Source organism: Falco peregrinus, chromosome 6, assembly GCF_023634155.1.
Source record: "Falco peregrinus isolate bFalPer1 chromosome 6, bFalPer1.pri, whole genome shotgun sequence".
Classification (NCBI taxonomy): Eukaryota; Metazoa; Chordata; class Aves; order Falconiformes; family Falconidae; genus Falco; species Falco peregrinus.
In genome coordinates this window covers 7,089,432-7,161,520 of record NC_073726.1, presented here as the reverse complement: position 1 = coordinate 7,161,520, position 72,089 = coordinate 7,089,432, and positions in this window count along the sequence as shown.

Sequence of the window (72,089 nt, the reverse complement as noted above, 5' to 3'; positions counted from 1 at the left end):
GAAAAGTTTTCTCAACATTACATGAAAGAGATGAGATTAGACCTCAGGCACTTGGTTCCCTGTCCTCTCTACAGACATCACTTGACTTTAAGAAGTAATAGAAGAAAATCTTTAATTTAAAGTAGTATTGGCTGGACTTCAAATGATCCAGTGAGCCTTGATACTTATCTGTTCCTCTTTGATGAGATGTCTGGAGGAATTTCCTGCTTCTGCTGTAATCTAAAATATTGAGACACTCTCCAGAGTAGTTTCATAACTTTTCACTTCTGATGCTGTTTACAAGGAAGAACAGTCTTTGAAAATCAGGGGAACTCCCTCATAAAAAGTTCCAGGAATTTTCTGAGCTTCCTGGAAGTTCAAAATTTTGGCTCAGTCAGCATTAGCAAGGTCTTGAGTCATATCTTCCTTTTTTTCTGATGTGTCAGATCTTGCTTGTGTTTTCTTCACAAATTATGAAAGAGCAGAGGAAGAACTTAAGAGACTAGAAAAAACCCAGATGTACTATCTTGGGCTTAGAAGTTCAACTTTAGTCTTCTTTCAACAGCCACACCTGACAAGATAGAACAAGCGTGTGCTATACAGCGAGTAGGGAATAGGGGATGGAAGCATAAGGGTGAGAGATTATTTACATATCAGTTTAACAATATGCCTCTGTTGTTTGGGGGAATTCTTTTCCTTTGAAGACATCCTTTCTGATTAATAAAAATACAGTACTTCTACAGAACGTGCCAGGGTGGAATCTCAATGGCCATGGAACTTTTGTTGTCCATAGAACACTTGATTTCATTTTAAACTCTACACACTACGTACTGTTGTGACCATAGATCATTCTTCTGGTTTCAAAAAAACTGCTTTTAAATTAGTGTTATTTCTATTATCATTTACTGACATATCCTAATCTGGGGTTAACGGACTCTACCTGATGTATCCATTAGGGGTAGGACAAGATCTAGAATTATATAGACAATATTTGTTTCTCTTCTTGCATCCTTTGCAGGAAGGTTGTAAACTGGAGCAGATAAAAGCTGCTATTGAATGCTTCAACACATACAAGCAGTTAATAAGACAAGAAAAATGCAATCAGAATTGGAATCTTATTTCTCATCCAGGCAATGTAAATACTATCTATACAACAGCAACAGGATGAAGGGAGGAACATTAACTATAGATAAAACAAAATGTAGGGAATGTACAAAGTTTTAAAGACTCCTTTTGCAAGCAAGGTGAATAAAAATACCACCACATATGACTGTGACTACATGATACAAGGGAAAACAGAGAACAAAAAATGATGATTTTCTGAATTAACATGCTAGCAGCCTGATTACAATTTTAGAATGCCTAGTATTTTTCCTCATTGAGGAGTTCACACTCAGTAAGTTTATGTGGCTGGAAAGGATAGCAAGACTGAAGAAAGAAAGGAAAACTGGATTACAAAACAGAATAGTCTGGATGGAACAGGACAGAGGGCTCAAACTCAAAATGTCTGGGTTGAGGAATGTAAGCCAAGAGGACAGCTCCTTCTGAACTTTGTTTCCAGCAAACATTCTTGCAGGGAGTACTACTTAGTATTACCATCAGAGATTAGTTCATATGCTGACAGTCAGATTCACAAATTTAATTATTTCAGCTATACAAAGGATGGAAGTGACCATCAATATTTTGTCACCAAGTGGATTTTTTGTTGGATAGAAACTGCTTTGAGGATTGGCATTTGTGTTTTTTTCTAACCTGCAATATTAAACAGCTATTTCAAAACAAAGACAAGTATAATTACACTATTTCAAAATATTGTAATCTAAGATTAAGCAACACCAAAATTATGTTTTCCTGAGCAATCTGAATTAATCTCTTTTGTGTGTATGCACACATTGACAGTCTTTAATTATATCACAGTCATTATTTTTTTTGGCCTCGTTCAGTAGTCAGGGTGGCTATGGAGATGAATCAGAGTTGAAGAGTGAGCAGTGAAAGGACCTGCAACTTTTTTCACTGATGAAACTGCTTTGTTCATTGTTTGCTAAATAAAACACGGTATGAGTGGGAGATCTGGTACTGTCTTCAATTAAATTAGGAGAGTACTGGGGACTGCAAGCCTCTGACAAATCTGATGTTGTACAAGCCTCTAACAGTCACTGCTTCATTTGATACTTTCCGTTTTTCAGGTACCCACCATAATATCCTCATCCAGCTTTATAGAAATACTGAGCATTAACACCTCCCTCCTGAGTTACATCAAGCTGTCTGTTGAAGTTTTAAGTATTTAACAATGCTAATTTATGTTAACAAAACAAGCCTTAATGTGTTTAATAAGGCACCCTAAATTAGTGAAATTTTGACCCTTATTTAACATTGTGATATGCAGTGAATTTATGTAATAGAAATAATACCAACCCTTCCCTTTGCTGAAATATTTCCAAGACTAATTCCTCAATTTGTGAAATATTCATATATGATAGTGACAAATATGAATGAAAACTCATGAGAAAATTAAAATTCTGCCTTTGAAACAATGTTTGAATAATGTGCATGAAGTAGGATACTGGGCCACCCACTGAACAATAACACAAAATATAAAATAGTTTCTCATTTAGAAACAACAATCTACCATTTGCACTTACTGAGGCAGAGTCCCCATGAGGGGAAAAAGTTATATGATCATGTAATTGAAAACAGTTATAAGCAGTTCTTTAACATAGCAGGAAATGCATTAAGATTTCAGTCTTAATCCTTGACTTTTTTTGACACTTCTCTTAATAGTGTTTTTCCTTTTCGATCTTTTTATGTATTATTTTGCACGTTGGTCAAGGAACTTTTCCCAGAACTGCTTTTAGATATGAATTCTGCCTTTGTTGAACACTTGTTTTCTGTTCCCAGAATCACAACTTGTATTGACATAAACAGCTATGTCAAGATGACTTGTCAATATGCTTTCCTGCTTGTTCACTCTCAGATTATTGTAATCTTCTGTTTGTGACATTCAAATCACTCACATTGCATAAGACTGCAAAGTCTTTAAAGGATTATGGCTTTTTAGTTTACACAAGCTGGGTGTAGTAAAGGAGAACGAGTAAGATGAACTACAGGAGTATTAACTGATTTGCCACTGAAGCTGCAAATCACAGAGGAAAAGTCTGGGTGCACAGCTGCTGCCTCAATGTAATAAGGACATGACAGGAGCTTATGGAAGAGTTCCTTCAAGCTGCTTGCTCAGGGTCTGTAGGGGTGTATTCTCTTCAGTGTTTCCTTGCCACCTGAAAGAAACTCAGCTCTTGGAAGCACAGGGAATCAGTATATTCAAAAGTTAATACAGTTCAAAACTGTCTGATATTTTGCAGGGCCTTCCTAGTAAAGTGCTTGGTTATCCTGTCTGGAAAATTCCTCTTGAATAGGCATAAGTAACAAAGCCACGGACAGCCATTGTGTGAGCCCTCTTTGAACCAGCGACACACCATGGATTTCATGTGTGGAAGCATAAAAGGTAAGGGAAAAATAAGAGTCACCACTTTGACACAACTAGTAAGCTGAAACAGCTGGAATGTGAAGGGCATTTCAACCTTCCCACAAAAGGTCAGGGCCAGACTGAGAACTGGGTCATGAAATATGTAGCTAAGCCAGCTACATATCCCTTAGCCAGATCATTCATTCTTTCTAAGCCCTTTAAGAGATATTTACAAGCTTAGTATGAGGCAATATCAACTGATAGGATTCCTAGTGGTGAGGTAAATTCAACAAGCAAATTGCTTCATTTATTTTTTAACAGTAATGAATTTCCATGGAAGGACAGCTGTTTGTGAACCGCAGGCCTGACAATTTAAGGCTCCCCTCCTATATGTCAGCCAGGTTTCATACAGGTGTAGGATATCGGCAAACAGAACAGCAAGCAGCTGTTTCTCAGACATGACAGTAGAGTTGGGAGCCAACATTGTGTTTGTAATTTGTAATTCTCATGACCACTAAAGATCAGAGTGCTATGCACATTGCATTGAATTTACCTTTGCAATTTACAGCAAGCTAATCAGATAACACTTTTAAAGTTCAAACAGAGAAGGGAATGTTTCCAGCAGATAACAATTTTATAGCTATTCTCATAGCAAAACAATGCAAACTCTGGAATACTTCCAGCTCAGAGGAATGTGAATGACTCCTCCTAAAGATACCTCCAGCAATTATGATGGCTATCATAAAAACATTAGGAATATTGTGATAAGTTACATATTGAGAAAAGTGACTCTATCAGCAATTAAAATCCACTCATGACAAAACAAACCAAAGATTGAACTGTGTCATCCTTTGGAAATGGAGAAAGAATTGACAAGGAGGTCCCTATTGAAGTCTGAACTTCTCTGCTTCTGTATAGTGGTGGTTGCATGATATAAGACAGACCAGGACACAGTAGCTAGCAGTTTACACTCAACAGACACTTTTTGGAAAACCCACCCTAATTTCAGCCTGAGGATTGCACCAGGTATTCCTTCTTAATGTTATCCATTTATTCCTCTGACAATAAAGCTATGTACCAAATTGGACTGTAAGTACTATCAGAACAGAAAAGTATACAGCAATATGTTTGTGGTGTGCTCTGTATTCACATTTTAAGTACACTACAGTATCGAAAGTAATCAAAGCATTATTTTCCCCAGTTGTTGCCAATGCCTGTTGATTTTCAGTTCAAAACTTCATGTTCAGAGGAAATAAAAAAATCTGTAAATTCAAGAAGCCAGGTTTGGCTTCTCCTTTGGTTTGCATCAGTAAAAAGGCTGATGCAATGTACGTCTGTGAAAAGTTGTGAATAGTAACAATAGTTTGTTACATAAGTTAGACAGGAAGACTATACTGTTTTGGTTGTTTTAATAGCTTTCAAAACAATTCCATGTAATTCAACATTATCTCAATGCTATTTGAAAGATATTGATGTCAGTCAGAGCTACTCAACACCATTAAATTACCCTCTGATAGCAAGGAGGTTGCCGGAGGGCACCTGAGGCCATTAAAGAAAGCAAGTTTTACTTTCACATTCCAGAGAATTCTGCAGAACTGTTAAAAACCTGCTGAGGCTACTTTGACAATACAACTCAAACACTTCATAGCTCTCAGCATTCAGACTGTACACTAGCTTGGGATTTTTCAGTATATTGCAAAAGAGCAACCACACACAGAAATATTGTGGTTATTAGTCATCATCAGTTGCATCGTGCATGTACCTATGAGTGTGTTCAAAAGCAAAAGTAATATTATAATTCCTCACACTGGGAATACTCCAGAAGGGAAAATTTGAATGGGGTTTGTCCCCCAAGGATTCTTATTACCAAACACTCTGTAAACCAGCTGTATATATGTAGACCTTTTTTCCTATTGTTTCCAAAATATCTCAGATCATATTCTGCACTCTTATCTTGCTCACAACGCTTCTGGAGCACACAGGAAACAATTTAAAACTGCTAAGGGACCTACTCCTAGAAGGAATTCCTGCATATGGGGGGGTGTTTTCAGACTGCTTCCACTGAAATCATGCAGCTGCACAGATCTGAGGCAGAGGCAGATGCCTTTGCAGGAAAGCAGTTGTTTTTCATTTATTTGCTAAGAGCAGATGAACAAATGTTTCCCGCAAAGGACTAATACAAATATGTTTGCCAAGAGACATTTCGTCACTCCCTGTTTATGGTTCTGAGGAAGTGTTTTGTTTAAATAAGGTAACAAATGATCACATTATCATGTTATAAGAAAGGTTACCAAATGCTTGAAGTAAAAATGATGCTTGTGGAAGGTCTTGCTTAAAATATTTCCTACATGTCTCTCAGGCATAAAGGTGCGAGGGAACATGAAGGTAAATTCTTCAATGTTAAATCACTGTTGTACAGAAAGTGGGACATCCCTTCCTCAGACCTCTTCCAGAAATCAGAAGAAACAACACAAATTTTTCAAATTATTTCTGCAAGTTTCTGATCAGGCCTTTAGTCTTTGCAAATTTTAGCCCATGCTCTACAGATTTTATCTTGAAAACAGACTATCCCCACTTTTTCATTCTGCATATTTCTCCCATCCCTCACCGGTCATCTTGATCTATTTGTGGCACTTTAGAAGTGCAACCTTTTAGCACATTTTTCCTCGGTCCAGGGTGTATTGCAATACCTCCACCTCCGTCTTTCTGCAGGAGCCAAGCTGACAAAGCCCAGGGAGTGACAAGCTTGGATACACAAGCAGTAACAAGTAACTACCAACAGAAGGTGGGGAATCACAGGGAGGAAAATTCTTCAGGAGTGCCTTAAGAAGATATTGTTGCCCAATAACGAGCCTCACCCCAATTATCTTTGTAATTATAAGCTTGAGGTCCGCTCAGGTTAGTTGAGTTAGTCAATAAAACTTCAGTCCCTTTTTTAAAAATAATATCTGCATCTATGACTGGAGAAACTGTGGGATACAAAAAGGAGTTGAATTGGTAGTAATTTACATTTGAAAGTTAAGTTTGATTTAGCTTTTCACAAAATTTAGCCTGAGTTCAGACCTGACTCGTGGAGACAGAGCATCAGTGTTTACATTCTAATGCTTGGGCATTCAAGGCAGCAAATGGGGCACCCTGTACTTTCTTGTAAACACTTAAATTTGGAAGTTCTTGTTGCACTGTTTAGTCAGGTAAATTATGCACTTGGGTAAGCCAAATGACATAAGATGACTTAAGTAAATAATCGGTAGACTTTATGGAGTAAGTTTTAAAGATCATGTAGCACCTCTTCACTGATCATTAACAGCCCAGTTATTTTCTGAAACACTTAAAAATAATGCCATATAACTACATTGAGAGTTTCATAATCTTTTCATAGAGCACTGGTAGATACATTTTTTTTCAGTGCTGAATAAAGTTCTGAAATATGTTCTTATTAACCAGACAGACATATTCCAATTAAGGCTGCATGATTAGCTTATTTCAAAATACAGACTAGAATTTCCATATATTACATACTATGCATACTAGGTGTTATGTCAAAACCAGAGAAGTACACTATATTCATGGCTAAGCCACTTCTTAGTTAATTTTATATAATGTTCCTAGCAGATACTTTGAATTTTAAGTTATATCAGTAGCACGATATCAAATTACATTACTAGACAATCATATTTACATAATAAACAAACTATTAAGCTACATTGGACAGTGACCATAATCTGTTCCTATCCTTGTCCAGTTAGTCTTGGCTAATGAGCCCTAAATTAATGAGCAAATACAGAGCTCTCAAGCATAGTTCTGAGTAATCCCACTGAGAACAAAATTTGCATGCTGACAGGCACTGAAGTGAAACACGGTAGAATATAAGGCTGAACATTCATTCAGCAGAAATCATTTGCATACATCTGCACTGGGAAAACATGGGGATTTTTTATTTATTTTTGGGGGGTTGAAACAGATTACTTTTAAGAATAAATATGAAATATTAGCAAAAGAAAATACAAACACATTTTCTATAAAACTTATAATATATCAATCAAAAAATAATCAATAAATTAATGGTACAAACAGTAGACTGCGTGCTGTGAAATTGTAGCTCCAGTGCTTAACTAGTGCATTTTATTTTGCTGAATTAATTTAAATTTTTGCTGACGTCGGGTCAACACAATGATCTGCACTTTTGCTAAATAACCAAATAGGATTCTTCATCAAGAATTTTCTGAGTACGTCTATACTACTTTAGTTTCTCTAGTTGTTGATCAGCCAAATGGAAAGCAAGCATTTCTCCTACCTATCAAGAAGTTCTATCTGTCTCATTTATTTGAAAAAAAACTTATCCAGGATAAACCCACCACACTGTGATTATACATAAGGGAAGTGGGAGATTCAGAGGGGTTCTGTACTTTTGTGTGCAGCTCATTGCTGTGGAAAGGATTAGATGAGAGTGAGGAAAAGTGGCATTAGGTGGAATTCAGAGGTTTTGTGTCTACTGTCCCCAAAGCATCACTACGTCTTCATACAGTGACTTAAATTCTCCTTATGATTTACAATTATCCTGTGCACCACAGTAAAGCTAAACCAGTTTGCCTTTAGAAAATCTTGGACTCCTTTCTACTATGCTCCAATGAGAGAAATAGAGCAGTGCAATATTATTATTACTCGACACTAACATTGCAATAATTATATTTTGTCTTTTTTAACAGATATTAAAAAATTATACAGACAATATTTCTACTGGAACCACATGTCTACGTATTGTAGCAACCATGATGTCTTATGTTTATTATCCAGTAAATGCCTAACTGCTGACTTTTCTCCCTGAGGGCAGAAGTTTATATGTTTGTGTGTGTGTATAGATAGTTTCAAAATTACTATTAATTTTGACTGTCCATTCCTTGCTAAGCACCTCTCTTTCCTCACCTCAGGCACAGAGGAATTCTAGAAAACTTCAGGAAAGAATGTTCAGACACCCACTATTGTGTGTCTGCAGTGTTAGAGAGTGCAGGCAAGACAGAATTTGCTTCTGTTGCCTAAATGTAGTCTCTGAAGTGTATGATGAGATGCCCAAGGGTTTGTGAGACATTCATATGTTGTTAATAATTATGACAAAGGACCTACAGGTGACTCATTGTCTTCTGTAGTGGCAGTCATAGGCCAGACCAGGTACCCTAGAGTATCTCAGGAGAACTAGACAACCCTGTCTTGGTAATGGTATATAAACTCATACATAGTCAATGGAATTTTGTTGACACAGTGGCATCCATAGAGGTATTCAAAGTACTCTATAATAAACATACATTTGGTCAACTGAAGTTTAAATTAGCTGAATATTTCTCTGGTTTTCAATAACTGTATCAATTTCATACATTTTGATTGGCTATAAAGTCAATCTAGAGTATAATGACACTATAATATCTATAAAATAGACATATACATTTAAGTACCTTAATCTGTGAGCCGAATCCCATACTGTAGTCTCCAGAACGATTTGAGTGCCCTGTGTGCCCCATGTCTTGTCAGGAAGCCTCAAGCGAACTTGCTGGAGCTCCTGGGACATCTGAGGGCCACTGCTGTCTCTGCAGTTAAATGAATCAAGCCCTGGATATCTAAAGTCAGGTGCAGTAGATCCCTTCCTCACCCTCTAAAATAATACATCAGAAATGTTTACTTGGGACTTGTCCTCATACTTTGGTGCTAGTGAGGAGTCAGAAACAATTTAACAAACAGATTTTACACAATCAAATCAAGTCATATGTAATCATTAGGGAAAAAGCAAACTAAAACTTCCAGGATGCCAAACAAAACTTAAATTCTGATTCTAGTTTTGGATACATCTTTTAGTGGCTGTTTTGCCTGACAGAATTTATATAATGGAGATTTGAATAACTACCTGATTGTTTAAATCATTATGGCTTTAACGGAACTTGACAAATGTCAATTTAACGGACATTCAGGTGTCTTGTAAAGAAGTTATAACTGTCCTAAATTGCTATTTATTCTACCTTAGAGCGCGAGTAATATTATGCAGCTTAGAAATAAACACCTTTTTGACACAAGAATGCCTCTTTGGAGGCTTGTTCAGTCATTCAAGTGAGCTTTCATAAGAGAAATATTCTGTTAAGAAGTTCTGAACTTCAAGGAACAGTTACTTGAAAAATGGCATCAGTGTTTGGATGGATTATCTGACTTAGATGACTTGAAAGCAAACATAAACCAACACCTCTCCTCATTATCTGCAGAGGGTAAAAAAAACTATTAAAGAAGTTTTATTAAAAATACGTGTACAGGGTAACCTATAAAGTATTGTCTGTTGGAAAGTGTGCACGTCAAGAACAATAATTAAAATTAGTCTACAGAACTGTATCCAAATAATTAAAGTTGTAGTTTATTTACATACCACTATCATAGATCTCATGCTTTGCAAAGTTTTGATATGAATTCCCTCTCTGTCAGATAGGTGCACTAAAGTATGAAGTAGAAAAATTACTTGTTCAAGGTTTTTTGTGGCTTCTGGTAGACCTAATTCTCCCAAAACCAAACCTAAGCCCTATCCACTACTTAACACAGTAGCATTTTATTGAAAGAAACTGTTATATTCCAGTTAAAATGACAGACATGGTAGTTGTTACATATTAGTCCAATGATATTAAAGATATTGAACAAGCTAAAAGAAAAAAAAAAAAAAAAAACAAACACACGCACACACACGAAAAAAACCAATACCAAACAAACCATTATCTGATTGATACAGTGGTGGTTTTATACACAAGGTCCCTCTGAAAGTTACATCAAGGAAACTTTAAAATTTGAAAGCAAATTTTAGAAATACATGCCAAAACAAAGTTGATGGAAACTTTTGGGCATTTGATTCCTTGCTTGTGGGTAGCTCTACTGAAATTGGTGAAACTGCTAAATGGTCTTATAAAAATCCTGTTCAAACAACTGGAAATATTTCCATAGACTTAAATGGGTCTTATCAGGTCCCATCCATCTGTGTGTTTTCAGGGTCAGAGCCTATGCTCTCATGATCATGTTTTGGAGCTGTACCAACCTGCCCCTCTGTGTAGATGTGATTACAAACCATTTTCTAATCAAAATTCCCTGTGCTCACTATGACAGAATTCATTACTCATTACTTAAAATGTCCCTATATAGGCCTGACATTATTCTATGTTCATTGTAGTTATTTAATCCATTTTCACACACCACTATGTGGTTGAACATATTGAAAGTTATTTTAGATCTAAAACATATCCTAGATTATATACCCTATTGGCACTGGACAATTTATATTTAATACCATGGATTAGAATAAGAGTGTTGTCTTACCAGCTATAAGGGTAAATGGCTGGCTGAAGATTCCCTTTAGGCAGGGGACTATTGGGTTTTAGCTACCTGAATTACATTTGAAATGAAAAAAGCTTGGAATGGGCTCATACCCTAAGATCATAAAGGAAAACAGAATTGTATTTGTGTTTACATTGTGCCACACAGCCACATTGTGTGATTCCTTCTGCCCCTTAACACTTTTACTGAGGCTGTAATTTCCATGGGGCAGAGGTTTTCTTTGCATTCTTTGTTTCAGCATTACCTGACAAGTGGACTTCTAAGCAGAAATAAAAACTGAAAATCCATACACACTAAGAAAGGGCCCAATATATTGGTTGACCTTCATTTCTTTTCCCTTAGATGCCACTGAAAAAGATAGCAATAACTGTATTATTACTATTGCTTTAATTGTAAGTTCAGATAGCTCATTATTTAGTAAGCCCAAAGTAAACTGTCCATTTTTTTCTTGCACAAGCAGCTTCTCATAAAACAAATCTTTTTCTCCTCACTTTGACCAGTCTTTCTCAACTCCTTATTTCATTTGCCAAAAAGATTTCTCTTTTACAAAACCATATCACAAATCAGAAGAGCTTTATGTTCTAAACAAAGGGATTATAAAGAGGCTGGTTTACCTTGTCAAGCCCCTCAAGGTAGCTATTTTGATGTAAAATACAGAAGGACAAAAAGAATGCAGTTACCACCTCAGTGCAAAACCTCATGACCCCAGAACATGCTATGGTTGTATTTGATTTTTCTCAGTTTCAGAAATCATATTTATATTGATTGTGAATATCCAAACTATTCTGAAACTACTGTGCCACTCAGCTGGTTGTCTCTGCAAAGTGGCAGTTCTTATTAGTTGTAACATAGCATTGCACAAGCAGGACTTCGTTCCAGTTCCCTGCCAGCCCTCAGTTATGACAAGAGCTGTGATGAACTACCAGCCTGCAACAGTAAAATCAAAGTTAGCATACAGGTCTCTGCGCCAAGCTCCAAACAATGTGACATGCAAGCTCAATTCTTTCTTTAGTGAGAGAGAAGCCTAAATTTAGGCACTTAGTTGCTTAAATCTCCTCAACTGGTCAGCAGAAAAGGAGACATACCTCCAGGGAGATCGTCAGTAGGGTGTCCACTGAGTGTGTGAAGAAGCCTAAACATGCTAACCTCCTAATGTAGGTACCTGAAATAAGATGCCAGCTTTACTTCCCATAATCCACATAAAATGAAATATATAACCCTTTATATATTACTCCTTACTACAAATTTAGCCCCAATGATTATTGCGAAGAGATGACGTGTTGCCCTCCTCTGTGCCCCTTGCAAGCTTAGATGTAAAAAGTCTGAGAGTTATCGTCCCTATAGTTAAAGGCAAAAAGACGTGAGAAAAATTTCTTGGATAACTTCACTCCACTAAGCAGGCAGATGAAGCTTGTAAAAATCTTGCTATGAACAAAGGCAATCAAGGACATCATGATCCAGACTGAAACATGCAATACAGTGGTACTAGAAAAGATGCAGAGATTTTAAAACAGCCTTCTAATGAAAGCTCATGTAACATATGAATGTTTAGAGACTTATATTTCCGATGACATCTGTTCTGTTTAGCACTCATCTCTCCATGTGTAGACCACAGATGGACTGGCAGGCAACTAAACCTCATCTGCACATAGAGAATTTATTTTTTTATTACAGTGATATATAGGGATGATATATTTCTGGAAAACATCAATCACCAATAAAAATGGTGCTCCCACATACCTCAGCTAACTCCCTCACTGTCAATCTGAAACGAGGAGGAAGACGAGCATGCTTTTGGTAGATGAGCTGAAAAGAAGGACAGCCAAACCGCTGGGCTACAACTTAAAAGAACAGGACACCTGGCTCTGCCACAGGCTTCCCGCATTAATTTGACCATGATGCCCATTAAGCCTCAGGAATGAATCAGCAAAAAATGGTAACATGTCTTGCACAGCAAAATTGCAAGGAACAACAGCATGAGTTTATAAAGTCTGAAGAGACTTGTATGGAAAACAGCCTTGTCCCCATCTCCCTGCTATAGACATTAACAAGCTGGGAATTATACAGTGTGTATGCAGCAGCCAGCCCTCATCCTACCCAACATGAGGCTTGAATCATTAATATTTTTTAAGTGTTCAGATGTTTTCCTGATGACTGATGAAGGAAATACTTGTATAAAGAACATACATTACCCTTTAATAGTAATGAGACTTAACACTATTTCTGGACTAGTAAATACTATGAATCAAAATCTGCTCTCTCCACCTGCAGCCAGCTGCAAAAGCACAGTTCATAGCGATAATGTCTAATCTCACTTACCTTCCAAACTTTTGTGAATGGTCCCTGGCCCATGCAAAATCTGCCACTATGCCTAGGAATTGCTGTGATTTAGCTTGAACCATTAACGGGTCCTATCAATTTAGTGCCCTGGCCCTTAAGCTGCCTTCAAACTTGGTAGGACTGTGAAAATACCCGATTAAGGATAAAAGGTACTACTTGTATCACAAGAAAAGAAAATATGTAATAATTATATTTTCAGAAATCCCTCTAAAAGCATTTTAACAGAAATTCCTTTCCCCTATAATGTCAAAACTCACTGTTTCCAGTGGCTGGCTTGGGCCTTGCCCAATAGAAAGAAGAGTCAACTCGAAACAGCCAACTGTCCCAAGGGAAGTGCTCTTCATCAGAATAGCTGGGGTTAACTAATTCATGGTAGAACCTCTTTTAAGAGCAGAGCTTTTTAACAGCCATTTTATCTATCTTATTGATTCCCATCCCCCCTTATTTACAAATAAACTACTGTAATTTCCTTTTACCTGCAATATTTTTCTTGTAAAGTGTTTTCTTTCATCAAAATACATTAAGGAGCTATGGGGGAAGGAACCAAGCTTTGTTTTCTTTCTTTGTTCTTAAACAAGTAAAAGCTTCCAGTCATTATTTTAATATGATTTCCCCACTGTTTGCATAATTTTTGATAAGTAAAATGTGTTGACTAGTTAACTTTATTGACCACTCATTTTAATCAACAGAGAAGTAAAAGTGAGAGTTTGCATGGTCTCACTTCAGAAAGGTTAATTTTTTCTTCCTATTCTCTTTTCTTTTTGTCTGTCTCTCCCTCTGGATGTGAATATATGCCACATCATTGCTGGCTGGATGCCAAACACAGGACCCTGGGACCGTAGCTGCCTGATTCATTGTTCCAGTGTGGCTTCTCTGGCTCTGTGCTTTCAGTTGGATGCAGTAGCTCTCAGGCACTGTATTTGCATTCCTCAGTATTTTTCAAGCCATTTCACTGGAGACAGTAAATATTAATTAATGGTCTTGGAATTTGTCCAATAAATTACCAGTGAGATACAATAGTACTGTTAAAAGCACCTGAGGTAACACATAGACTGTGCAGTATGTGACATTTTGAAATCCACTATCACATTTCTGAGAAAAGCAAATATATATTTATCTTCAAAAAGCTAAAACCAATATCCAGAGGTTTAAACAGGATGGGGTGGTTTATTACTTTTCAATTCTTTCTCTTTTTTACTTCTTTCCTGATAATTATTGCTATAGAAAATTCACCAACAATTTTCATTTGATATCTTTAAGGATATTCACATTTCAGTCAGCTATAGTTTACAGGTATACATCAACAAAATTATATTTAAACCCTAGACCTGTATACCAAAAATACATTGCTACTTGATGGGAAAAAAAACATGGTACAGACATCACTTAAAGATTAATCAGCAGCTTTCCAGAAGTCAGACTGAGAGTATAATGCAATGTGAAACCTGGCAGGTTGTGTTACCACATACTTCCCTGAACAAGAAAAAGACAAGTGTTACATCACCAGTAACCAAACTTCCAGGAACCTTCTCCAGTTGCCAAAACCCATCATGTCAATTTTCTGTACACAGATGTGTTAGCAATCTTTTGAGAACTACTATACATAGTAGATTTACTTGGTAGCCAGCATGTCAATGGATCTCAGATCTCTAAAAACATTGCTCTAAAAGCCAAGGGTGTATTTTAGAGACTCACGGTAACTATAAAAGCTGCTTTAAAACTTGTATGTCACAGCACTCTCCAAACTATCAAGCTGCAACAAGGTCTTTTAGCATCTCATACCAGCATATACTTCATACCAGTCTCTTGACTGCCTTCTCCTCACCTCATCCAGGGCATGTGTTCTCTCTCTACTTCTTCTTCTTCCTCTTCCTTAGCTGCTCCCTCTTCACTGGCTGCCCAACCCCTTAACAGAACCAGCCACACCTGCACTTCACCTACATCAGCCAACCCCCCCCAGCCAACCCACAGCTGTATATTATCAATGTTAATTAACACAGCTTCACTCCTTTACACTTGTAGACTATTATTTTTTTCCAGAAAGGTATAACATCACTCCTTGTATCTTGTACCATTCACCCTGTATTCCAGACAAAATCATTATAGTTTAGGGGACCACACAAATATTTCTTCAAAACATCTCACTTCAATAATGATGTTTGCCAAGGTACATATACTCTACAGAAATTCAGTCTTTTCCTTTAATAGCCATGATATACAGTTCCAAGAGTAAAGTATGGCTCCTGAAATACAATTTCTAGAGTAGTCTGATTCCCATTGCCATATTTTAGCAACTTAACTTCATTTTTGTAGAATCAACCATAATAGTATTTTTTAAGAAATGTTACCAATAGTACTTCACTTTTTCTGACACAATTAGCATTAGATTTTTATTCCACTTTCTTACCTGCCAGAAACACAAAACAACACAGTTCTTCCACATTTTCTTTACCTATTGTATTATAATCAAGATTGCGTTTGTCCATATAACTTTTAATTTAGTATCTTTTTTGGCACAAACTTTTAATCTAGTGTTTCTTTGCAAACTGTCTCAGTCATGACAGAGGACTGCTTATCCTTTACAATTGTATGAGTTAGGAGAGGAGTTTCTGTGGTTCATTACCAGTTTAGTCCATTTCCCATCTATTTAACCTTGAAACCAGAGGCTGGTGGTGCCTTTGCATTTACAGTAGAAAATAGTCATTTTTTTTCATAGCCCTTTCAGTGAGCTAGTGCCAGGTGTTTCTCTTTGTTCACCTCATAATCCATGTCAGATTGGTAGAGCACAGAGTTTTAAGAAAATTAGCTTTCTAAATACAGCCAGGAGTATTACATTAATCTCTGCAGTTCTACCAAATTTGACATGTGTCGGAGTGCAGCTTCTTAAAAATACCTTGTGCCTGTTCACTGTCTGGCTAGTCTCATGCAGACGAAATCATTCCTAATTCTGCTTTTGCATGAACGAATGCTTCCTCATAGGCATAATCCATGTTCTATTACCTCATCACGATACCATCTGAACACCTCACAGTCACTAATGAACCTTATCATCACAATAGTCCTGTTTCTATAGATGAGACACTGACATACAGTAAAAAATTAGTCCAAGGTCATCATGGGAATGTGTCTGCACTACATACTGCAGTATAGAATGCAAGCACTCAGGGTAGTCCTACCATTCTCAGCAGGATAAACATCCTGCATTATTTGCCTCTGGCCTTATCTGTATTGGTTTAGATATTTGGGTGAGATACTTTGGGTGTCTCTAGGCTTTTCTGTAAACTTATTTTTAGATTCTGTCCAGTGTGGAGCTATTTAGGGATAGCTGCTGCCTGCTCCTGTTGGGACTCTATATTCTAGCAAAAGAAGCTAATTGTCTTCAAAAAAATGTTAAAATTAGTTTTAAATTCCAGCCTATCTTCTTACGTATTTCTTTAAAAGAATGAGAAAGGCAAGCAATTAAATAGATGAATTTTAATAAAGGAAGAAAAGCATCTGCAAATCCCAAAAGGCCTGGTGTCTCACCTCCTTTTAAACTATACTTACTCCACATACTTTAAAGGTGTACATGCTGTTAATGCATGAAATGGTTATCATGTAGGGTCTGAAGACTAGCAAATGCTAACAGCTTGAGGCTATACATAGCTCTGCTTATAATAGAATTTCAGATATCTGTGTTCAAATAATAATATGGAAAGGGAAGCTTCAGGACACATAGGATCAAACTCGAGCTAAAAAAGTAAAAATCTGTTTCTTCTCTATGAAAAAATTTATTGAAAAATTGAAAAAAGTAGCCTTTGGATGTTGTAATGATCAGATCTTTTCCTGCCCTCTGATGACCTGGACAAGGACACAGTCTTTGCAAAATTTTGCCATTTCCTATACACGTGTTTCAGATGTTTCTTCCAAATCTAATTTAAACATATCCATTCAATCACAGAGATTTTTTAGAATAAAGTATCTGGGATTCTATTGCAGGAGAGACAGCACTGCTGTAGGAATCCAGATTTGATTCTCAGCATTGCCTGAGACTTACAGGTGCCCTTTGACACATCTATTTGAACATTAATTGCAAAACCAGGCACTAATTTCCAAAGTTCAAGTTTAAAATTTCCAAAATTTACCATTTTGGTGCTTACTGTTAAGCTCTAGGAAGATATTTCTAAGCAGCTGAGGGGCAGTACTTCAAATGGCAGAACTGAGTTGGGAAGTGTTGGCTAGTTGTAACTAATGCTACAGAAGAAGCAACCTTCCCTTTCCTGTTACTCTCTTTCCTATCCTTTTTCCTATTATTTCCTCTGTTTTACATTAATTTCTTCCAATCAACAGTTTACATAAATTTAAATTCTAGTAAGAATTTAGATGGGAGATGAAGTTGCTCAAAACCTCTGAAAATCCAGCACTTTGGTACCTTATGTTGGGACAAAAGCTCTTGGAAATTTTGGTCTTCACTTTCTTTGCCTACTCTTTAAGTCAGGTATGAAACACATACGGGATTAGATTCTCAGCAGGAGCAATGTCATGTGGCAAAACTCAAAAAAAGAGGAAAGAAGGATAGTTGGAAGAGCTGTGGCTCACTCAGTGCACACCATTGTCTGATATTTGGAAAGACTGAAAATTTTAGTAGTGTGCAATGTTTTGAGAGAAAAAAATTGAGTAGTGTGCAATGTTTTGAGAGAAAAGGAACCTGTTCCTTTTTTTTTTTTTTTTTTTTTTTTTTCTTTTCCCCTTGAATATGCCATGCTCATGCTTGTTTGCATATAATTGATACATGGTGAAAATAACAGTTGCTGTAAATGGCAGCTCCGCTGACTTCAGGATATGCAATTCGTGGATCGCTCCATGATGTCTACTATCTACATTGTGGTGCTGTGTTTGAAATCAGGACAGATACTGAAGTCCTTTGCAGTTTTTACATTAAAAGGTTTATAACACTTCTCCCTCTCCACACTGAACCCAGATGCTAAATGAACTCAGCAAAGTGCCTAAAGGAAACAAAAACCCTCACCTTGCAATCAAGCTGTATATCTTCTGTCTTTCTCAGTAGAAATAAATGCATACATTAAATGTGTATGCATTTATGCATATTATATAAATATACACACATAATAAGTAGCATCTCTGTTCCTCATTAACACTTATGTATTTTGGCAGGCACTACCAAACAAACAGGTGGTCTGTTATGAACTGATAGTGTTGTCAAAGCCTGAAGAGCTGAGGGGAAAAAAGTCGCGGCTTGCATTCAGCCAAACTCAGCATAATTGTTATTGGCACTTATTGCCATGAAACCTGTCAGGGATGGAAAGAAAGATATGTCACTGTGTCTGGCCAAACACAGGAGAGAACAGAAATGTTTATAACTCATTTGTGTGTAGAGTTGTTCCTGGTGGAAAGCCCATCTCCTTATATTTCTGTTTGTTTTGTAAGGCGTTCGTACTTTATGCATTTTAATAGAACCTAGCCAGCTATACTATGATAACGTACAAACATCTGATGGAAAACTCTTAACTTCCAGTCACCACATGTTGTGTCTGGATTCTCTCTCTAGTCCTGTATCCTCCTAATACTAAATCCCAGATGCTTCAAGGAAAGATGTGATCCCTGAAATGTGTTTACTGAAATACTTCTATACCTATGGAGAAAATCCCTTCCTGATTCCACTTGTTCAAGCTGTGCCCTGGAACATCTATATAAGTTGCACCTGTAACACTGCCCCTCCAGCCACTATTTTTCCATTTCCCTTTATGATACCTTTGAATATTATTTTTTTTTTCTGAAGAAGAATTGAAGTCTTAGAGAGGAAATATTAGTCTTCACAGTAACTTACCACAGGCTTCATGTGTATACAGTGAGTAAAATAATTACTCCTTTTATAATAATTCTTAATTTCCTTTAGCACTCAAAGACTTACGCTTTCTTAAGTCATCACACCACAGTGCAGTGAGTGTGCCAACTAGTAACATCACAGGCGGCAGGGTATCACAGACAGTCTGCGTACAGCCTTGATGGTGCCAGTGAAAAGGAGGGGACAGAATGGAGTCAGTACTTGGAAAAAATTGATTTACATTTTCTTAGCATGACACATTATGGATCTCAACCAATGGCCTGGGAAAAATAAACTGCAAAGATTTTACACTGAATGTCATGTGTCACCTTTCCTTTGCAGTGGGCAGGCCTCAGGATTGAAGCTGAGACTCATACGTAGTTTTCCTAGAAAACACCATTAACACAGACTTGCTAGCTGATCTATTGGGAAGTTTGGAACCTATTCCTTCATGTGTCATGCTGCTACAGAGTAGTCCACAAAAAGTACATATTTTTTACCCCTTCCATAAATTAACATGTTCTTATTCACAGAGTATCAGAATCATGGTTGGAGCTTGACTTTCCTTTCTATACTGTGCAGAGATTTGTCAAGAAATTAAGAGCTGCATATTTTCACTTTGGACTCCATACTGACATTTTCTAACATATGCTTATGTCTAGCGTATCTAGTGTTAGTCTGCAAAACAGCATGACGAGTGCTAAATTGCCAAGAACTCCTCCTCTAGTTACATATGTATATGTGCGGCTTCCGTGTATATATATGTGATGAAACTCACTCAAACCAGCCCTCTAGGAAACCAAGACCAAGAGCTCAGATAATTAATTGTTTCATTTAAAATTTCATGTATCCATATACCACCAAAGCAGAGTGTTTCAATCTTTGTGCACGTGACCATACATTCATGGGGACAGGCCTTGCTACTAGTTTCCCGATAGAGAAGCACCACAACAATAAATATACAAGAAATCTTCTCAAGTAGAATCATAAATGTTGTTACAGAAATGATTTCACACTTAATCTGATCAACTTTAATATAAAACTAATTTATTTGTACAGTGGAAAATAAATTGCAAACTTTAAAAAATATATGTGCAGATACTGCAGTATTAAGAATTTCCTTTCACTAAATCTGTTATTCTTTGTACCCACCCTTCCTTTTGTTCCTTCTCAAAAAAAAAAAAGTAAAAAAAAAAAAATCAAAATATGACATGTCTAGTAGACTACAATTGTGTCTGACTTTTCAAGTAAATGAGAAGTGCAGAGCTGGTAAAACTGGTGCTTCAAAATGTTGGAAAAAATTACTGTTATATTTTGTTTAAAGAAAGCCTATGTTTGGGGATGTTTGAAAGTTAACAACCTTTTAAAAGAGGGGGAAAAAAGCCACCCAAACAAACCTCCACATATTTGCATAAAATACTTCCAGGTTACATTTCTACCTTGCTGGTTTGGCTAGCATTTCCTGTAGGTGATGCCACAGGTGAATCTGGAGACTAAGGTTTTCATGCTTCTATCCAGCCAAGAGCTTTCCCAGACTTTGGTCCAGCTCCTCTAGCAAGAGGCCTATAAAAGGCTTGGGAGAAAGGAAGAAGAAGAGAAAGAGGCCAAATGATGAGGAGCTTAATTTGTAGGGGATTGCAGTTTACAGTCCAACCTTTTAGGAGTTAAGGCACAAATACTGTAAGTGCTGAAGTGCCTTTGAGCTGCCGCTGATCCTTGTGTGAGCGCAAAAGGGTTCTGCTGTGAAAGCAGGAGACAGTCTAGCGCAGGCATCCTTGCAGAGGTGCTCTGCTGCTTGTCACGCAGTTCAGCAGCACAGTGCTATCCCTGTCCCTCTGAACCCCACCGAAGACAGAAATGTTAGTGTTCACAAGTACACTGGCTGGTTTATGAAATACTCTGTGCAACCATAAACAGTAATTTTGTTCTAACTTAGGGAGTGTGCACAAGGCAGCAATCTCTGGCACAGTCTTACAGAACCAAAACCTGAAGAATCATGAAAAGATCTCCACAGGAAAACTATGTACATATAATTTCAAGACATAACTATCGACAAGGACGGTCTTGGGTCACGCCTGAACTTCAGAGTAGCATGTCCTGTTTTTTATCAAAAGGGAATCATATATTCATGGGCTTCAAAGGTCCATTTGTTAACCAAATGCTAGTTACACTTGGGAAACACTCGGGGAAAAAGGAATTTTAGTGAACTGGGAAGAAACTGGAAAATCCACATCTGTGAATCGAATTCTGATGAATTAACAAGCTAGAAAATGGATTCTGGCTGGTATGGCTTTTTTCAAATGTCCATCTAAAACCTAGTATGAACCTCTCAAGCCCAGCTGCTCTGATCACTGGGATATTGAGGTTACATCCACCTTAGCTTTGTAGTTGAGGTCAGGGGTGTGCTTTTGAGTGAACCTCTCAATCATCCTCACCATACTTTTGCACACATTGTGAAGCTCTCTGAAAGTACACAATCTGGATTCTAGACCTAGACCGCATGCAGAGCCCCAGGGACATGCGCATCACATTGCTGCCACTAATGAGCACTCAGCACCCTGGGCCAAGCAACACCTAGGCCAAAGTAAACCCCTGAAACATGTTTAACATAGTTGTCAGGGCTTTGGCAACAGCTCTTTCCCCATCCAGATCCACTGCACTGCACTAGTTGCTTGTGTTGACATAGCCTGAGTGAAGCTCTTCTTTGTCTGACCAAGTACAGCAGGAAAGGGCTGGCTTTGGTTCCTAACTGGGGGTGGGGGGTGGGGTGGGGGGGGGTGACGGGGAATAATTACAGATGTGTGAATGTTGAGTGGAGAGAGGCATTCCTCTGCACCTCAGGCTTAGAGACATCTTTGTGGCTAGAAGATTAAGACAGTCCTTCAGCGTAGGTTAGACAGTTCTATTAGTGTCCTGAATATTATGGTTCCCATTTTTAAGTAATGAATTGACGACACACATGATATAAACAGCTGAAGTACTTGATTCAGCACCAGGGATGCTACAAAATGCTAAGTACCTAAAACTTTGTATTTTAACTAGGATTTAGTACTTCTGAGTACCAACAACAGAACAACATGCACTGTAGTTTTCAGATGTCACTCACAAAGCTGTCTTCTAAGACTAGGCAGATCTTGGGACTTCATTTAAATACTCTAAGAAATGAGCTGATGCCACTTGTACTACCTTGTATTTGCCAGAGGTTAAGAACATATGTGCAAACAGTGACTGTAGGTCAACTGATATTTTTGTTACCTTATGTTTACTTGCTTGTATGTCTGTATGTTTGCAAAGGCATTCAAATTAGACAATTGTGATTACATGTTTTGCTGCCCAGCTGCCCACTGGTTGGTTGGTTGCAGGAGGCATTTATTAAAACCAACAGATGAGACAAGAGGCCCAAAAGATAACGGCTAACACAAGCCCATGCTTTTGCTACTGAATAGTATCCACTAGCTTACTGCTTTGTAAATATATGGAGCAGTCAGTCTGGTCTGAACTTAAAAGCCATCATCCCATAAACACTCAGAGCTGCAGTAGATATTTCAGTGCAAAATTTGATGTAGATTTCCCTGGGCTACAGCAGTCCGTAAAATAACCACCCAGTTTCTCCTTCCACAGACAAAGGGTAGCTTAAAACCAAGGGTTTTTCTCCACTTTAAATTAAAAAGTTGAAGTAGGAAAACCAGGACCCAGCCGAATGACAAAATGGGCTCTATTTGTTTCCTCCTGTGTCTGCCTCCCGAGACGCAGAGCATGTGCAGGACAGAAATTATAAGGGTTCACATTCAGTGAGATTTGGGTAGAATGTTGAATTGGAGCAAAAATCCTTTTCTGGCCTGAAAGCCCTCTTGAAGCTGGAATCCTCTAGTATGCTAGTAGAAATACTGTAATGACATCTCAGCTGGCTTTGGAGAATTTGATAGCTGCTACCTTGAACTCTTCTCCTTTCCTAAGGCAGTCACATAGCATGCAAACACCCTGGGAATGAGGTATAACCCTAGAAGTGTCTACAAGCTGGACACCGATACAGGTAATAATGACCCAGTTCTCAGAGTCTGAGTTTTCTTCCTTTCCTCTGTGATACTCATTAAAAAATCAATAGTTTTCTGAAAAAAAGCAGCAGTGAGAAAAGTGATCATACAAATCAATCTTAATCTTCACAAATACCATTGGCTCCTTCACTGAGTATCTCTGAGTCACTGTCTTCCTAGACAGGGGTTAGGTTGGCTTCCATCAGTATTCACATTGTCTGCTCTTCAACAAAGCTCTAAACATCAACTATGAAATTGCAGCATCTCTTCCTGCTCTTGAGAATTTTGCTAGAACATATACAGCCATGCCCCAGAGCATTACCTTAGTTTTAGGTCACCTATTGCTCTGACAAAGACGATTCAGGGGTGATTCCGGACAGACAGAGGATGGGTGATTTAGAGGTCAGAGTGTGCTGTCAGCAAGAGGCCAGAACTAAAATTGGATGGGCTGAATGCATATTCAGAAATGTCATACTTTTCTGCCTTTATTATTTTGGAGACATAGTTGTTGAAATCTGTAATATAAAGACCAGAAGGTGAGCCTCAACTCAAATGATTGCAGCATCTTCCTTTATAGTGTGACTTGGCTTTTTGCTCATTTTTTGTATGCTGAATTTAAGAAGCCACAGAAACCCTGATTATTTTTTTTTCTTTAACTGTGTCCAGCCTTTGAAGTCAGATACTCAAAATCAACATCAGTTCTATAAAGATGCACACACACACATGTCTAAAAGGGAAAGAGAGAAAAGAACTAGGCAGCAAACTCTGGAATGTCTTCAACCAGGCTATAAATTTACATTGTTAAGAAAAGCCAAACCACAGTCACTGCTGATTTAAAGGAACTCTTGTACTTAGTGATCATCTTCATGAAACAGAATGCATGGAAAACAAACATTAAGGTTTATAAACAGAAAGTAAATAAACGGTGCCCAGTGTCGGTCACCACAAATTCATTTATAGACTGCTCCACTCAAACCATCTGACATTAAAACAAAAAAGCATGGAAGTCCTTTGAAACTGTAACTTTTATTACAGAGTATGAAAATATCCCAGACAAGCTGAAATTGAGACTCCTTGTCATTGTGTGTATGTGTGTGCATATACATGTGCTTTCTTGTTGACATGCATTATTATAGAGGTAAGCTTTCTGCAGACATTGGACTACTCCTTTACACCAGCTATTTTGAGACCTAGAGTAAACAAAGTAACAGTTTGCAAAAAACGTCTCATCCTTACCCAGAACATCAGCATGAACATTCAGTCCTCTAAAGAGCGCTTCAATTTAAGTGGTGCATATGAGTTGTGCCTGACCTTAACAGTTCAGTCTTACTCCTGTAGGTGCTCTTTAGTTCTAAAAAAAAATTCCCTGAATAGTTGTCTGGAAAACAATGAAAACAGCAATCACATCAGGGTGCCTGTGATCCCGGTGTCATTAGGTAGAGCTAACATCTGTTACTAATTCTATACACTTGAATAGAATAGAATAGAGTAGAATAGAATAGAATAGAATAGAATAGAATAGAATAGAATAGAATAGAATAGAATAGAATAGAACAGAACAGAATAGAACAGAACAGAACAGAACAGGGCATAATTTTGCAATAAACTTTACTAACAATCCAGTTGAAAGTGTATGAAAATATATTTTGTTATTATTTTACTATTTTTTTAGTAAACATGAAGAAAAAGGAAGTGTACAAGTATTAAAGTAAAAAAAGATATATATCAGATCTCTTTGAATTTATTTGAGCCTTGTGTGGCAGGCCTTCAGTCAGAAATTGTAACAAAAAATTTCCATTGACTTCAGAATAATGTTATCTAGGCTCCTATACCTAGTAGATTTGACAAAATTATGAATTCTTGAAGAATTTTTAGAAATTATTTTTAAAATTTCCCTCATTATTTTAAGTTGATAATAATTACCCTTTGAATAACCAAAATGCATGTTATTCCTCATGTAATACCTTTTCAGCTAAAATCTCCTATGATTTACCCGCTCCAATAATAATGCAGCTTTGCTCATAACTTCCTCTCCTTTATTTACATTCTAAACAGGGATGCTATTAAATCAAAATGTTATGTGTTAAAAGTATATCCTGTTTATTTATAAAGAGCTGCATATGTTTGGTGCGATTTGCGGAAAAGGGGTCACCTATCTGCCATAATGTTTATTGAAGTGGAAATGTAACGTGAGGTGGTTGCCAGGGCACACGGAGCGGTTCAGAAGTTCAGTGGTTAACCATGACCCAGTTGATCCCTTCCTACAGGGAGGTCCATAGCAGAAAGAATTGTGATTCTCCCAACGGATTTCTCCAGTGGTGTCCACTTGGGTAAAGGGTTTCTTTCCCCCCAACACATGGTTCCTAAGCTCCACAGCTGCCGTAATGTACAGAGCTGGAGAAGGTGAATGCTAGAGCAGTTCACTGAAGATCCTGTACCATAATATTGCAGACTGAGGGTGTCTGCCTTCTCATACTGCAAATGCAGGGTTGCTTCTCCTAGGTAAGAGGAGGTTTTCCCCTAAAACAAAATCATGCATAAGAAAAGCAATAAACCACCTTTTTCTGTTGAAGAAGGAATGCCTGCTAATAGCAGTGAAGTTAATAATAATAGATCATGGCAAGATACCACCCACTGAGTAAAGAGCAACTTGATAACAGAGCAAAAGTGCTTAGAAAAAAAACACAATGACTCCTTCCAACATTAATTTACTGCTGATTGCCATTTAAGATGTAAAGAAGGAACAGAATCTGGTCTCTTTAGTGTATAATGTCCTCTGTTAATGAGGGGCCAGGAAAACATACCATGTGCCTTAACCACTGAATGAAAAATAACTAAGCACCTCTTCAGATTAAAATAGCAATGTTTTTCTAAAAAGGCACTTTGCCACAATTTAAAGCCTAAGAATTATTCTTTGAAACTATCTAATAAATATTGTATAAGACATAAACATCTGAGGAACATGCTGTTTGTGATCAACTGAAAATCAAAAAAAGAAGAACCTTGACACTTGCAAATTATTAGTTCACATACAATTTTGATATTGTCATTTTTTAAGACTTTAAATCAAAATCTCTTTACTGCTCTTTTGGTTTAGGGTGTGGTCAAATTAGTTTAAAGACAAATTAAAAAAATCAATCTGTTCAAGATCTTCAGTAATGTGAAAATTGAATATATTTGTTTAAAATGCAAAACATAGAAACATAATTTCTTTCATAAGATCTCCCTCCTAAAATTTAGCTGGATGTTTACAGAGTATTGTGGCATAACTTCATTAATCTAGAAAAATCTTTGAAAGGTTGAAGCCCAAGGAAACATTATGCTGTAACACTGTCTGCTGAGTAGCTAAATAAAAACAGAGACAAAACATCTAGCTCTCTTTGGCTGGGTATTCAGCTGAACATATCTCTATTGATATTTATTTTTCTCCTTCAAAAGATGTTGCATTGCAGAAAAAAAATACCAGAAATGCCAACAGAACCAAGCCCAACAGGCTGATCTTAAATGATCGCTTTATATCCTGAAAACAAAGTTGTAATAAGCAATGTTAGTGGTCTGCCAAAAAACTTCAAACCCTCAAGAACTCTAAGGGAAAAAAAAAAAACCAAAAACAACAAAACCCACAAAAACAACACAATGCTGGATGGTTCTTGTACATCTCCAGAAAGCCACTGATCAACCTGAAGGTCCTATTTGCTTTCCTGGGCTCAGATAAAGTCCTTCTTCCTGAATAGATTGTGATGAAAAAAAAAAACCCAAAGAAGGGAAGGGAAGGGAAGGGAAGGGAAGGGAAGGGAAGGGAAGGGAAGGGAAGGGAAGGGAAGGGAAGGGAAGGGAAGGGAAGGGAAGGGAAGGGAAGGGAAGGGAAGGGAAGGGAAGGGAAGGGAAGGGAAGGGAAGGGAAGGGAAGGGAAGGGAAGGGAAGGGAAGGGAAGGGAAGGGAAGGGAAGGGAAGGGAAGGGATTTCTGACTTCATATTCATTGTAAATTCTCCATTAAGCCCTCTCCATTGGAAGGGACATGCAATACAGTTGTCAGCACCTGTCTGCTGAGTTCCTGTGCTTCAGGTTCATGAAGAATCAGTCATGAGGATGAGGCTTTCCCTGTTGCTATAAATGCTGTTCATATTGTTCTCTCTCCCTGACTGTACCCAGATGAGAGTCAAGTTCTCGTGAGAGTACTACCTGTTAAAGAAACAAACTGATTGAAAAGCACAGGAGAGCTCTGTGTGAAATAGAAGTCCCCTCTATTTCCAGGAGTTAAGACACCATAAGACACAGAGGACTGCAAACCCTGCTCATTTTGCTCAGCGGGGCAAACAACAGCCCCCAGGCAATGCTGCAATGAAGGATACAGGCACATCTACAAGTCGGTTCTTCTTTTGGGAAGGTTGGCCCCTTGAGTTAAAGTGAATAATGAATTGTAAACAGAAGAATTGTGTCTGTGGGTATTTACACAAATAGCTAGGGAGAGTAGCAACATTTATTAGGTACCAATGGAAAAGACAGGTGATTAAATGGTAACTGCTGCAGCAGTAACTCTGAAAGGCTATTTGTTTCCAGCATGTACCTGAACGTATTCCAAGTACTTTTATGCTGACTATATCCAGTTCAAAAATTTAGAAGCAAGAACTGGTTTTAGTCAGTAATAATATGATGCTGGGTGGTAAAATGGTGTCCTAGAGAGGATTTATCTTAGAAAAAATAATCTTATGACTTAGCTAGTGCTCCACAACTTTTAATGACCCAGGCTATGTTTTGAGGCTCTGAGCTTGTATCTAAACTGTAACTTGATTCCCTGCAGGAATGGGCTGGGGAACCCACTGGATTGCAGTAGAATTTTCTTCTTGACCACAGTCCCAAATCTCTAAGCAAAGCCAGGGGATACAGGAGGATGGGTCATACCCATATCTCAACCCTGAGTGACACTGGAACTTCACAGCGGCTGGTACCCAGCCCTGGGCATGTGGAAGAGTTGAACAGTTTTGTCTGTGTTTAGGAAGAGTCGGTCTTGTATCTGTGGATGTTTGGAGAGATGACATTTCCCTTTTATGACCAGTAGTCACTTCAGCCTGTACCAGAAAGTCATGCTGCTTGGCCCACAGAACCTGAGGCATGGATTAACCCCACCAGTGGTGCGGCTTGTACCAAAATAGAGTACATCAGCTAGATTCACCTGGAAAATGTAATAATTCAGAATTTTGGTAACTGTATACACTGCTGAGTGAGGACTTGATAAAGTAAAAAATTCACACAGAAATCTGCCTTAATTTGGGCCTCCAGTCAGGCCCAGTCATTTGCCTGATAGGTGAAAAACCACAGGAATGTTGGCTGCCTATTTCAACCTGGGATAGCTATTACAGCCTATAAGGGGGATGTTGAAGGCTGCCGACTTGCTGGAACAGGTGAGATCCACCCTGCATGTAAGGGATATGAAAGTAGCCATAGGGAAGAGGATGTTAGCGTCTGGAACAAATACTGTGGGAAAAAGCCTGTTGAGTAAGTTTTCAGTACAGTCACAGTGTTTTGAATTATGTTTCTTCATGGTAAAACCAATTTCCAAACATGGTGACTTATTACCTCACTGCAATGACTGTCAGGGTGGAGATTCCTTTGGCTTACCCTATTCTGTTAACATTACCATATTAAGTTGGGAATGAAGGAAGACATATAAGCCTGAAAGAAAAGAAAGACAAAAAACTTAAAAAAAAAAAAAAAAAAGGAAGAAAAAAAATTACTGTGTTTGTAGTACTTCCAGCATAGATTTAAGCCAGAAAATACTGGAAGATTCATTGGGAATATTGTTTGCATGAGGTCTCTAGTGTGATTTCCATGACTCTGGCTGAATTAATTTGAATACTAATCCAAATCGGGTCTGCAAAGCTTTTGTCAAATGCCTCTGTGATTATAAATCTGATCAGAATGCTACATCTATCCCTTAAATATTCATTGCTAGCATTCAGTAATTGTGTGCTACATGAAAGAAAAAAATGGACAGTGGCCAAAACGGTGAGTGGCTGGATTCCTATCCAGTGATCAGCAGCAGCCTAGTAATAATGTGGATTTTTCTGCAAAAATGACACCAGCTTAGAACTGAGATGTGTTCCAAAGGTGGAGTTCTGAAAACATTCCTCTTCAAATTAGTTTTTCCTTTTTATTCCTTGGAAACTTTGTTCCTCACCCTGTAATTATCTCACCACTAATAATCTCTAAAAGAAAATGGATTGATATCTTCTCTCCTGTGATACTGAAGCATTATTCCCAAGCAACAATATGAAGTCTTAATAAATGGTCACTATTATTCATGTCATTGCCTGGAGTTGGTCAGAAGTGATGGAAAAAGGAGTTAAATTTATTGGTCTGTGCAATAGCTTGGTGGAAAAGAATGTATGCATTTGAAGCCTGGCTAAAAAAAAAATTAAAAAATGAAAAAAAAAATACTGCTGATAAATACCTCCTAAGGCACTGAGCAAAACCAAATGAAGTTCCATTAATCTGTCCCAGATGTGGAGATAGCATCATCCCAAATCCTAAATCACTACTGGCAATCCATCAGCTTGAGAAACCCTTCTGTGTAGAAGCTGCTAGAGAGCCTGGGCACTTCCAAATGGCATTTGGCCCTAAATGTCATCCATTGTATATCTGTTGTAACAGGTGCGCTGAATTACAGATAGCCCAACTCAAAACATACAGGAAATCACGTAACTTTTTTGCTGTTGTTTTAGGTGAGTTTTCACATACAACCCTGAGTCCTACATCAGGAGACAGAGATTGTTATTGTTGTACAAATATACTCTTCACTACTTAGGAGTGGTCTATTCTTAAACCCATTGTGGTTATTTTACTCTAATGTAAATAGCAACAGATACAAGTGTTTACAAAAGAGACTTTGCCCCCATACCTCTACCAAAGCCTTGCCAGCTTCCTGGAGGGAAACTCAGTGATGCAAGCCTTTATTCACTGGAAGGCCTGTGTGTTTATTTGCAAACAAAACATTTGCATGTGATCCGAAGCCTGTGATTTGCCTACAGTATGTTGTCATCCCAACCATGTTTGTTAACACCAGACTGAACAAATCGAAGGGAGTACAAATGTCAAAAGTTCAATGGCAGATCGAAAGCCTGGGTGTGTCTAAAGCATTCACTATTGTTTATCAACAGTCACATTTAATAGCATGACATCCTTTGTGCCTATACGGCAAATGAAGATGGAAAGTAAACGATAATTGCTCTACTTACACATGGTGAGCTTGTTAAGACTTTAGGGCAAATCATGCCTTTCTTTTCCTCTGTAATAAGAGAAGCTTTTGAAATAGCTTTTTTTCTGATTTATTTGAATGCTTGTGTTCTACTCCTTAAACTTTATGTTGTGGAGTCACTTTTTTTAGAATTTAAAATTTTCTTCTCTTTCATCCTATGAAGAACTGGCAGCACCACATTGCCTGAAGGGTCTTACGGATAAAAGCATTAGTTTGCTAAGCCACTTTACCTGCTTCCTTATTTCATTTAATTATTTTAAATGTCTTAGTCCCTTCATAGTCCATGTATAATCCAGACCATGCATTTTACAACTGCTGGTTTTCAGCAATCAGTGCTTTTGACAGCTCATACAAGCATGAACTGTCTGAACATTTGAGAAGATCATCTCTTACAAACAAGCAACAATGGAAAAGGACTGTCAAAACCAGCTCACATTTGCATGGAAACAGCCAGGCAAAAGACACTGACCCCCCTCTGGCGCAGAGCTCTTATGTCATAGTTCGTATAAGCCTCACTCCTGTTGCTGGCATGAAAAAAATTATTGGTAGTAAAGGGAATAATATATCTTAATCTTCACACTATCATAGTGTTTCTGGCTACTGTATAACTAACAGCCTTTGTGGGGCCTGAGGACTACTGTTAGTTAAGTTGTTCTAATTCAGGTTGTGTAGACTGGATCAAGGTACTAACCATGCTCCAGCAGGGTTCACATGTGGAACACATAACTATGTATAACACCTAACTAGGGGTCCAGGGTTCTTGAATGATCAACATGCCAACAGAAGATACTGACTACAGTTAGATTTCAGGCAGGATTTGTGAAGCACCACACTCAGAATGAGTTTAACCCACAAATGGAAATCATAGAGCTAAGTCAAGGAGCCACTCAGCCTAGAATAATCTACCAAGCTATTCAGCTATTGTAAGAAAACTCACACAGCACTGCTCTGCACTAACATATCTGTATTGCTCCTGGGACCCTCTGCAGAGAGCTGTACTGTTTCATAAAGACATGGCAGCTACTTTAAAGCTCAAGTATCTCTCATGTACTTATGCCTTCTGAGGCATACAGATTCCTAGACTGCAGACATGGTGGAGGATACATGCCACAGTGGGATTTCTGGAAGTAAGGAGATAATGTCAGTTAGAACTCTACAGTGAAAGAAGACTCTTCAAAACCATCTTTTAAGTTTGAAATGTCTCAGCAGCTTCAGCTCGGTAGCACAGAGATATATTGTGATTTTGGAAATACCTTGTTTTTCTTACTGCATTTAGGCCAGAAGTGGTAACAATAAACAAAAGTAACAGCCACATTCAGGACCCCACATATTCTGCAGACTTCAAATTTTTAATTTTCTTCCTTTACCAATGTTTTACTGAAGCATCACACTGCAGTATAGAAACCTGTATCTAGCCAGTAAAAGCCATTCTAGCAAAGAAAATAGGAAGGAAGGATCAACCTCAGAGGCCTGTCTTCCCAGACCTCCTGTTCTGTACCATCCCTCATATCATATCTAACCTGACTAAACCTAACTAAAGGAATGCATTTGAAAGATGGGTTCCGCAAGGAGTGAAAACGGCTAGTCTAAAAAAATTGGACTGCCAGGTTGTCACCACACCAGCTCCTCTAGCCATTTCCTAAGAGAATCCAGATGCTACAATTGCATGTTCACATGTTCAGTGTTACTTTTACTGTTGAAATGTTACTGTTCTAGCAATAGATGTGTCTGATCTGGCCCTACTTGGTCTGAATTCTTCAGCAGAGAATCAGTATTGGATTTGGGTGCAAAGTGGGAGCTAAACTTAGTTTTATCTTTGCCAGTAGCATCATTACAATAGCTTGGCACTTTGCATTAAAAAACAAAAAACAAAAAACAAAAAAACCCAAAAAAAAACCCCAAACAAACAAACCAAACCAAACCAAACCAAAACAAAAAACAAAACAAAAAAAAACCCAAACCAAACCAAAACAAAAAAACCCACAACCCATAAGGTATCTATGGAGCTTAGGTACCTGTGAGCTAGCAAATTAATAAGGTATCACAGGACTAAAACTGAATTTAAGAGCCTATTTCACTATTCTGCTCTTGAAGTTTTAGCTTATTCTCCTTATATTGGTCCTGGACCTACATCTTCAGGTTTCTCTTCAACTTGTTTCTGCTAATATGCTTTTATATTACTCTTGTTTCTTGCTCCCTGTTTCCTGATCACCCTTTCTCTCCCACCTCCTTTATTAAGTTTTCTACTGACAGAATGATTTTCAGGCCTTGTGGACTTGAAAATATCCACCTTCAATTTTGCTAGGCAATGAAACTGTAGAGACACACATGTGGAGAAGTGCTAGATTCTCTTTTATCCTTTTAGCCAAGAAGTCAATTTATACAGGTTGGTCAGATTCTTTAGTAAATTATTGCTATGCTATGTGTCTGAATAGAAGTAAATTTCATCCTGTATATTTGGACAGGTCCTTCTGACAGGACCTCTTTTTATCTAGACTGTGTATTTTAAAATAATTATATTGCCTGGAAATTAATGTACCTTTCTTATGAAGTTATTATTCTTAACATTTCCAGAATGAAAACCATATCTACTCTAAGTTCTACTTCTGTACTTGCCCACATTTCAGATTCAGATCAAATCAAATGCAAGTGTAAGAATGAATTGAAAAACCTCTACATGTGTTTTTTGTTTGGATGAAATATGTAATAAATTCTTATGAAGTCTACTTTAGCTTCTAGTGCTAGACCCATTGAATGAAAAAACATGAGGGAAGAGAAATAAGAGCATAGTTGTGATTTTTTGGTTTATGTATCTACTTACATTAAAGCTAGAGATAAAATTAAATCATAAATGCTATAAACATTTGGCAGGCTTGGGAGAGCTGTAGTCTGAAGAAAAAAATCATGTATTAATAGAGATCTAGCAAAGCAAGCAAGCTCCTAATATCTTGTCAGCACTGGGCTACTGCAGCTGTCCAGCACCAGCAGTGCAACAGTCTCTAGAGCATGCAGAGCTTGTATCCAGACAACATCAGCTGGTGTCACTCTCATTGTTTATTCCTACCTGAAATAGAGCAAACATGAAGGGAAAGTAATACGGAGAGCAGTTGTAGGTAGAAACTGAATTGAAACTACTAAACTAGGAACGTTCCTGTGGGTAGGTTGTTGGCCAGACTATGCTCCAATTTCATACCAAGAAAGCTACGGCCATAAGCCATACTTGTTTGCTTATTTCTATGCTTAAGGGTTTCATGCAGTTGTCACTGAAAATGACAACCTACTCTAATAGTTCCTTCTCTGGAATTTTAATGGGAAGGCACTGTGATGCATGTAATATTTGCCTTTACAGCAATTTGTTTAATGTTTTATAACTGGTACTGCAATACAAATGATGTAACAGAAATAAATAAAAATCAGGGGGAAATCTAAAATAGTTTTTGCTTGCCATGAAACCATAAAGTTAGCCAGCAGCTGACTCACAAGGTACACTCACATTACTGAGTGATGTAGTACAAACAGGGCAGAAGTGAGGGCTTGTTCACTGCAATCTGTTGCTGTTATAGGACCATGTGTCCATTTTACATCTTTGCTGGCATTGAAGTTCCCAGCAGTTGCTGATGCTAGGTTCTGACCTTCTGTGCAGAGAACATGAACTGCAGAAGGACCTCGCATCCATAGCAAGAGCAGTACTCATTCTAAGTGCTATCCTACTCTGTGTCTGAAACCTTGGATCCAAAATGGAGGAAAGCACTTTGAGCATGCAGTGGTGTCCTCAGGGACATATCTCAAGATCTACTATATAGATGTAAAGCAAATATGCACCAAAAAAGGAACCCTTCCTATGCACTGAGCAGCTATGCACCCACTATATCTATGGCCTGCAACAGGCGCTGCTTGTCCTGCACAGAGAGACTACAGTCTAGTGCTGGATGAGGATGCTATCAGAAGGTATATTCACTGTATTGCGGGCATTGCCTGAAGATGTTATATGCGGTGGGAACTGAGTGTTGCAGAAAAGAAAATATTTAGGGCTTTCGAAAGACTACGACCTCTAACTCATTGTGGTTTTAATAGGTCAGGAAAGAAAGCTGTTGGGTTGGTCTAGATATAATTGCAGATTAAGGGGTGCCTTAGTGCAGGATTTTGGACTTGCTGTCATCTTGCAATTCAGTGCTAAATCTAGTATCAGTTTTCTGAAAACCTCAACTGCAGTATACATACATTCTGTCAGTCTGTATGTCCCCTGGGGAAATTTAGACATCAAACTGTTTCTGCCATTGTCCTTTGCTGAAATGTCTCACACAGTTCTGTTTGAGGCTTGGTGTAATAGGATGCTCATTAGAATCCATTCTCCTTCCCTCCTGGCTGACTAATTTTCAATCATATCAGAGCTATTGTTCATGTATTTTCTGTGCCAGTTTTATCTCATAATTTTATAAATTAAACTATTTCTGTAAGCAATGTCAAATGTTCTTTTTTTTTTTTTTTTTTCCACATACACAACACAAAATCCTTGACATTTTTCTGCTCTTAGGAAGCTCCAAGTATATTCTCAGCATTTTTGCAGAGCGATGCAATTTGAAGCCTGTAGAAAACAAATTGCCACTGGCTCACCCCATAACTGCATCTTTTGATTGTCAGAAACTAACACCATCATACATTTCACTACATATGTAACAAATTTCATTTTGTTAATATTTTCACTATATCTGGGTGCAAAGGAATCATTAAATTCCTACTTAACTTAGCTGATGAATGTCAGCACAGCCTAATTGGGAGTTCTCAGGTTCATTGCTGGTTTTCTTTTTGGTTTTTTAGGAGGGGTTTTTTTGCCCATGTCATTGGGGTTACTTGGTGAATGTAATAATACATTCTGTGAATAATGGTGACATGATCAGGCCATCATGGATGGAATATTTGTATCAGAGACCACTGATGATGCCAGATGCCACACAGGTTTGTCTTTTAATCTGCTACATCATAATGACATCAAAAGGACCCACCTGTATAAGCACAAAGTAAGAGTTACATCCTGAATTCTTATGGATAAAGTAAATTACATTTTTATGGTCTTAATCTTGATAAGGAAAAGATTACAAGGGACTTTGTGTGTGTGTGTATATTGAACAACAAAATTAAAGACTAATGAATAAAAATTAACCAATTTCATAGTATCAAATAAGTTTTTTCTTCAACTCCAGATCTGGCAACGTTAGCTCAAAGAGATGACAGATACCAGCAGTGTAAAGGGAAACATAACATCCCATATGACTAAAAAGTTTAATATTTTGTGTTTATTCTTTATGTATCAAAGCTAACTCCACTTAGAAAGGGTTTTTTTTGTAACAAGCCACCACCATAGGTCAATCTCTGACTCAAACAAGTAAAGCAACAAGAGAAACAATGTGTTGCAGAAAACAATTTTTGCAGAGATCTGTTTTACTGATCTTGGTAGTGAATCCAACCAATGAAAAAGTAAATAAACAATAATGTTGATGTATGAACTATAACATTACTAACAAGTTACAAACTTTTTTTATTCATTTTTTAATGAAAAACCACATTTCAGGTGGCTACAAACATGCTTTGCTCAGACCAGCTGTTCTCATCTAGAAATCAATCTTTTTCCTACCTTTCTTTAGTGCATCACACATCATCATGGAAAATAGCTCTTACTTATTATTCTCATTGCTCCTTTACCAAGAGCATCTTCCCTTGGAAATTTGACACTTGGAGCAGTAGAGAGGGGCAATTAAAGAGTGAGAGTAATTATAGGAAGAGGAAAGGTTATTGCACATGCTACTAAATGTAGAGACACTACTGTAAGAAAACCTTGCAACAATGCTGAGGCTAATGCATTTTGAAAATACCCACCCAAATACTTCTCACTCTTTGACCCAGTTTAATTACCCTGAAAAGGAGTACAGAATAAAGAATTTTGATACTCAGTTTTGAAAGGCATTCATGAAAACCTATATTCTCCCTTCCAATTGAAGTTCCATTTCCTGCCAGATGAACCATGAAGTGGTAACAGCTTGGGGCAACATTTTTGATACAAGAGCTCTCCTAGAAACAAGGCTTTGAGAGAGAGAACCAGAGACACCAAAAAAGAGGAGTATACAATTAGGATTGATATAATAAAGAACATATTTTGTTAGAAGATTTAAAAAAATATTTAAAAGGAGTTAATATATTACACAAATAAAGCTGATTGATTGCATTTACAGTGCAGTTAAGCAATTTGAAGAGTGCCAGATCAGTACTCTCGTTCTATAATGGCCATGATAACTCATCATATTTGCTTTCCTACTTGTAATCATATTTTATTTTCTTTACCAGAATTCTACAAGTAATTGCTGGTGGCATATAGACTAAGTCACAGATGTTAGAACAAAAGATAAAACAAGTACACTGAATGTACATTTCACATTTACACCCAACAAAGGTTGTCAGCTGTTCCTTCTTTGCAGCTGCTTAAAGGTCTTGCTGTCCTTTCCCACTGGAATGACTATCTGTTGAGAGATTGCAATGCAACAATGCTCTTGTTAATTATTTCATTCTGTTTAATTGTAGTTAACATCATGCATAACTATCAGAAAATATGTGATATTAACTGTACGGAGTATTTTTCCCAAGTGCAGTTTTAATGAGGCAGGCAAAAGACTTCTACATTGAACAACTAGTCTGACAAAGATTTATTTGTTACATCAACACATCAGAAACTACAGGAGGATGACCTTAGTTTATCTAAGTGGTGCCTTTCCTTCCCACCTGTACCAAAAATGGATCAAAATGGCAATTTCTAGTGCTGTGTTTACGTTTTGAAATTTCACTCAGCAGACATATTTAAACATAAAATACTTCATTGATAGTCAGGAAAAAATCCAGAATAGATTTTCCCAGGACATTGCCTGACAGTCATTAACCATCAAAACATGGTCTTTTACTCAATGGGCACCAAGTTCAACAGAAACACTTTGGTGCATCTCCTTGTCACTTTCTACAGCAGTTGCCTCTCCCACAGAGTTTCCACTGACTGCACCCAAGTGGATTTCTGTCCCAGTGGATCAGCTGTGGAGAGGCTTCTGTGCAGAGATGTCCAGGCACCATGACAGACCTGTCTCTAGACCCACATGTCAAGTTCATATCCTTGCTGTTCTGACCTCAATTAAATCATCCTAGAAACAACATAGCTGGCAGCTAAGTATCCCTGGCAAATACGATACTGATGCAACATGCAGTGATGAGAGTGTGTCTGTGTTACTGCCTTCACCATCATGTTCACAGTATGTCTACACATGTTGGTTCAAGCAGGATTCTGTCTTGCAGGTGACTTCAGATTTCCACAATTCAGAGGTAGCTCTGGATTCCCGTCCCCGTCCGTCCCCCCCCAGTCTTCATCATGCCAGGCACACCTGCTTGCCCTGCCTAGTAAAATTTTTCTTCTGGGATTAGCAATTAGCAAAGCACCTTCTAGAAAAGGAAGTATATTCAGTGGTGAATGTTGCCTCGCTTTGTATTTGGCGATGAAGTGACAATTGCATCTTCAGTTGTGGCACTGCAGACTTCCATTTAAATTAAGTCAATAGGATATTTAACTATGACAGGACCTCAGGGTTGGACCCATAAAGTATATGACAAGCAATTTAGAAATCAATCTTAGTTTACCCCTGAAAACTGTCACTTTAAAATCAGCAGTCTCAAGTGAAGGATAGGTTTTTAAATCCAAAGTTTAATATAAACTTTCATAATAAAACACTAGACAGCTAGGCATCAATGAACATTGACTTGCAGTTTAATGACAGAATCATAATCAGAATACTGAACTAAACCCCTTGTACAATAGTCAATAATTTAACTGAGAATAGACCAGCAGTAAAAAAGAGCTGGCCTGATTATGTGAGGTCTCAGATTGCTTCTACTGGGACAGAGAGCCTGTAAATAAGTCTGCAGAGCCCTAAACTGAGAAATTCAAGGTTTCCCTGATCCTTGATACAAACTTTAATAGTAACATGTTCCCAAGCATTTTCTCAGTCACTCCGTGACTCCTGCTATAGTATGAAGTTGATACTGATTGATGAGGTTTGCGTCAAAATCATATCACATCAAAAGAGGGATAACGCACATCTACACTAGAATGAAATATGAATCACTGATTTTCAACTGGATACTGATAGTGTGACACAAATTACATCAATTTTTTTGTGTTCATTGATAGGTGATGAAGAGGACTGGGGAACTTTAGACACCCGATCCCTCTTGGAAGAACATTAAAGTTGAACAATTAACACCTCATTCTGAGTTATATTCTTTGGGGATTTCCTCTGCTTTTCCAGGTTTTTTAGCTCCAGAGAATTTCAGTAACATTCAGACCACATGTGTACATTAATTTGTATGATGTTGTAAATTATTCTTACACAGTGTTTGCCAAAATGTACAAGGGGAAAAAATAATTATTGATTTTAAAAGTCTCTAAAATTACTTTATATTTCGTCAGACACATTTCACTCATTTTTCTGTTGGAATATTCTTCATGCACAGATTTAGAAATTCAATGTTTTGATGTTGTTGCTGTTGTTTTTCATTGTTTGACAAATATGTTGTTTGAACACATTTCAACATTTTGATATTCAGAAATTCTTGTCAGCTCACATGTTTGTCAAGTGCTATATGTGCAACATGTTAAACACATTAGTAAGACATATTTTATATGAATGAGAAACACTGGTTTAAGACATAAATATATGCTTAATAGTCAAGTAAAATTGAGTGAATATAGTATATCTAGCTAGAAATATTTGACAAGCAGGCTATGGCCTAACCACCTTGAACTTTCAGTCTGATCAAAACATATAATCTATCTAAAATACTTATTTTGTTCCTAAAAATATGGGGTGACTTAACTTTGCCCAGCTGCCAGACACCAACCCAGCTGCTCACTCACTCCCCCTCCTCAACAGGACAGGGGGAGAAAATGGGACAAAAAGAGTTGGGATGAAGGCAGGAAGATCACTCATCAACTACCGTGAATGGGCAAAACAGACTAGATTTGGGGAAAATTAATTTAATTTATTGACAATTAATAACATAGTTGGACAGTGAGAAAATAAAGACAAAAAATAAACCATCTTCTTTCCACCATCCCCCTTTTTCCCAAGGTAACTTCACTCCTTCATTAGCAACTCCTCTACCTCCTCCCCCCCACATTAGTGCAGGGTGGATGGGGAATGGGGATTTGTGGGAAATCCATAACAGTTCCTCTCTGCTGCTCCTTCCTTCTCACACTTTTCTCCTGCTCCAGCATAGATCCTGCAAGGAATATCTGCCTGCTCAGACATGGTGTCTCCATGGGCTGCAGGGAGATACCTGATTCATGATGGTATCTCCACAGGCTGCATGAGAATGTCTGCTCCAGCACCTGGGACATCTCTTCCCCCTCCTCCTTTTCTAAGCTTGGTGCTTGCAGGGCTGTTTCTCACACTTTTCTTTCCTCGCTCCTCTCTGCTGTGCAGAGGCTGGAACTGACTGTGTCCAGCATGGGACAGGCCCAGCCTTTCCTCATAGAGGCCACCCCTGCATCACACCATTACCAAAACTTTGCCATGGACGTCCAATAAAAAATAATATCTACCTTCTGGATGAAGTCACTCAATATTTAGTCTGAGGATTTGGAGAATATTCTGTAGAGTCCCTATAGTGCTGGTTTTCCTCAGCAGCACAGAAGGGAATGCTAAAAGGTTTCAGGAAAAATAGCACTGTGTGAAGTTAAGATATGGTTATATGCCCCCCATAAAGCAACAGGTTAAGATACTCTGGAAAACAATTGATGCAACCTAGCTCTTCATGGCTGGTACGATAATAAACTCTGCCACACCTTTAACCTTATAAAGGGTAAATCACACACCATAAGAAGCAAGACTAACCAAGGAAGTGAAAGAAAAACTTTAGTAACCAAAAGCTTTGTACCCTTCAGACCATTTATCCAAAAGGAGAGTAATAACTTGCCTCTTTATCAATTCATCTGAAACATACATACAGAAGAGAGCAGGTTTTGATGTGATTCATAGCTCTTTGCTGGATTTGTTTGCTTTTTTCTCTCTGGCTACTGAGTTCCTCCTGAAACATATTTTTTATTAGACTGCTCAAATTCTAGGAAGTTTCATTTTCTCTCGGAGGTTAGACCCAAAGACATGGTTGCCTGGACTGCACAAAAGACCACAGACTATATAAGTAAAAACTAGCTGAAACTTGTCTCATGCTTGCATGTGCCAATCCCACTCTCCAGACACCCTGACCAAGATCCTTCTGGGTGCTTGGGAAGGTACTCTGTGCTAATTTAGACCATCCATGAAGTCTCCAGAGGGTTGAGGCTGCAAATGATAGGCAAATGAAGGTAAACTATGTGCCCTACCTTATCTATCTCTGGCTGTCTACAAATCAAGTACAAGCAGACTGGGTTCTGGACTAAGGGGCAAAGTAAGGCCAAACTTTCTTCCCCTGAGATTAGATTTATATCCAGTCAGCTAAACCCCAAAACTTAAAGTGCAGCATAAGTGCATACAGAAAACCATTTAGAGTCTAGTTTGGATGCTCTAGTAAAGGGCACAGACTGAAGAGCTGTCTTCTACAAACCATATTCTTTACAGGTCTGATAAACACCTGGATGATCTGGCTGATGCTTGATGACCGTAAACAAGAACTCACTTCAGAAGAGTAAGACAGATGTGAGAATGATATTTTAGATGCATGGCTGCTTGCTTTTTTTTTTTTTTTTTTTTTTTTTTTTTAACTGCCCGATCAGATAAATGTAACTCCAGTAAGGAAGTGGTTGTCATCAAGTAAAGAAAAAGATGGAACCACTGAATGAAAATGGGGAGGATTCATCCATCTGAAAAGGTTAGAACAGTTTTAACTTCTTGCTTTCCAAGATGGTTGAGGCAAATATTCTTGAGGCAACACTGCCAGAGAGAAAAAGATGTTGCAATAATCTCAGCTACATTATGTACCTTAGAGCCTGGTCTCTAGACTGTGAATTTGGGGAATATAGTCTACCACTGCAATACTGGTTATGCTGGTCTGTAACAGAAGGAGCATCAGTACAGACACAGGACAACTTGCCTCTGCTGTGTGCCTACGCCAGGGCAGATTTCAGGAGCAGCCCAAACAGACGTGTTGTTTGCCAAATCCAGTCATAAAAATTTTGGTGTTCCTGCTGCTGGTAGAACATAATAAACTGTGTTACCTAGAAAGTATTTTTTAAAATGTTGCTTTATTCACTTCAAGTCTGTTTCTGGTAATCATGAAACCATTTATTCCAATCTTGAAACCCACCTCTATGATCAATATTAATAAAAATAAAAGAATAATTTCCACAGGAAAATCATGCTGTGAAAATTAATGTGATTGAAACAAATCAAAGCTTTTTCACATGCAACTGTTTCTCTCACTTTACTCCCAGTTGTACACTGACTCCTAATTATTTTGCATTAAACTGCTCTTCTCTGTTTACATTTGTTTCTCACACATTTTCTCCTCACTCTTTATGGCCATCTCGTGCTTTGCCCTTTCCCTGAGGCGCAGCAGCCATGGCTGTGGTGCGCAGCAGTGCCCTGCGGCAGGTGGGCTGGAGCCGGCTGGAACCGGCCGTGCCCGGCCCAGGGCAGCCCCGGCCGCGCCTCACAGAGGCCGCCCCCAGCCTCGCCACAGGCACCAGGGCGCGGGCACCCAGCACAACAACGCAGGGTCAGCAAAGAGCGAGAAGGTGGCTCCTGCCCGGTGGTGGCTCCCCAGCGATCTCAGCAACCATAAGAGAAAGCTCACTTGTGGAGGCCGGGCATTGCCACCCAAGCTACCACGAGTTTCTGAATGTGCTGGTGGCACCAACACCCATGCTGCAGCAGGGGCTCACGGTTACTGCAGTCTCCCCACCACAGCAGGATGCCTGTTTTACTGCTTTCTCTTTGGGCAGGACGTTACACATATGTGGTGGGGTGCTACATTTCACCTGACCAGTGCTTTCTCCTGTCAAAAGAGGGTAGTACTGGTGAGCAGCTCACAATGACTCCGACCATGTGAAAGCACCTTTTCTGATGATGATATAATAATGAGATGATTTAATATGACAGAACGGGGGCATCTTATCTGACTGATAAAAGACTGATTATATCTGCTTCAGACTGTTCCTACTGAAAAAAATGGAAGGTGAGATTTTAGATAAGCCCATACGGGAAAAATCATTTACTTGTCTGTTCTAACAGAAAGTAAGCATGAGGGATCAATTGCTTCTGGTAATAAAGAAATGTGTTAATCTTCGAAGAACCTTCATCAACCCCCTCCCCCCCTTTCCCTTGTTCTAATTAATTGTGTAATTTTTTTAGAATTTGTCTAACAAGTCACACTTTTTTCCAGTAGTATCTCAAAATTTAGAAATAACCGTTAAAACATAATTAATTGAAAATGGTTTAACAGCTGTATATTTTCTTAATGCTCACAGTTATTGCAGAAAACCACCAAAACAATTCTTATTAACACAAATCACAATAGCCCTTCAATAAATAAAGTAGATAAAATAATACAGAACTCAAAACCTGAGTAGGTAACATTTGTGTTAAAATGCCAGGACCCTCATCTTTAAGACTTGGGAAAAAAATTATCTCAGAACTCTTGGGTCGTCAATTTTCTTACTTCTCTGACCCTCACAGGCATTGTCTTGGGCCTCCATTTGGGAAAGCATTTAAACACTTCCTTTGCATTTAATTTTTGAATAATTTTTAACTCATAAAAGGCAACAACATATCTAAAGCAAAAACTTCTCTGGAGTACCCGATCAGCAACATTCATAAAAAGAAAAGGGGAAAAGTAAAGAGAACCTGGACTTTCTGCTCATTAAGTGTAGACACAATCCGTTTCAGACACCACTGGATGACAATCCCTATCATATGTGTGTCAATCTCCATTTTACAAGCAACAAGGCTCTAACTCAATGGTTGCAACTGGGGTCTGCTTTGGAATTTATTCTCCAACACCTAAGAACGTTTCCTTAATTTCTACCACTAAATAGTAGAGCAGAAAAAGCACTCAGGATGGGTGTCAAGAGTTTGGGACCAGGCTCTTTTCAGTGATGCCCAGTTGACAGGACAAGGGGCAACAGGCACAAACTGCAACACAGGTCATCCCACCCAAATATGAAGAAAAACCTCTTTTCAGGGTGACAAAGCACTGGAACAGGCTGCCCAGTGAAGCTGTGGAGTTTTCTTCTCTGGAGACGTTCAAAACCTGCCTGGATACAACCCTGTGCACCCTGATCTAGAAGCACCTGCTTCAGCAGGGGGGATAGATTAGATGATCTCTAGATGTCCCTTCCAACCCCAACCATTCTGTGGTCCTGTGAAGAGTATTATTTTTCCCTCCCTGTGCCATACCACCCCTTTCCACTCCCCAGGAAGATATCCTTCTTTGCTACTCAAGCAGATTTAAGAGGGCAACTTGTCTATTAGGAGGAAGGGGTAATATTCTTGGATATTTCTATCACAGAGCTGATGACTAGGTATCTAGTAAAGTTACAAAAACATCACTAGTGAAAAATGGCAGGAGAAAAACAAAAAAAGGATCATCTGGAAAAAGCACAATTACAAATATCAAAATCAGTGGGGAAATACGTATTACAACACCTATCATGGAAGTATGTATCCCAAAGTAATCACAGAAAAGCTTTGGGGGAGCGAAGTTCTTCCTACTTATTCTAGACAACTGTAATGCTTTCTGGCTTTCTGTCCTCTTCACAGATGAGTGTGAAATGAAAGGCAAATTTGTCCCAGTCTCAGACTGTTTGGATAGACCTGTACTGCTTGGAAAGCTTAGTCTCTACACCGAGCCTATAAGCCGAGCTCTGTACCTTGCAACCCCAGGCTTGCTGTCATACATCCAGCAGACTGCTTTTTAGTAATCTTCTAGGGTATGACTCATTGCGTACTAACTGCTCTCCACATCCTACCAATCTGGCTTTTAGGGTGGCACTGGTGTCACTATCCGCAAGCAATTTGGACATTCCCTCAGCAAGGTATGAAAGAAACCTGTTTTGAGAAACCAGATAAAAGAACATTGAAACACAACTGAGTACTACACGTGGTAATTAATAAGAGCACAGGGACCTGGGTGAAGGTTCAATTTCAGACGATTTCATAACAGTTGTACCTCCAAGGCTGTGTTCAGGAGGCAGCTGTAGCCAAATACATAGTTCATCACTAAGGAAAGAGGGAGGCCCTCCTATTCCTCCCTCTCTGCAAGCTTCTGCTGCTTACACTAAGCTCCTCAGATCACACTGTAAGCTAGTTCAGCTATAATTCAGTAACAGGTAGGGCAGGGACATGAACTGGCTCATGTGCAAACACGTGAGGGTCTGAGCTGGCATGATGGAAGGAATATGTGGCTGAAAGCAGAGGTAATAGAATGGAAGTGCAGTGGAGGATGGGGGCAGGGGAAAAGGACGGGGAATGTGGAAGGAGAATGCCTGCTAACTATTCAAGTAGTTCAGTTGTGTCATGAGAGCACACCTATAAGGTGATTCCTATAGTACATTTCAATGCATCTTGATTATGTTAATTCCAGACCTGTGGTAATTTTAGACCACAGGTATGTTTTAGAGCCCAGACATTTATCAATATTTGGCAACATTCTCTTTATTATTTTGTTTTGGAAACAAAACCTAAAATGTGAACAGAATTGCTTCTTACATTGTTTCACAATTTTCTCTAAACATTTTTTCTTCCAATTCTGCTGGATTTTCTTGGAGTACCCAGTGGCAAAGAGCCACATACCATGCAAATTTAATGTGGTGTTTCCCTGCTTGACAGCATCCTGCTACTTCCTTCCTGAGCTACCAGGCAATTTGACTTGGGACACCAGCAGAGACCAGGGCCATAGTTTTCTACCCTCTCGAGCTGTAGTGTCTTCAAACCTGCCTTACCTACGATCCTGATGTCTGCAAAGAACCCAGAGAAATACATCTTTGGGACTGGCAAAAAAAGAATGTAAATTGAACATTCCACAATTTCCTTCTCACTAATCCATATCTGCATTGCTTGCTTTTCCTCAATTTTCTCCTGATTTCGCCCCTTCTTTATGTTTATTAGCATTCCGCATATGGAAACATTGGCATAATAGAAAACTTGTTTGGTTCCCAGCATTTTCTTCACCCCATCTTCAACATACATTAATACAGTTGTAAACTTGATTTTTCCCTGTTAGACCACTGGGAATCTGGATGGCTGATTTTGTTGTTTGTAGGAGATGCAATCCTTTCTTTATACAGAAAAGCTAATGAAAACATAAAATATTCATATTGCATCCCTAATTGTATAATAAAGCGAAACATGTGCAGTTATAGTTGAAAACCTCCAGTCTAATTAGCAGTAGACTAATAAATGCTTAAGTGAAACACAGAATGTTTAGTGCTAGCCAGTTAAATCTCTATTTCCTCATCCAATTGTATTAATAATGACACTGATAATGTAAAAACAATATAAAACTTATGCGCAAATATATATTCTTATTGTAAACATCTAAATATCAACTAAGGGGTACCTTTACAGTTTGGCAACCAAAGATTGGCTTGTTCCATTATTACTTCTATACATTCTTTGTTGGTGGTATTTATTTGTGGCATATTTTCTGTATTCTGGAAACATGATAAAGATTACAGTTGGAAAAGTCTATTTTGGCTTTTATCTTACTCTCTAGCTCCAGAAATACAATCCCAAATACATCCTGTGAATGTAATCAAACAAACAGTCTTTGAACAAAGAAATCACAGACATCATGAAGTCTTTTCCTTTTCTTTTTCAAAAATCTCTGTTGAAACTTCAGTATTTGGTTTCCAGGAAGTACTTCTTGGAGAGATAGGAAGGCAAGGAATAAAGTGACTCACTGTTAGCAACAGCATCCACAGAAGAGCCAGCAGTGTAAAACTAAAACCACGTGTATCCATTTTCTCAAAGGTTATGCATGGTTTTAGATTAAGAAAAACAACTTGTAGCAACAATGCGAAGAGACTTCTACCTTTTAAATATCATTGACAGAAAGAGAAAGGCAATGGTTTTGAACAACCAAAACACCTCCAATCTAAATAAACAGAACAGATATAATTTTTTTTCACTCTCCCCCTGACAACCCCCCCCTCCCCCCGCCTTGACTAATTTAACCACTATTGGAGCAAAGGTTGAATAAACCCTTGCCTTTTGGTCAGGGTTTTCTATAAGCGCTTGTTACAGTGATTCTTTTTTCTTTCTCAAAAGTTGCTGATATCAGCCCCTGAGACATGATTCCAAACAAATGGATCTGATGTATCAGACAATATTATTTCTTTTCATTATAATGTTTCAATGTAGATACTTCATAAATATACAAGTTAATTGCCTCCATTGCTTATTATGAAAACCAACAATAGTACTGATAATATGATATCATAGAGGTAGTATTTTCTGTCATTCTGGGGCACCATTCTGGTTCAGTTTGAAGGTTTTATGTGTGATTGTAACAAGTCAAATGTTAGCACACTTGAAACTGTTGATATTTCCCTTCCCTTTCTGCTCTTATACAAATGGCAAGCTTTAATTATGCAATAAGAGTAAGTTGATTGAAATTTAATATTGTCAATTTATTGACATTCCTTTCCAATTTGTTTCCCTTTTTCATGCACTGTGGACAACTATCTCAGTGTTGAATTATTTATTTGTAATCAGCAGTTGTTTGACATGGAAACAGTGTACCACTTTATCTAAATGAACAAAGAACAGATTGATGAGGAAGTACATTTACGTAATGAGTATTTAATCTATACCTTTGAGAAATGCTTTAGGATTACTTTATCTAAAAATCACAGTGAGCATGACAGTCACACTTTTTTTTCCATTGCTTTAAAGTCTGGGTTAAAATCTGCGTCACTTGCACACTAAATTGAAAACAAAATATTGACTTTCCTTTCTCTAAAATTTCCACAGGTGCTTTCCCCCCTTCCTCTTTGTCACACAGAACCTACATGCATATTAGATTTGAAGATCTACATACCAGAGATAAACACTGAATTCCACTACAGGATAAAGTACTGAATTCAGTGCACACAAAACCCTCTGCAGGACAACTGTTTGTTTTATGATAGGTTTTAACAGAGGTCATATTTCATTGAGGTGCCTTTTCAGTTAGTTTCAGAATGAAAAATAATGTTTGGGTATTGTTACTCTGCTTAGTCGTAAGGTTTTTTTATGTTTATGCTATGATGATATCCCATCAGAAAGGAAAAAAAAAATTATGAAAAGAAGCTACCACATAATAACCAAATTGGAGCCACTAGGAGAGTTCTACTGAAAGCCAAAGCTAGTATTCCTTTTATCATTCAAATTCATACCAACTTTAGTGAAAGGTTTAGTCAGATTAGAATGTCATGAATGAGCCACATGACAAAGAAGCTTCCGATGTTTGATTGTTTAAAGGGTCCCTACTCTATTTGAAGCTAATGTTCTTTGCAGATGAACGGGAAGAAGAAGGTTATGAGACAGACACTATCAAAACGTGTTTTAAAATGTAATTGTGGATATACTGTATGCTCCACTAAGTCTATGTGCAGACCAGACTATGGGACTCTTAGAAGCCACGAGAACCTCAGTAAGAAGCAGCTACCACCATCTGTGCCTGCTCTGCACCAGGGTGACAGCAGTCCTGGTCAGGGAGACAAGAAAGGGTTCTCTAAAAGAAGCATTAGCAGGATGTTTAGAACAGTAACTCAGGATGTGGCTGAGCCAAGCTGATGCCTGCCTCAGTCAGGTGCAAAGGTTATTAGGACTGTGAGAGACATGTTCTAGGTAAGTTACCGAACCTGCGGTCAGGGTCCCTCGGTTCATCTCCGTGGGGTTCAACTCATTCTAAATATAGATCTAAAATAAGGCAAATCTATTTCCTGCTCAAAGTGGCTATTGTCCTCTACTGGCTATAAAAATGGCCTAAGATGATAACCTCAGGTTCAGGTGTAGACATCGTATACTTCTACATGGGGTATTATAAATCCCATAGAGTGTCATAATAAATCTGAATCTTCCCAAGGGGAAAAAAAAAATAAAAATATTGAACAGTTATTGTGCAGTTCAAGTCAGTCAGGGCAGTTCCTTATGTTCTTTATGTCTTTGTGACTGTGAAAGGCAGTCACTCCACTTCTGGTCGTGGAGGTATCTTGATCTCATAAGGAAATATCTCACCTCATGCATCCAAAAGTCACATCTGTCTACAATATCTTTCATTTAACTGTCTTTCTATCATCTACTGTCATGACTGGGCCTTTTTCATAATTTCCAACTGATAGGATCCAAAATGATCATAAAAATATTAGATAGCCATTCCAATACTGCTTTCTAGTCCTAAAGTTCATCTGATTTTTAAGCTGCTCCAAGCTTTATGTCATCAGTAGCATACTCTTACTTTTGAGTCAAAGAATTGACAGCTGCAATTACATGGCATTCTGCATCTAGGTGCATGCAGACACATATGCCCCAAACCTATTATCAAACTGTATTTTTTTGGTAAAAGTCCTATCTAGAAACAAATTCCTTCAGAAATCTACCTCCTTTTCATTATTCACTGTAGGAAAACATGCTTTTCTCATCAATCTGTCTTTCCTTTATCCAAGAGAATTCAGTCAGACTGCAAGTCACACTGTTTCAGTTAACAGATACATATTTGTTCCTTGCCTTCACAGTGTTTAGAATAAGTTTTCATATTAGCCTAGCAGTGCCTAAAGAAGCACTTCAGGAGGAAATAACCACTCCCAGCTCTTCTACCTAGTGATGTTCTACTTTGCACTACAAATTTTACAGCAAAGTGAAACACATATACTTCAAAGGATAATTATAGCATCGTACGTTCATACCACATAAATCTATTTTTCTATGCAAGAAACAGTAAAATATAGTAATACTGTGTATTTTCATATGAAATTTGGCCAGCTGCTAACTGGGAATAAACCTTATTTAAAAGATACATTTCTAAATAACTGATAAACCTCTAATACATACTTAGCGTTTGCTAATAAACGACTTTAAAAGATGACTGCAGAATTTGACAAGCAACTTTATTACTAGCAGCCATAGACATCAAGTAAATATAATACATTTTTCTGATGTTTTCATCATCATTCATGCCACATACTATATACACCTGTAGCACACTTGAAACTTTTATTAATAGTTAATGAACTGTAAATAAATTATGTATAAATTTACCTTTAGTGTAAAGTACAACCCTGAGGCTGACAATAACCATGAAAAAACAAGTATGAATCCTGCAACAAATTTTCCTCTGTTAATCCAAATTTCTGGTTAAGAAAATGGCTGTTTTAATTGCAAGTTAGGTAAAACAATTGTAAGCCTTTATTAGTTCAACAATGTCTCCTTCAGGATTGAAGATAATGATGATATTCTCAATTGCAGCCAGCTGCTTCCCTAAGATTGCTGTGGTAGAAAATGTGCTTCTGTGCATATGCAGGTGAGCATTTGTAAGCAACAGTAGCAGTCTGTAGATGCCATACTGAGCTTAAATAATTCTGAACATCAGTGTTTAGGAATCACAGCTGCATATTTTTGTCATTTATCCAGTAAAAGAATAGTGAAGCAGATTTTTACGATAGAAGAGACTTCATTAAAAAAGTCTGTTCGAGGTTATCAAAGTTTCATGTTTCATGCTAAAAAATAAATCATGGGTAGCTTAAATAGTTTATTTCCCCCCTTCAGTGACTGGTGTCACCTGTCTGGAGGAGCTGACTGTCCTGCAGACTCAGTTTTTGATGCTTAACTTTAGAGGCCCACCTTCCACCCCACACCTCATCCATTTTAAGAAATGAGAAACCTTGGTGGTACCTAACTGTTTCATATTAAAACAGGGTTCAGGATCTTGCCACTTTCCCAACAAAGGCCAATCTGGAACTCATTTTTCTTAATATCCTTGTGTACCTAAATTACAAAAGGTTTCTCAGGTTCTCCCCACACACAGTCCTATACCAGGGAAGAATAATGGTATTCATCCAGAATCACCCTCGAGGCTTTTACCATGGTGATGGAAACCAGCTGTTCGACTCCTGAAGTCTCTGGAGGCAAGCATACTTATTTATTTAAAAGGTATCTTGATTGCAGAAGAGTCAGAAAGGCTGTTATAGCTGATCAAATAAAGCAAAAATGATTTGTTGAATAATTTATTTGACAAATATGGGCAAAATCTGGCAAATACACTGTTCATCAAGTAGTGCTTGCACAACTGAATTAAAAAAAACCCAACCCTTAACAGTCATATGCCAACATATATAAAAATCTGTTTCTGGGTCAGATTGAAAAGGACTTAAAGGAATTTTCTTGAAGGAACCAAGGGACAGGTCACATAATTTAGGCATTTAAGTTAATCGGTGCTGTCCTCATATTCTCTCTCAAAACCTCTAGATAGTGAGAGTCCATAAATATCCTAACATTTATCAGTGTATTCCCTAAACAACTAACCTCTTTCTTCTACATTTGTCCAGAACTAATTCGCTTTTATCAGCTCTAAACAGCTCTGTATATATTTCCCATTTAGGATCCACTGACAAGGTTTTCCATGCTTATTCATGTTGAGGAGCCTGATCTTAGGACATACTTCTGAATTCCTGTAGAGTCAGAGTCCAAACATCTTGAAGACCTCCACTTTTATCAAAGCCCAAGGGAAGGAAAGGTGACCCCTTGTACAATAATCTTAAAGCTTAAGGATACAGAAGACAGAAACTTCAGTTCTTCCCTTCTGAGGAGTTAAAGTGCTTATATCCTACTTGCCAGGAAAGGGTCTTAAACTACTTGACTTTGCAAGATTGGCAATTAAATAAATGACAGTAAATTTACACAGTCATTAAAATCATTCCTTATCCTTAGTTTTCCTCATTGCAAATAGGAAGCAAAACTACCTTATAAATCTTCAGACAGGGATAGGTGCTGCTGTGATCTGAGAAAGGGGCAGAAAGCAGTGTGACATAACAGTGATATAGAAATGCAAGCAGTATCCACTTGTGCTCCAATTTCTCTCTCCTTTCCTGCAACACTTTTCTCCTCCCTCCCAAGCAAATCTATGACTGGATAAGGTTGCTTCTTTTCCAGAACAGGTAAAACCAGTCTGGCTTTTCACTGTGGTGAAATTACATGCTTTCTGTTGGCAGTTCATCTTGGAAGTTGAAAGATATAGCTGAAAAACCTGTGTGTTTGTTAGTACAATGTTTGTTAGCACCAGACTGGGTGTCTCAGGTGTCTGATGGAGAGAACATTAAAAGGTATGAGTTTTTTTCATCCAAAAGTCAATAAAATGATAACCATGTTTTTACAGTTCATTGCTTCAGATAAGGAAGGCCATTGTCTCTTAGCTTGGCCACGAAAGGCAGTTTGAATATTACAGGGGAAGAAGAACTGGGTTTCCTTTTGTGGTTCATGTGGCTTTTCCTGGGGACCATTTTGTGGAACATAACCTTGCCTTAGGTTACTTTTGGTGTTATATACAGGAGTGTCAGGAAACACTGCACCTTTCAGCGTTCACTGACTCCTCGATCTTGGAGAAGTAAAAGTTTTTTTGTAGCTGTGGTACATACCTATGTAATTAAAACTGGTAAAACAAGATGAGTCCATAAACTGGTCTGTCTGATGCATCAGTCTTATTTTGAAAGGGAGAGTGACCTTTGTTTCAAGCAGCACGCCAGCAAAGTTCTTCTCTTTTACCATCAGTTGAGATACAGGTGTTATAACTCCACAGGGCTGAGTTTCAAGACTTATGTAGTGTAAATTGCTGTATGTAAATACATCATTGTTCTGTTCTCTGCTCTGGGATTGGAGATTAATATCTCAGATTATTTAAAGGAATAAGTGACCCAATGGATTACATTCAGCACAGGACTTTTTTACCTTAAGCAATGTAAGAAAGGGAGGAAGGAGACTCAGAGCTACCTACCACAAAGCAAACATCTGTACAGTCATCAGGAGGGAGAGCTTGCCATACTTACAGACACATCTGGTAGTAGATTTTCTTATAAAGGAATATATATCAGGCAATGACAGATCGCTTGCTGAAAGTAACCTCCTGAGCAATGTTTGACTTCTTAACATCTGTGTTTAGTTGAGGATTCCAGCTGAAGATAGTTACATTTGCAGTGATTAATAGCTTTCTTTTATTACTCAGCTAGATGATTCATATTAATTGCACTAATGCAGATTTGCATACAGTCCAGGTTTACATAGTGATTTGATAAAGGTATAACGAATATTTACTTTAAGGGAGTATTGCAGCAAGCGTAGCTATGTATTCTCTCCTTTCTTTCCTTCTTCCTGTCATATCCTTCTCCCCACCTTTACACACACACACTGTATTTTTCAGTGCTACTTCCTCTCTTTCTAAGCTTGTATGAATGCTTGGAAAATATGCAGTTCCAGAACAGGATCCTGGAAGCTCCAGCATCTGCTGCATTTCTATTAACCATTCACTTCAGTATCTAATGTGACATGGACCAAGGGCGGAGAAAGGGAGAAGAGTGAATACTATTGGCAGAGATGGTCAATTATTCATTGTGAATAATTAATCCTATGAATTTGTTCAAATAAGTGATTTCCATTTTTTTCATTATGCCACAAACTCCTAGCACCGTGCATGAAATATTAAAACATGGCAGGAAAGCTGCCATACGAAGCTATAAAAAGTGAAACCATAGTTAAACACTTAAAGAGGCCTTACAGCCCAGCCCAGAAAACCAAAACCAAAATTTCTTAATGAAACACCAGAAAAAAATCCTCAGCTTACTCTCTCTTTAGCCAAACAGAGCTTTCTGCCCTGGCCTCAAGATAACTCTATATTATTTTGAACACTAATAGAAACAGTAATTTCTGCTGGGTCCAGTGAAAAAAGAGTCATATGCTTAATTGTTATTCATATTTTAAGTTCTTTTTATTCAGAATTAGGAGTTTTGCTTATAGACATGACTATTGCATTTCACATACCAGTTAGACTGTGTGCATCTCTTCACCTAACAGTCTTCCTGCATACTTTTTGATGTGAGACCATTATTCTGGTGTACCAAAACTGAGGCCCATATTCAGGTTCTCCTGTGGTTTTACCCTGTCTGATCTGACTCTTACTCTAGGAAAAAAATAGGTCCAACTAGCCTTTATCTGTGTCTTTGTGGTAGATGGCAAGTAGTTGAAAAAGAGTCAATGCAATGAGGGCCTTCACAGCATCACCGTATTGCTGATCCTGAAATAATACACCCTGAGAATATCCAGAGATACGTGCTTGCATTGCTGGAGTAAAATTGCTACATGATTTTTGGATTGATGTCACGCTGCCCAGGCTCTGCTGGCTCAGAGCTTACATAAAATGAGATTCTCTCTGCCTACAATGTCACATGCAGATGTCCCTTCGACTGATTCATTCCCTAGACTAACTTCTGTGCAATTTCCTCTATCACAAGCTTTAGTGGGCTGCAGATTTCAGAGTATCTGTTACTCTTTGTTCCTTCCTTCCCTAAAATCTGATTTTGGTGACAGCTCTTCCGACATACCAGAGATTTGTCTACTCCTGTCTTACCACTTTTAATTCGGATATAACAATTATTAAAGAAATGTTCTAGTAAATTTCAGTCATGGCACTCCTTATGTGGCATATGTAGCCTCCATGTGTATCCTAAAATGGTTTGTTTTGACTAAAGTATGTGTGTTCACACAGTTATCATTTGCCATTTTTACCTATAAAGCATAGCTGGTTTAGCATGTCATGTATCTTTCCATCTTTCCTCAGCCATCAGTGCAAACTGTGGAAGTCACTCAAGACATGGGATAAGAACCTGTGCCTGTTCAGCCTGCTCATGCCTACAAAAAGACCTTACAATGGAGTTCTCTTTTTTTCAGTAACTGAAGCCCTCTGGCATTGTTGACCTCCTCAAGATTTAGGTTCTGTTTTCAGGTTTACAGAGTCCTCTTACCATATCCTTCAGCAGACACATACATACAGGACAATGAATAAAATGGAAGTTTTCTCTAAATGAGGATATCTTACACACCTGTTTCAGTCTGTTTCATCTCATGGCCATGCAGGAGAGAGGGAAAAAAAAAAAATAGAACTGTCTATTACTGAATATCTTAAAAAGAAGCTAGTATGAATTATTTTTTAATTCTGCTAAGTGCTTACGCAATGTGATCTAGTTTCTAATGGTATGATTACTTCTATTTAGATTTAGTCTTGCCTTATGAAAACTGTATCAGAAAAAAAAAAGTATAATGAGATTTCAAAATGCTCAAACTGGTGATATCAACTCAAATGGCAAAAACTAATCTGTAAGAGGTTAGAGATTTTACCTGCGTTAATACGTTCAGCTCTTTATTTAAAGCTATTTCATATTTTGGGGATGTACAAGTTAACTGATCCTGTAATATCTTATGGCAAAAGGAGATAAAGTCACTAATTTTATAATTCACTTAAACATACAGCATGAGCAGCTATCTGCCAGATCAATCAGCCTGATAAATCGAAGTATCCTGTGTTTACTCTGGACATTAATTTTTCAGATCCTGCCAGAGAAGAAAGTTCAAAAAGTCACATTCCCATCAAGGACTTCACTACCTTTATACATAGCTGTTGAGAAGAAGGTGATGACCTATATGGTTTCAGACTGTGTTATTCCTGTGTACATAATTCTGAGTATCTCCGGTGCTCGCAAAACTTACTTGTTGGGTTGTGTTGTTTGGACTGCAGTTCCTTCCTATGGAAACCAAGAAATTGGTATAGGAATTGTTTTACTTCCAGGTCTTCCTCTGATATGGAACTTGCATGTTATTTGCTGTTGCAACATACATATCTTCTGTTTTCGTTTCCTTCTTACCACTTCACGTACAACTTTGAAATTCATCTTCATTATGCATTTCTTACCACAGACACTGATTTCTACCACTGTATTTTTATTTTTAACCTTCATACAGGGACACTTGCAATGCAATTTTTGATATATATATACATTAAAGCATTAACAGATTTTATTGGTGTGGATCGGAGTCTTTACTTCTAGAAAATTGATGATATATTGATAGGTCTACACTATTGTTATGACTTAAGACTATTAGTTTAGGAGACACTCTTGGCAATACATTAAGTAGATCTAACTGAAGACAACATTACAGATGAGTAATGGTTCTTGAAAATTGTACTAAAATATTTTCAGCTTTCCCACTTTATTCATAGGGGTTTTTTTAAAAGCTAACAGTTTTCATGTAAGGGACTTTATTAAACTGGTCATCTATTCCAAAGTGCTCAGCATCCCACAGCTAGCAAAAGAGTATGTCTAAAATCTTCACACTTCATTTAGATGCCTAATGGAATCTGAACACTTAGGAAAAGCTAGCTACTATTCAGGTACTTAAATAGGAGTTGATAGGTGATAAACCTTTTAGAAAAACTGCTGTTAGTGTACCAGTGATAGATTATCCAACAACTCTTACTTTGTTATTTTTTGTCCAAACTGCATAATAGACATTTTACAGCATTTTACTAGCTGTATTACATACTGAAAGACCCTGAAGACATCCTTGGAAATACTATAGTGTGACTGTGGAAATTTGATCCTCTCAAGCTGGCACTTGTTGGTTTATACCAGTTGATAACACAAATGTAAACCATTGGGGCTTTGTAAACCTTTCAATCAGAATAACAGAATTCATGAGATAACTGCTTAGAACAGAGTCAGTAAAACAGTGCGTTTCATCCCTCAGGTCTTTGTACTCTGTTTTTCCAGGTTATCAAACATTACAAAGATGTGTTATTTTAAGGCAGAAATACTTAGAAGGATCAAGCTCCCCTTGTGAACACCACAAACAATTCCAACAGTGGTTTTTTCCCAGTGGTTAAGAGCACAGTATGCACAGGACCCTGGTTAAGGACAGTGGCTGTCCTGGTGTGAGAAAGGTGGAAGGATCGCTAAGATCAGTCCCTAAAAACCAGTTGATAGTTAAGGAAAAGTATACTAAATCACACGGTAAGATAGTGGGGTTTTTTGGTTAGTATGTGTAAGAAAGGACCCCTGTTTTTGAGGACCGAAGTCTAAAAGACAAAACCAGCACAGCTACTCTTTTTCTGCAGGCCAAGTAATATCAGAAGTATTTTCTGAATTTTGTGAGTTGGGTGGTACAGGAATAGTTGGTCAGTACAGTGAGTTTATGTGAGTGCATAAAGAAGTGACAACCACAAAGACCTTTTCAAAATATTCCTTTCTGCCGAAGGGGAATACTGCCAAAGTGGAGGAATGCTGGAAAAAGAAGAAATATGCAAAGGAACACCACTAAAGCGAAGGAGTATTTATGCAAAAATTTAGAATGCCAATGGACATTGGGTTACTTATTGAGGTAGACAGGTTCATTCAGGACATTTTGACAGTTCCTCAGGTGTACGTAGCGGCATACTTATGCAATCACTTTCTTCATTACTAAAGCCCTTCCCTGCTCTCCCTGACACCAGGACAGTCTTGCACAAAATAACTTTTTGACACAGTTTCACACAGAACAACTTGTGTTGCTATGGATGTTTATGGGTCAAAATCATTAACTTACTCTTGACTTCAAAACGCCTCTCAAAAAACCACCAAAACCCAAGTAAATAAATCAGCCCACATCATCCAGGTCAGTACAGAGCTGTGCAGAGTTGTCTTTAGTAGAGTAGAATGATTTCTTAAAGTAGTCTTGCCAAGGAAGGAAATACTTTATATAAAGAATTTTTAAGGGTGAAATTACACAAGACAGCTAAGTCAATCCCTACCAAAAGAAAAGGTCATCCATTCCTTTCATCTTCTTTTCTGGTCCTTTTTGGGGTTTTTTGCTTGGCTAATTCAACTCCATAATACAGCAACTCTATGCTTTTTTTCAGAGAGTAAGAAGAGGCTTTTTATTTTTTACTGTTTTCATGACAAATTCACTCAGTCTTAAGCTCCAGAGACCATACAAGAGAAGAGGAATAATGGACTACTGAAAGCAGAGGTGAAGATACCTGGCCTACATTTCGTATAACTGCACCCTAAGTATCTCTGTGGATATCACAGGCATCTGTTTGCAGTACTGTGTGGACTTGACACCTTATATGTAACAGACCTTTGAACCCCCTTCCCTGAACAACCAATTATAAATATTTCTACTGCCCCCCACATCACACTTCCTCTAGAATACTCGACTGTCAGTAATGTCGTCCTCCTGTATTCTCCCTTTTAGTGAGAAAAAAAATGTCTGATCTCCTCATTATACCATTTGCTTTCATCAAAGACATGAAAATATTTTCTTCAATATGTGATCTCAGCCTATGTTAATTGCAGGCATCTTCCTGACTCCTCCTTAAGAATACATCATTTAAATAATTAGTCATGCTATAGAAGGGGAAAAGATGGTTCTTTGGTTGGAGATTACTAAAACACCAGACAAGTCCATTTCTCAGTTGAGAAAATGGTAAGGTGGAGTGCATAATAATGAAGAGCCCCGGCATTTCTTTTCAAATGGTTTTCACACATTTTCTGTGCAGTTACAGTAAATGTGCTTTTGAAATCCATGTGTGTAAAATAGTGTTTCTTTTTTCTATAGGCTGATAGAACCACCTAGAACTTGACCTGACTGTCATGCAAAACCACTGTTAACTGTAATTGGTGATGGAAACTGATTATGGATTTTGTCTGTGTTGACATATCCAATTGCTTTTAGATGAGATGGGATTTATAGACCTCTGAGTTTGAATCTTTGCTTACAGCTGATGGGAAACAGGAATCTGAGACAATCTTATTCTTACAAGGGGGTGAAAAATTAAAACTAGCAAGGGCCTTTGGGTGGCCACAGCCATTTCCAGAAGATGGGAGAGAGGACAGAAAATATACTCCAAGGGTGTGGTTTCATCATTGGATTAAGTAGTTACAAAACTGGGCTGCTGGCACAAATAATGTTCCTTCTCGCTTCTTGAGCTCTTGCACTTGTACAGCTACCAAGTCAGATCAGCTCTCTGACTCAGGTGAACAACAAGGGATTAATTTGTCTGTAGTCAGCTCTCTGCCACTTTGACTCACTGAGAAGCCACAGAAACCCTGTACTGATGCAAATGATGATTGTGAAAACTGCCCTAAGGGAATATGATGAAGTTTCAGAAGGTCAGGAACTCTCGATATCGTTATCCAATGCAAATAAGTAGTGTGGTCCCTCCTCTCAGGAAAGTACTGGTTTGTTTCTCTAAGGAGGTTTGTAGCCTCATCTAACTCATTGTAGTGATTTTAACTTCTTTGCACCATTTTGACAAATCTATATTGTGATTTGGATTTAGAGGATCTTGCTGTTTTCCCACTTGCTGTGCATAGTTTAACAACACTGGATAATCCAGAGGCCACTCAATTAGCAATCTGAGATATTTATTTAGACCCATACCTTTCTTTTTTGAAAGTACCTGAACTCTGCAATGTACTGTACCCCATTTGTCTCAGATGATGAGTGTCACTCACTGCATCAGGGCACAGAGTAATTTTCCGAGCTCAGAGGAATCATGTTCAGGAGAAAGATATCATACGTATTGCTGTGCTACTGACCTTCACAGAGCCAGGAGATTTCCCAATGTATCAATGCCCATGAAATGTGGCAACATGGAAATTCCTTAATGTCCAGTTTAAATAAAAAATAACCTTAAAATTACATTAATTAGGAATTTTTTCCCAGGCTTCTGGCAGGTTTAATTAATTATGGATGCCATTAGGTTCAATGAGCTATTATGTATGTCAATGACTAGCCCAGTTAAAGAATGCTTTACATGTTTGCCGACTTTTAATATTTTTTTTTAATTTGGCCACCCTCTTCGTTCTGTCCTGCACAGAATCTGTGGTGAAAAGGTTTTGATAAAAGCATTTACCATTGGCTAAATGCTCCTGCTTAGATACTAACTTATTTATACAGGGAAATGGAATAAATCAGTCCTAATGCCACAGGGTAATGACAATGAAAGTAGACTTTGAATAAATTTCCCAGTTAACTAGGAGTCATGGAAGATAACGGCTCAAAGCCACCTTCATAGCAACTGAGCAAGCTCACACAAGTCAGAGGATGCCAAGCTAATATCTCAAAGGCTCTTTATTTATTAAGATAGCCTTAATGTCATTAACTTTACAAATCCATCTATTGCCTTGCTCTATGTAATATGCTACTACCCTTGTAAATATGTTTCTTACAACAAATCTACTTAGTTTTCTCACATATGACTTTATTCAAGAAATTATTCAGCTTCCTTGTGTCTATCTGAAGCTGTGAAGAGGTTTAAAGTCTGGCTAGATATTTTGGGTAATGTAAATTAATAGTTATGTTTCACTGCTGTTGTGACTTGGAAAATCAAGAGGTTCAGACTCCAAAGCTGCACTAACAAGTCAGTTTTGTTGATAAATCATTTGTCTGAAATTTTCTGATCTCTGAACTCTTTTTGATCTGGTTGTCTTAAATCTTGAGGAACTCAGATAAGTACGGATACTCCAAGTCCTACTGTGCCCATATAGGTGCAGTCACTTCTGGTATTTCCTGCTTGCCTTAATCTTGGCTCTAGTATACAACAGAAAGTCACACTGATCTAGAGACTTAGAGGCACTACCTTGGCCACTATGCTGCAGGCCTTCTACTGTTATTTTGTTTTCCACTCTAAGCATGCCTCCATATCTTCTCCCAGTCCCAACTAATCTGCAACCTGGAAGACTACAGGGACTTTATTTTTGAATATGAGAATGGGTGTACAAAGTAAATTTTGTTTGTCATTATAGAAACGTGCAGTTCTTTAACAGGGGCTTTGAAGCAGGTGTTATTTCATAGTTGGTTAGTTGTGAAATATTCGAAACAGAAGAACAAGAAGATCTAGTACAGCTTAAGAATATACTGTCTCGCTCCATTCATTAGCCCAGGGTGATGCCAAAAACCTGGCATCTCAAGGCAGTATTATCCTTCCAAGTGCATAGCTGCAGAGCAACTGTATGCAAATAATAATAGAAAAATAAGTTGGTTTTAATTAGCACAACATGGGCTGCAAATATCATTAATGAACTATGTTTAATTTGCTAATTCAAACTTCCAGCATGACAGGAATTTATTTCAAACTCTTAACTGAATTCCCAGCCACCTACTAGTAGACCAGAGAGAAAAAGAAAAGTTTGTGTCTGTTTCCAGTGCAGATATTTCAAGATGAGATCAGTGGACACTCTGAGTATTTTGTTCTCTCAGTTCACCCCTTCCATCCAACTCAGTGAAGGCCTGTACTGAAGTATTGCCTTGCCTCAAAATGTAACAATCTCAATGGAAGGTTTCTAAGGAAAACATAATTATATATGAGGCAACCGATATAGACAAACCCCTGAATGACCACACAATGTAGCATCATGTAAAGACATTTGAGGCAGTTCCATATGACCCGACATGGTTCTTGGTACAGGGTACTGCCATGAAGAGGAAGGTCCAAAAGCAGTAAAGACTTATGACTATCATGGTATAGCAGAGCTAAATAGCATGGACTTTAATTTGTCTCAGCTTAGAAGTCCTCATCCAACTGTAAGACCTTCAAAAGAGAAGAAAAAGAAATGAGATTTGTCCAGCTGGAGAAGCTAAAGCTATAAGAGGAATAATTCTGAGTAGTTGAAAATACATAAAGCCTAGTTTCCTACTGATTTGCATCTCACAGTTGGCAGTGATCTGATTGGAGATATTTTTCGATGGATGGACAAAATCTGAGTTTCTAATCCTCACATTCAGTAATATATAACAAATGGAAAGCTCACCCTTTCCCTTGGTAGGAAGAAATCTACAGATTGTGTGCTTCCTTTACTCAGCTATTTTCTCAATATTGGGAAGTCCACAGTTGCCTTCAAGATTCCTATCTCTCTGTAAAATTTAAGTCAGTTATCAACAGGGAACATTGCCACACAAGATGAGGAAAAGGATGAGGTACTTAATGCTTTCTTTGCCTCAATCTTTACTAATAACACCAGCTTCCCTCCAGGTACTCAGCCCCCTGAGCTGGAAGACAGGGATGAGGAGGAGCAGAATTAAGTCCCCACAGTCCAAAAGGAAACAACTAGTGAGCTGCTGCTCCATTTAACATGCACAAGTCTATGGAGCTGGATGAGATCCACATGAGGATACTGGGGAAGCTGGCAGAGGAGCTCACCAAGCCTCTGTCCATCAGTTGTCAACAGTCCTGGCAAGCTGGAGAGGTCCCAGAAGACTGGGGGTTAACCCACGTGATGCCCATCTATAAGAAAAAAGTTTCCACAGAAAGAGTGGTCAAGTATGGGAACAGGCTTCCCAGGGAAGTGGTGGGATCACCATTCCTGGAGTTGTTTAAAAAACATGTACATGCGGTGCTTAGCAACATGGTTTAGTGATGGACTTGACAGTCCTGGGTTAACAGTTGGACTTGATGATCTCAAAGGTCTTATCCAACCTAAATGATTCTATGATTCTGTGTTTCTATGATAATTTAAACTTATTTTGTTTGATTTTTTTTTTTTTTTTTGTAGTGGGGTGGAGAGAAACAGACAGACATTTGCTTACAAATTATGTTTGCTTAAGGTGCATCATCTTAGGACTTAGGACATACCTTCACTTTTTAAAAAAATGTGCTTTCTGCTCTGAATGTTCATGATAGTTTTAAGGTAGTAAGCATGACATCAGTATGTATAAGCAGCTGAGTAGTCAGCAAGTCACATGTAAACATTAAAGCACATCTGAAATGCCTAGTTTTTATGATAACATGGATATCATATGTTATATGTTATATCATATCATTAATATGATAAATGGACCAGTGTAGGAAAATAAGCATAAGCAGACATGATAATATGAGCTTAAATTGATCTGTTCAAAGATTATGGACCTGTAACACCAGAGGAAAGATGTTACAAACTAGCATTCATACCGGAACCAAGGGAACACAGAAAATTGATGCAAGTCAGAAAAATAATCAAAACTGAAGCAGGCAAAAACTTGACAAAATTTGAATTAAATTCAGGTATAATTTAATGTAATAGAACCATTTGGTTTGACACTGCAACACCAATGCAGTCCTTTAATAATCCTTAGAAGCCTCAACCCACCCATGAATCTTAAAGACATGAAGAAGATGTATAGGACTGGATACCATCTAGCAAAAGTTGTTTCCACCAGTCACTTCAGCCTGTACTGGAATCTGCTATCACTTTCTGCAGGTTTTTTACCTTTCTTTTAGCCACATCTTTGATGTGTTCATGGGTGATAAGGGAGGGAGGCCAAGGGGAAAGATAGATAGATTCATTATTCCTCATTCTACATAGAACTTTGCTCTCTACAAAAACCTGCTGCAAAGTATAAGGTCTGCCAAAACAAATAACTGAGTGTCTTCTAGCATAGAAGAGTTCCCAGGGCAGAGTGGTAAAGGCAGTGGCCAAAGATCTGCTTCATTATCTTAGTGTCACCTCTGTAGCCTTGGGCATGCTGGTGATCGCTAAATAAAACTAATTATTTAAAATGTATTGTTAACAAATTATATTTTTGTTTAAGTTGATCACTGAAGATAGTAAAATGAGAGTCAAATTAGATCTATACCGAGAGGACTGTAAGAAAAACGAAACATGCATTATGTTGATTAATAGAACCCAGGACCATGGCAACTTGATGTGGACGAGGCCTCTGAAAACAATTGCAAAACAAATAACAACTGCCGGAATTATCAAGTCACTTACCTGAGATTCCTGAAAACAATTAGTGGAATCTGTACCCACAAAAGGCAATTTAGCAGTTACAGACAAGATCAGTTTATGTGACTGGTTACATCATGATACTTTTGCCTCACGCTACATTTAAACTTGTCGCTATACACCCTGGATGGACTAAGGCAGTATTTCAGTATTACTAACGATGAGTAATAAACTACACCTTACATACCCAGGTCATTTACCTCTTTTATGCAACGATGAAGAACTTTAATTTTGTCACTGCCATTACCAAGATTTCAACAACAAAAAAAGCACAGTAAGAAACTTGCCTATATAATCAATCTGATTTTTTAATATGCCTGGGTTGGCGCATTTGACTCCAACATATAGCCTTGAAATAAAAACAAACCTGTATTATATCAGCTTCAAATATCTTTCTGATGAATGCTGAAGCTCTGACATGTCTTTTATGTTCCTGAAAGTCTGTAACATATATCCTGCAACTAAACAGCATAAATAATTTTTAACAGCAACAAATTTATTTAAGAAATGCTTTAATGACTAGTAAAAGTAAGCAAGATCTGCAGAGCTGTTTAGGTGGCTAGCTCTAGTATAAGCATTTAAGACCAGTCTGTGGGGCCTGATGGGATTCATCCTAGGGTACTGAGAGAGTTGGCAGATGTTATTGCAAGACTTCTCTCAGTCATTTATCAATGGCTTTGGCAATCTGGAGAGGTCCCAGTCAACTGGAAGCTAGCAAATGTTGTTCCAGATTTCAAGAAGGGCAAGAAAGAAGACCCTAGTCAGTCTTACTTCAGTGCCTGGTAAAATTATAGAGATTATTATTCTGGGAGTTATTGAAAAACAGTTGGAAGACAATGCAGTCATCAGTCAAAGCTGACATGGGTTCATGAAATGAAAGTCATGCCCTACTAAGTATCCTTTCATGGCAAGGTTACCTGGCTAGTGAATGGAGGGAAGACAGTGGATGTGCTTTGTGGGTTTGGGGTTTTTTTGTATTTTTATTTTAGCAGAGCTTTTGATACTGTCTCTCACAAAATGTCCAGCATACAGCTGGACATTTACACATTATGACAACTGGCTGAAGGGTCTGGCTCAAAGAGCTTGAGGTAAATGGTGTAACATCTGGCTGGCAGCCAGTTACTAGTGGGATCCACAGAGTTCAATTTTAGGGCCCTTCAGGTCTCTTCAGTGTTTTTATCAATAACCTGAACACAGCAGTTGAGTGCACACTAAGTAAATTTGCTAGCAATATTAAATTAGGAGAGGCTGTTGATTCCCTTAAGCATAGAGAGGCCTTACAGAGAGCTTTTGATAGATTAGAGCACTGGACAATCACAAACCATACAAAATTTAACAAGGGCACATGCCGGATTCTGCGCCTGGAAGAGTGTAATCCTGGATGCATGAATAGAATGGAAGGCAAGAGGCTGGAATGCAGCCCTGCAGAAAGGGGTGTGGGAGGTTCGGTTGATGGTAAAGTCACTATTAGTCAATATGGGCTCTGGTAGCCAAAAGGGCTAACTATATACTGGAGTGCTAAACAGTGGAAAGAAGTGGTTGTACCATGATAGTCAGCATCGGTGTGGCCTCAACTGAAGTACTGTGTGCAGTTTGGGGACAGAGGCAAAACTGAAGGATGATGTCATTGCTGTCTAAAACTTCGTAATAAGTGGGAGTAAAGAGGAAAGAGCTGGTCTTTTATCTCTGGTGTCCGTCAATAGGATACAAGAGAATGGCTTAAAAAGCTGCATTAGGGGAAGTTCAGACTGGATATTAGGAAAAAATTCTTCACTGAGAGGGTGGTCAGTCATTGGAACAATCTCCCCAGGGAAGACTTCATGGCCCAGAAGTCTGTTAGCGTTCATGTACAATGCTCTTAGATATATGGTTTAAATTTTAAGTTACCCTATGTGGAACCAGGAGTTGAACTTGATGATCTTCTTGGATCCCTTTCAAATCAGGATATTCTATAATTCTATAATTCTAATAGGAGTCCACATATTTCAGAAATCTGTACTCAGCAATTTTTGTCTGCTTTTTCTTCCAAATTTTGTTTTCTGGGATGCTGTTGATGTGGGAAAGACTCCATAGACTTTCTAGCTCCTCTAGGGAAGAAAATCTTCCTGTAAATATTCTGCCCTAATGAGAGGAGAATTGAGACAGAGGAAGAAATGTAAAAAACCCCAAAATCTTGATCGGCAAAGGGGGTGCATTTTCTTTCTACCAGGCAGATAGAGAAGAACAAACTCACTACCTGGTGAAGACAGCCCCAAAAATATGGAAATAGGAAAAAGCTGAATCTGCTTTGCAACTCCTTCTGGCAGGTGATGTGGATTTCTCTTGGTCGGTTTCATTTACAGGATTATTAGGTACCTACAGGAATTAAACTCTTCCCACATGGTGAAAAAGCTTTTAATGGGACAGGGAAGGTTCATTGATGCAGTGCTAGCCATGAGTCCTTTTTTTCTGTTGCAGAGTCACAAATTATTTAGCCAGTAATGACAGGAATCTGGAAAACTCTTGTTCAGCTGCAGACAATAGACATTTCAAAAGCACAGGACTTATCTAGTCTCTTCATCAGTATAGTATATTAAACACTCCAGCAATTTGTCCAGTCAAAATTTAAGTGTAAGAGAAAGACAGAATGACTCCAACTTCTCTTACAAGAAATATTCACACTGATAGGTAACAGGAATTTGGAACACACATTTTAAAGAAGAGGAGTACTCAGCTGAATACTGTAGCTTCCCGGAATTTTTCTTGTAGTTTTTACTTTAGTTTAGGCCCATTTTTCATTGCTATAAAGCCTTCTTTATGTTAAATACTCTTTATTGTGTTATGGTGTTTTCATCCTTTAAATATTAGTAAACTCTTTCCATATTCCATCTTGATTATGATTTAAACACGTTAAATGTATTATTTAGCTCTTTCAGTCTTTCCCCATGTATCATTCCCTCTAGCTTTTTTATCACTTGTGTAACTTTTTTTCAGGTTCCTTCCAGTTTGTCGGTATCCCTCACCAGTGGAGACTAGAATCAATTGTACTGGTTTAAGTGTGTGTTCTGAACAGTTACACATCAAAGTATTATTAACTCTTTAATCTGGGTGCAACAACGTTTGTCAGGAAAGGATGGCACAGTGGTTCAAATGCTAGCCTGGGCCTCAAAAGATTTGGGCTTTTTTCTTTGAAAAACCAGGGATAGTGCCTGTAATTTTATGCATATCTCTTAGGGTTAAGGTCCTTAAGGCAGACTTGCACAGTGCACTGCTGGGCAGGGGAGTGACTACTGAGCAGTCCACGGGGCTACAGGCGCCTCTCCACAGCAGCATGGAGAGTCCAATGGTTGGGTCATGGCTTGGGGTAAGTATTGTATTCAGGCTGATTAACTATGTTTCCATGTTTCTAACTCACCTGTCAGGTGAATTAGCACAGCCACCGCACTGTGCTAAGGTGGCTATTTGCTTGGTCAATTCTTCTCCAGAAGGTCCAGGGCTATACTCAGTGAGCATGTTACTTATCTTAGAGCTATTGCAGTCTCCCTACAACTGTGTGAATCTAATAGCTGAGTGTTCATGTGGTTTCAGAAATTAAGATGGGAATCTGATCTCCAATTAGGCACAAAGGTATGGGTCTCTTTCTGGCACCAGCTCTGGAATCCCTATAATGCAATGCTGTGAATAGCACAAACTTGACCCATCTAAAAGGCTGCTACAAGGTTCAGTTACTTAATGAATACCACTCTTGGGCCTTGGTCCCTTGTTCTCTAAGCATACAGTTTACCATGATCAATTCCCTCTTGGACATGTGGGTGTGGGGGATAAGCTGTCATTCAAGAGGAAACACAAAGCATAATGGATATCTGAAATCATGTACCTCTCTAGAACTGACATTTAGTTCAGGAAATACCTAGAATACACAGTCCTGACTTCTTTTCGTAGGTATCTACAACCATTTTTTTAGAGAAATGTCCCTTCATGGTAACAGCCAAGTACTTAGACCACATACTTAGGAATAAAGAAACACAAGAAAGGGACCTTAACAGCATTCAACTTTAGGCATTTAAGTATGACTAAGATACGAGGCCAGTCACCTTAAACTCCCTATATAATTATTGCAAAAAGACAAGCTCCTCCAGGGGATTATTCAGAGCACAGATTTAACGTTGAGAGACAAGTAAATTATATGCCTAAAGTTAGGAGGGTTGAATAACCCTGAGTAACTTTGAATAGCGGATGCAATTGCTTGGCCTGGACATTTCCTAGCCAACAGTCTGGAAAATATTTAATGTGAGCCCAAGACCTCCTCCATCCCCTTAAATAAACACTATTCAATTCAATCATAGGTGGAAGAGTGCTGATGGACTTTGTAAAACTACATGACATAAGAACAGTTCAAAGTCCAACACCTAGACTCATACAGGAGAGCAGAAATTATGACAACATGGTACATAAAGATTTCAGCTAAATTCTGAATCCGTTGTTCACACTGTAACAAAGTTCTGAACTCTCTTTGACACTGAATCTGATCCAGATAATGGTTTGCCACTACCAAAGGTGGACAAACGTGTTGTGACTAAACTTTGTAACACCAGCTATGATGATGAGATGATTAACATTGATTTCCACAGAACAGTTGAGACTGGAAGGATCTTTCCTCTGGCACAGGAACAATTTTGTACTGGAGACATCTATAAGCTCTTAGGTCAGTCCTCCTTTTTCCCCCGCAGATTTCTGTCAATAATTACAGCAAATGAGTACTTTTATTCAAAGCATAAGTGCAGGAGTAAATAATCATATCAGTACCAAACGTTATAACGTCTTGGATTTCAGACCACAGTGAATTTCATGTATGGATGCCTCTAAAGACTGTCAACAGAAATCATGAGTTTTATAGCATGTATGCATAACTATTAGAAACAAATAAGGAAATAGCTAAGAATGTGAAGCAACAAGCTTCAAAAGATTAAGATCCTTTAAGCTTACACAATTTCTGTTCTCCAGGAAAATCCATCACAGGTGTGAACATCCTTCTTGAAGGAAGAAAAGCGAAGGAGGAAAAGATCATTAATCTTCAAGAATCTGTATCCAAAGAGAGCCACTGATAGCATTAATGTATGCATACTAAAAAAGCTTCAAGGGTCATGCTTCCACAATTAGTAATGGATGAACATGGCTGTCCTGGTTTCAGCTGAGATAAGATTAATTTTCTTCTTAGTAGCTGGGGCAGTTCTGTGTTTTGGATTTGGTGTGAAACGCCAATAGGACACTGATGGTTTTAGTTGTTGCTGGGTGATGTTTATACTAAGTCAAGGACTTCTCAGTTCCTTGGGCCCTGCCAGTGAGAGGGTCAGGACAGCTGACCTGAACTAGCCAAAGAGGTGTTCCATACCATGAGATGTCATGCTCAGTATATAAGCTGGGGGAAGAAGAAGGAAGGTGGGGACATCCAGTGTTATGGTGTTTGTCTTCCCGACTAACCATTGTGCATGCTGGAGCCCTGGAGCCCTGCTGTCCTGGAGATGGCTGAGCACCTGCCTGCCCGTGGGAAGTGGTGAATGAATTCCTTGGTTTGCTTTGCTTGCCTGCATGGTTTTTTTCTTTACCTATTAAATTGTACTTATCTCAACTCTCGAGTTTTACATTCCTTTCTGATTCTCCTCCTCATCCATCTGGGTGAGGGGGCGTGGGTGAGCGGCTGTGTGGTACTTGGTTGCCAGCCAGGGTTAAACCACGACAGTTGATAGAGGACAAAACAATATGAACTTTATCTGGATTTGCAACTGGTGAACAGACTATAATTCTGTGAAAATGAAAGAAAAAGCACACTTCATGGAATTCATGCTTTTATGCCAGCTCAAGGACAAGAGAGAACTGACATTCTGATCTGGGCTAAAACTTGCTTATACAAAAAAAGGTATGTGAGTTTTCTGAACAAGTTGGAAGCAGCAAAGTGAGTCTACACTGAAACAATGTTTTGCATCACATATCTAAAGAATTTGAAGTCTATGAGTCTTGTAGCCAGTTTAACAGTGAAGTTAAAGGCAGAGTTTTGATAGGTGAAAAGGGAGGTCATCAATATCTCAGAACTTTAAAACTAATCATGACAGGGAGACCATTCCTTTCTTAGAGACTCTGTATTAAAAGAGGTTAAGCAGTTGTAAATGTAGCTGGCTGTTAAGTCCATTCAGAATTTTATTTTATTTCAGTACTCAAGGTAATGGAGAATGTTTGTTTCTGGAATCAAATACTTTTACATACTGTACTCCCTGTATTCAAACCCACAATCTTTCTTTGTTCTCTTTCTCCTCTGTCCTTTTTTTTGGCCAGTAAGTTTGAACTCCCTCCTGCAGTTGTGGCAAAGACTATTTTTTTGTACTATTGAAAGCACTCAGCTAGGAAGTTCTATCTGCACCAGCATGATAGAAACTTGGTTTCTTTGCCAGGGAAAATGTTCCCACCATTAAGTTAGTGCAGCCTAAAAGACAGACAGGGTAAGAAGCAAAGCTGATGCCTTGCATTAATTCATTACAATCACTACAGGGCAAGTGAGAATTGCTTTTAACATGGTTACTACTAGGAAAGTCCTCTATTGATTCTAGTTATTAATCTTCCTGTATCTGATTTCCTATCTATAAGATGAAAATAATAGTATCTTTAAATACTTGTCTTAAAAATATTCTCCTTGTAGAGCTATCACATGGTTGAATGTTCTGGAAATTATGAGATGCCAGTGTATTATGGCATGAGGGACAATTAAGATCCTTCAAGAAACAGGAAACCTAAAATGCCATGGTTTTCTGTGCTGCTTTTTCTCAAACCTAAGGTAACTTACTTTCCCTTGTTCATTTTCAATATTACTCCTTCATATTCCTCTCTCAGTTTATATATATCTACACAAAATGCCTACATGTACAAACTCAATTATTTTCTCTCTGTGATGAAGCATAATTTTCTTAACTGCTTTTTGTCTTTCCAGCTTACATTTCCATGTTATTCCATCCCATTATTTTAGATATATATTTCTCTGAAACAGCTCAACAGATACTCATTTGTGAGTTTCATTAACATGCCATTAATCCCCTTTCCAGATCATTAACGAAGATGTGAAATGCTACAGGACTTAACATCAATTCCTTTTTATACTATTATTTGGTTCCTCCCATTCGATACAATGCCATTTACCAGTAATATTCATTAACAGACCTTCAAACCACTTCTTTAATCCAAAATTTTTACATGGTTAGAATTACATTTAGAACAAGGATATCTTGCTTGTTTCCTTCTTCCTTATGCAATACTGAACACTTGCCTAACATCAAAACCTATTTCATATATTGCTCTGTCTCGTATTTCTCCCCCTTAGATATGGTCAATTGCACGAAAGATGGCTATAGCAGATCACAGAGTCGCAGAATGTTTGAGGCTGGAAGGGACCACTGGAAGTGATTGTATCCAATCACCCAGCTCACATCAGACCACCTAGGACAGGTTGCCCAGGACCATATCCAGATGGATTTTGTATATCTCCAAGAACGGAGACTCTACAACCACTCTGGGCAACCTGTGCTGGATCACTCTCACAGTAAAAAAGTGCTTCCTTATGTTCAGGCAGAATCTTCCATGTTTCAGTTTGTACCCATTTCCTTTTGTCCTGTCACAGGACACCACTGACGAGAGTCTGACTTTATCTTCTTTACCTCCCCTCAGGTATTTATATACATTGATAAGATCCCCCTGAGCCTTCTGTAGGCTGAACGGTCCCAGCTCTCCCAGCTTTTCCTCATATGACAGATGTCCAGTCTCTTCATCATCTTAATGGCCTTTCATTGGACTGTCTCTAGTATGTCCATGTTTCTGTTGTACTGGATAGGCCATAGCTGGCCTCACCAGTGCTGAATAAAAGGGAAAGATCATCCCCCTCGATGTTGCTGGCAACACTACTCCTAGTATAGCCAAGAACAGTGTTAGCGTTCCCTGTGGCAAGGACACATTGCTGGCTCTTGTTCAACTTGGTGTCCACCAAGACGACTCAGGTGCTTTTCTGTAAAGCTGCTTTCCATACTGTCAGCCCCGGCACGTACTGGTGCATTGGATTATTCCTCCAGCCTGTTGAGGTCCCTCTGGATGGCAGCACAACCTTCTGGTCATATCAACCATTCCTCCCAGCAAACTTGCTAAGGGTACATTCTGCCCCATGATCCATATTATTAATGATGTTGTTGAACAGTGTTTGTACCAGTATTGACTTCTGGGGTACACCAGTACTTACTTACTGGCCTCCAAGTAGACTTTGTGTTGCTAATCACCACCCTCTGGGCCTAGTTATTCAGCCAGTTTTCAGTACACCTCAGACTGCTCACCCATCCCCCAATTCTCTCATCCTCTCTACAGGGATGTTATGGAAGACAGTGTCAAAAGCCTTTCTGAAGTCTAGAAAGACAATGTCTACTGCTCTCCCCTCATCTATCAAGCCAGACAGTTCATCATAGAAGGTCATCAAATTTGCAAAGAATTACTTCTTCTTTGTGAACCCATGTTGACTACTCCCAATCACCATCTTGTTCCTCATATGCCTGGAAATGATTTCCAGCATTAGTTTCTCTATCATCTTCTCAGGGGTGGAGATGAGGCTGACTGTCCTGTAGTTCCATGGATCCTCCTTCTTGACTTTTCTGAAGATAGGAGTGACATTTGCTTTCCTCCAGTACTCAGGCAAACCCACCAATCACCATGCTCATTCAAAGATTATTGAGAGTGACCTCACAAGGACATCATCCAGCTCCCTCAGCACTCATGGGTAAAATCCCATAAGGGCCTATGGATTTAAGTATGTCTAGTTTGCTTAAATATTCTTAACTTGATTGTCTTCCATCAAAAGTCTTTGTTACTCTAGACTATCCCTCTGGTCTCTTAAGCCTGGGATTCCTGAAGGCTGATCTTGCTAGTAAAGACTGAGGTGAAGAAGACATTCAGTAGCTCAGCCATGTTCATGTTTCCAGGTCCCCTCACCCATTCAACAGTGAGCCCACATTTTTCATAGTCTTGTTTTTGCCATTTATGCACTTAG